This window comes from Schistosoma haematobium, chromosome 1 (genome assembly GCF_000699445.3).
Source record: "Schistosoma haematobium chromosome 1, whole genome shotgun sequence".
Lineage (NCBI taxonomy): Eukaryota > Metazoa > Platyhelminthes > Trematoda > Strigeidida > Schistosomatidae > Schistosoma > Schistosoma haematobium.
This window is the reverse complement of record NC_067196.1, coordinates 48,561,609-48,633,697: the sequence shown is the minus strand read 5'-3', so window position 1 is coordinate 48,633,697 and position 72,089 is coordinate 48,561,609. Positions and strand designations below refer to the sequence as shown.

The 72,089-nt window shown below is 33.9% G+C and overlaps 2 protein-coding genes across 3 annotated transcripts; one reads left to right on the top strand and one right to left on the bottom strand.

Annotated features, from left to right (window-relative positions):
- Window positions 1–46,107: 46,107 nt before the first annotated feature.
- Window positions 46,108–46,806, top strand: ARF79F (ADP-ribosylation factor 1; the record flags this gene model as incomplete). Its single annotated transcript, XM_035730710.2, has 3 exons — window positions 46,108–46,446; window positions 46,482–46,606; window positions 46,645–46,806. Exons 1-3 carry the CDS (start codon window positions 46,188–46,190, stop codon window positions 46,804–46,806), a joined length of 546 nt encoding a protein of 181 aa, XP_035586255.1. The 5' UTR covers window positions 46,108–46,187.
- A 3,490-nt stretch (window positions 46,807–50,296) lies between these two features.
- On the bottom strand, window positions 50,297–62,506 carry MS3_00001451 (uncharacterized protein). Of its 2 annotated transcripts, XM_051208907.1 has the most exons (6): window positions 61,797–62,506; window positions 61,541–61,753; window positions 59,516–59,656; window positions 54,483–54,882; window positions 53,087–53,279; window positions 50,297–51,235 (listed from the first exon to the last, which is right to left on the bottom strand). In XM_051208907.1, the coding sequence occupies exons 1-6, from the start codon at window positions 62,154–62,156 to the stop codon at window positions 50,845–50,847; spliced, it is 1,698 nt and encodes a 565-aa protein (XP_051074314.1). In that variant the 5' UTR covers window positions 62,157–62,506; the 3' UTR covers window positions 50,297–50,844. The 2 variants fall into 2 exon arrangements, with proteins under 2 accessions (XP_051074314.1, XP_051074313.1); XM_051208906.1 differs by having other exon boundaries at window positions 52,649–61,753; window positions 61,797–62,316; window positions 62,363–62,506.
- Between the last annotated feature and the right edge of the window lie 9,583 nt (window positions 62,507–72,089).

Here is a 72,089-nt window from a genome sequence, read left to right as displayed (position 1 = left end):
AGATACCGGCTCAATAGTCTAAAGGTTAAGCGTTCGTGCACGAGCTCGAAGGTCCTGGGCCCGAGTCCCACATGTGAGATCGTGAATGCACACTGCTGAAGGGTTCCGTACTAAAACGAAACGCCCCCCCCCAATGCTTCCAGATTTTCAATAATTGTCTAGCTTAATTCGACTCAGGAATTCAACTATTAAATATTTAATTTTGTTGTTTCATAAATACATATCACCACAAAATCGTTCAGTTAGTTATTGTAAATCCCCGTTAAAATTCTAATCAACTTGTCTAATAATTTTACCACAGGCCTATTCTAATCTTAGATTATCCTTCAAAAGAAAATTATTCCAGTCTGTGTTTTAGATAATATCGCTTAAATATTAATTGTGATTGTTCAAAAATAATTAATTATAAAAGGTATGGGATATATATTTGTTCCTTTTTAAACTCATCTCCTCTTAATATTCTTTCTCTCCAAGATTTATTCCCTAGACAAAGCTTTGATATAACTACCATTTATGCAAATCATGTTGGCTATCATGTGTATATTAATTAGTCTGTATCTTTTGGAACTCAAGTAAATGACACAATAATGTTTATTGTGTAATAGGTTTATTATGGATATTTTTTTACCGAATATCGATAAACAATCAAGAATATCCTATATTTACGTAATCATACGAATATATACGAACTATTTGTCTTGGTCGAAATAAAATCTACAAAATCAATATATATATATATATATAATGAATATTAAAATGATAATGTAACTGACTATTCGTTTTTCACATTTACAAATGTCAATATGATGGGGAACTTTAATGAAAAAAAAAAGTTTGTGTGTGAAAACGAGAGAGGATATCAGTTGCATAGCCATATATCCCTTCGTCTTGACCTATAATATATACATGTACACATACGTACATAATTCCAAATGTTACGTAAAAATAGGGATGTTCATAGTGTTCTATAGTTTGGGAAATGTACTTGTATATAATTTTGTCTTTCATATTCACTTGGATAGTTGCGTAAACATGCTAATAACTATTAGGTTTGTTAACGTTTTCATATAATCAAACGTTAAATTATAATTTAATCCCAAGTTGTCTAAGTTTAATTGAATAAAATTTTTTCAAGGATATTTTCTATATGAATTTATGTATAGATAATCACACAACACACTATAACTTCAATTAAAATGGCAATAATGATCTATATAACAATTCAACTGTACATATTTGGTATTATGTAGCTAAAATTGTAGTTAAAAATAATTGAACAATACGAAACATGGAGAGATAAAATATGAATTTACTCATTGATATTATTATTCAATTTTTATAAATCGGATGTCAATAAATTTAACTTTTTTTTGAAGACGATTAAGAAAGTGAAATTGAAGTTAGTCAGAGAGATTCTGAATGAGTCCGAATCTAACCTTCATATTAACACTGATTATCTAAAATCAATATGGGAGTATAGAGTATGTTATCATTTGGACTCACACATTAAGATGTCATGAATGTCGTTTACAAAATTTACTAGTGAATAATCAATATTCTATCTTTATTAGATCACTAGCATCTAGGTAGCTCATTTGTATTATTTCTCGGTTTTTGCTAATGGAAATATAAAGATGTTTGTTCTTTTAGTAACCAGTTTTAAGTTTCTTACTAATAAATCTAAAAATGTATGAGAGGAGTTTCCCATAACAATTTCGACTAGACAAATCATTTGGTTTTCGATGCATAATAAATATTACTGGTTGAAATCATGACTCATTTGAAGTTAGACCACCATGGAAAACCTGGGAGCACTGGTTGGCCGTTTCATCCTAGTATGGGACTCCCCAGCAGTGCGCATCCACGATCCCGCGAGATTCAAACCCAGGACCTATCAGTCTCGCGCCAGGCGCTTAACCAACTAGACCACTGAGTCGGCATCCAGTGGTGTTAATGTCTAACTTCAACCAATCTACGAAGTTGCGCCACCGTACACCATTGTCTTCAGTGAGTTCCTATCTCACAACAGACCTGGTTGAACTCCGCTGGTAACGACTTCTCACTAGAACTTCAGGAGTGTCTCCTGAAGTCAGTCACTAGTGAGCAGGTGATTATTATTATCTGAGCATAATAAATAGTTGATGAAATCTAAAGAATTAAAAATATCCATTATACTATAAAGATTATCGACAAAACTATATGGAGTAATTAATGAGTTCAAGCAACAAATTTATTAATTCTATATAAAATTAGCTCATAAAGATCTATCATTGTGATTTTATTGTATTTTTATGCAATTCAATGTGATAATATACAATATCGATTATAATTAAAAGTTAATATTTTAAGGCAAAATATACCATGATCAAACTTCTATATGATTATTAATGAAGTTAAATGATAATTCTTTTATAGTCAAGGAGTAACAATAATTTAAAGGAGAATCATTTAGTCTATATGAAAACTTACTTACTTACGCTTGTTACTCCTCGTGAAGGATCATAGGCCACTCACCAGAATTCTCCATCCAACCCCTTCCTGGGCATCTATATGAAAAGGTAAACTAAAAAAGATGCGGTTTTTTAAAGCATACAACTTTATTGATTAACAGTCAACATTTTATGAGTGAAAACATTCATAAATTCTTACTTTTGTTAATGAATGTTGTATTTATGGTCTATATCAATAAAAATTATATTTTTTTAAATATTTTTTTTGTATAAACAACTGTGTATTTAGTTATTTTTTCTTTTTTCTTTTCCTCATTTAGATATTAGAATAAACAGTCGTGTGTATATGTCAATTTGTTCAGAATATTTCACGACTGTTTTACTGTCTATAGAGATGATATTGATGGGCGTGTACGTATTAAGGAATGGTCAGTATATGCAAACGCACATACACGCATATATATATCAATTGATATGGTCGGATCCACTCCATGTACACCAGATCTATCGCATTTTCACATTAATTTTTTTGTTAAGTAAAACAGTTGTCTACTTATATTGATGAATTAAATTAATCTAGTCATGCTATCATAAAGACCTTAAAGGTTTAATATTATGATACTGAACTATGAAAATGGTAGTTTAAGTTGATAATAACAAAAATAAATAAAACATAGAAATAATAATAGATTCGAATTGATTATGTTTTAAGTACAGTGTCTATATGTAATCCATACTTTATATTTTTGATCGTGTAGACAACCACAGTAACGATTGATCTTAGTAACCTAGTAGGGAAACAGTTCAACAACTGTTTATAAAACATATCAAATGATTAATAGTATTTGACTTAGTTGATTGTTGGCCTTGTTAAGAATAACTGCTAAAAAGAATTAAAAGGATTATTTTAAAAATATTACTATGATATAGATGAATATATATAGACAGAGGAAATCCGCTTCTTTTACATCGTTCTTTTAAATAATTCTCATGAAAAAATTTCATGACTCATTGAAAATTTCAATAGTTGACATCATAAGTCAATTGAAGCTAGACCACCACGGAAAATCTGGAGGCACTTGACGGCCGAGATCGTGGATACGCACTTCTGGGGAGCCCCACAATAGGACGAAACGGCCGTCCAGTGTTTTCAGGTTTTTTATGTTGGTCTAGCTTCAGTTGACTCATGATGTCAACTATTGAAATTACTATAATATCCACAAAACCCTTCTGATATGAACCAATGAAAACTGTTGATGATGGCCAAAAATGAAACTAGCTATTCTGTTGTATCCAGCTGACATTCTAGAAAAATTAATGAGATATTTGTATTGTCACTACAGAAGCCTTAGATTCAGGCTTCATACTGGTTGTTTAAATTAGGATTCTTGAACACGTCTCTTTTTATCACATTTACTGGTGTTGCTATTTTTAATATTCGTGTATCAACTGACTCCCTTTTAGAGATGTATTTGTTAGCTGTTCTGTAGTGTGAAAATTCATTGCATGAACATAAAGGACTGTTTCGAAGGATTGTTATGATTGATTAATTATGTAAAAAACAATTACCAACAAACCTCTATCTATTATGAGAAACATGAGAAGTTTGTTGATAGATCTCTTAGTATTCCATTGATCTGAAACTCATAAGTTAGTTAGAAGTTGAAACCAACGCACAGCATTGAAAACGGTCCATGAGTGCCATAAATCGAAAACTGAGTAATATGATATAATGCATTCCGGTTTATTGAATTCATAACCTTATGTTTACAAATGTTTATAAGTGGCCTGGTTTGAACATGACGTAATGTCAAGGAAATCTAGTGCTGGAAAATCGCAACTTAAGCAAAATATTTTTATGTTCATTGTTTTTTTAGAAAGACTTGTGCTTATGTCAGAAAGTTTCTTAAAAATGACTAGCAGTATAATCAAACAGTTTCTTAAAAGTATTCCTACATGAGACACATGTTTATTTATACTAAGTGTTATTAAAATTTATTGACAAGTTACATAGAATAACTGAAGTTTTTGGATATATTGATAGGCGAAAACGAACAATAAACAAAAATCAGTTGAACATAAACGTTGTTGCTGTTGAACCCAAGAGATTTTATCAATCCCGTATGTAGGGAAATTTATAAATTACTTAAAAAACCGGGAATTAAGGGAGGTCATTTGTAACCGGAAGTGATCAGATGTATAAAATATTATTCACTGATTTTAATCTAGTGTTTCGAAAATACCTTTATCCACTTTACGAAGATTTCATAGGGCGGACTGCAGATATTCAGTATTGAAAAATATGTCTGTCAAAAATCACCTCGCTTCGTAAGAACTGATATTATAGTACTCAGTATATGCGAAATGTTACTTACCAACGTAGCCATTAGGAAATAGTCAGTTGAATATATAGTTACTTTTGTTTTAAGACAATGATTTTGATGATAATATAATTATATTTACTCAGACTTCAACGTAAAATCTGGCATAGTGAATCAAATAAAGTTGCCAGACTTCATATGACAACGATGAAAGGGAAGTCAATAGAGAAAAAACTAAAGAATATAGTAGTATTATCGAGAGTAGCATTGAAAATGCATCTCTGAAGGAATTAATCAAGTTCGGGATCGAAATCCATGTAATTGCAGTAAGTGATTAGGAAAGAAGGCATAGCCATCATAATCCCTAATATACTGTCATCTAGTGTCCGTAACCGCAGATTACGATTACCCTGTGGGCTCAAACTAGGCAGTCTGAACCATTTTTTACTTTAAATGAACGAACAACCAGTCGGTATTTGGAGTGTTTATTTCAAGAATTCTATTAAGAATGAAGAGAAGGAAAACCAAATTACATTGGACAAATTGAATTTCTGTGGCCAGTGAAGTTTAACCACGTTAGGATCAGCAATAGAAACGAATGATAGTGATTTAAGTTCGAAATGCAAACAGTGACATGTCAAGTCATGGTTATGGAGATTTGGTGTTCATTTCAATATCCGGGGATCCTAAGTTTGAGAACTGGTAAGGATTTCAATAGAATCTATAGAAGTCTCATAATAGTATGAGACAGCTAACCAACACTTGTTACTTTCCTATAGTTATCGGGCAAAATCAATTCGCAATACAAACCATAAACTGAAAAATCCTACAAACCTCGGGTCGCAGATGGACACTATTTTGAGAAACTTCCTACTAGGACAAAACAACTGTCCAACACGTCCTGGTGGTTTCGATGATCATGTAACTAGAATCGTTTCATCATATTAATTATGAAATTCAAAAATATCCATAAACTCCCTATTATAATGAATTTAATTTAATTTATTCCAGTCGAACTGTTGAATGTATGATACCTTTGATTTTTACACAGATCACCTATTTTTATTGTTCATAACCTTTTTTTCGCATCTCATGGTTCATTAAATAAATAATTTATTTCGTGATTGTTATTTTTCACATTTGATTTATTTCATGTAACCATTTAATATCATTTTAATACTATAATGAATAAATTATTTTACCTATAAACTAAACACTCCACCCCCACTTCTGTTTTTACTTACTAGATAAATAATTTCATCATTACATCATCATCATCATCATCAATGTCATCAATATCCCTCCCAAATATTTGTTGTTGTGTGTTCACAAAAGTTTTATTAATTTTGTTATGTAATTTGTTATAATCGTTTTTTTGTTCGAGACGAGCATTTTTTTAGTTAAAAAACAAAGCATGATCAACAGATTAAAGAAGTATCAAACAGGAAATGAATAAGAATTAATCGATTTCAGGGTAATCCTTATGACACTAATCATTGTAATTTAGATATATAATACAAACGGTTGATGTACTTGTTAAGTGAAACTAAATAAATTGACCTATGCAAAGAAAGAAAATTCTAAATATTTGAGGTTGTTTATTAAAACAATTACTTTAACAAACTACTCACTAGGTTCCAAATAAAAGTTGTGGGGTCTAATTACATACTATAAGATTCTCTAATCTTAAAACGACTGTAATTAGAGGGGGGTTTGAAGGATATTATAGTAATTTATTAGTTGACTTCATGAGTCAATTGAAGCTAGACCACCATGGAAGACCTGGAAGCACTGGATGGCTGGGATCGTGGATGCGCACTGCTGAGGAGTACCACAGTAGGATGAAACGTCCGTCTAGTGTTTCCAGGTTTTCGAAGGTGGTCTAGCTTCAATTGACTCATGTATTCAACTATTGAATTAAAAATGACTGTTACTTTTGCGAATACTGCGTCAGTGTATATTTAGAAAATGAGATTTCTTTAGTACGATGAACTTAACTTGGAATGAGTGACAATAATTCTTGTTAACAGTAATAAGGATATGCATTTTAATAGGTCATTTCTGGAATTGTCGTTATACAGTCAACTCTAGTAAGTATGAAGATGTTGGCTGACATATTTATCTGTGAGAAGTAGGCTAGTGATACTTGAATTGGATTTGGATTACTAACACTTTTGCAACCCGTTCAATGCTTTCGAAACTATGTTAAAATAGCATTGTTAATCAAAAACCTGTTTATTTTCAATTAAAAAAGCAAAAATGTAATTTGGTGCATAGGTGGTTTTTATTTAGGTTTTAGTAAAGTTGAAAGAGTGAAATTGAACAATAAAGGTAATATAATGTGAACAGATGCTTCGATAGTTCACGTGAAAACCAAATGGAGCGTAGATTTGGTTAGTTCATTCATTCATTGATAAGTTAGTAAGGAAGTAATGGGGAAATCATGAACTTCACTTGGAAATTCCAGCAGTTAGAAGCAGAATTAATAATTACACAAATTTTTTTGCGTTGTTGAACTGGATTGTAAACTTATCGTCCCGCCTAGTTCATTTAACTAGTTTAAACTCCTCAAATGAATAGAATGATCCCACAGTTAAAACACTAGATGGATATTTTAGCTGGCAATTAATAAATTCGTAAACACAATATAAGAGGAAAATTATTTCATGCACATTTTGCTCAGTGACTGAAATCAATTGAGGAACCTTTGAAAATCAAATATTTTTCTCTTCTTAGTTTAAAACTTCATAAAAGCTTACACTCGTGTCACCATATTAGTTGAACCAACTTTATTCAAGTTCCACAATCCAATATTCTATAATATTTAACTTCAGTAAATTTTTAATACACCTTATTGATTATTATTTCCATGGCTCCAGCTGAAATTAATGGGCACATTGTTTCACAGATGAAAGTAAATTCGTATCCAACCATTTTTTGTAAAGAATAGTTAGATGCCACTGATGTTATTTCGTATAACATTTCAGAAGTTCAAATAAAATTATGTTCACCTAACTAGACTCATGCAGTAATTTTATGTTTAACACTTTTCTAAATTAAGAAATAAAATAAACATATCCATTTGTATAGGTCGTTTGAATTTTCCCATTGATTTTTAGGACTGCAATTGATTAACCCCTTTTGGCATAAAGATAAAAAAGAGTTAAATAGTAGCTAACAGTGAAATTCAGGATGTGCATTTCGTCCTATTTGAGACTCGTTATCTGGATATGCCTGCATTCGAGTTTGTGTTCTCTCTGGGACTTGAACCGAGTACCGTTCGCTTCAAACGTCACTGTTGCTAACAATTCAATAACTAGACTGTTCTTATTATAACACTATACTCACACATAATGTAATGAATAAATGAGAAGAGCATTATATTAATTTGATAAGATGAAATGAGATTGTTTTCTTGTGCTTATCATTAACATCATAATCACCATCGCAGAAAACAATGAAAATAACGATGATGAAGAAAATAATAAATGTTTAGGTAAAAATATTTTATTTTCTCGTGCAGTCAAAAAATGGTTAAGCTTTGTAAACATGTCATTTAGGTCTTTTGTTTATTTTGTTATAATTATGACAGGTTATTTGAAAAGTATGTACGGTACATACTGTGAATTTGTTACGACAGGAATTCAACAAGAGTCATGTATGTAGAATACATGGACTGTTGACTTTGATGTATTTGTAGGTGTTTTGTTTTGTGTGTATGAATGTGGTTGAATGATCTTTCTATTACTTTATTTTAGTCTTTCTTTTCACCTCTTCTATTATCAAAATAAAACCAGTTACAAAAAATAGACAATTTCAGGTCAACAGTAATAATTATAATTATTCCTATGATCATGATACTTACTGATAGAACAAAATAGAAGTGTCCTGTTATTTTGGCCGTATTTCAATACCACAAAAACGATCTTAGATACAAAAAGAATTGAATATTCTCTCCCCCCTTACCTTATGTACACATACACGCACGTATAAACAAACTTAAAAGTATTTTCAAAATATACTCAAAAAGAATGAGCTGAATAAAAATGTAGCTTAGAGACACAAATATCTATGTGCAATTAGTTTCCATAATTCAAACAATAATAGATATTACTTATTTAAATAAAGTTTTTCCATTTATATCAATATGTTTAGGCTATTTTCTGTCTCCATAGAACTTACAATAACGTGTTTTTTTTTCTGTTAATAACAATTCACTTTATGATCAAAAATACGATAAATGGTATTGTTTCTTAGTAATTGTACATATCATTTACTTACTGAATAGAACTACATGGAGTCTTTGTTTGCATTTTCATTCATTGTCATTATTGGTGTAGTTGTAATAAATGTCGTGTTAATAATGCTTTATACATTCTTTACTTAAAGATATAAACAGTTTTTAATTAATAATGACAAGTGAATTTGATGGTCACTGGGTTGCTCTTAAAATTGTAGTTACTGATGAGTTAAAATTGAAATTTCAAAATGGTTGGTAGAAACAAACATTACACTAATTATGCTACTATCTATTGGGATTAGATTATTTATGTTTCCGCTCATTATTAAGTCACGTTAATAAGTTATTTTAACGGTTGTTTGGTTTGATTGCTTAATATTAGCTGACTTATGTGCCCTTACCAGTGACTGACGTCCTAAAGTGTAGAGTGAAACAGTGATTCATCGGTTGAATATTGCACTGAAGTTTAAAAATGTGGACGTTGAATTTCGACTAACCTACTGAATGCTGTTGTGCTGGCTGGGAAACCTAAAAGCTCTATTTCAATTATCTGCAAGGTTGTAGGTGCATATTGCTGAGTAGTCCTAAACTGAAAGGGTACAGTTATTCATCAGTCTCTACTTTCTTAATGAAAATCATCTCTAAAAATGTGGAATCTTCACATGACCACCGTACAGTAGTATCTCATCATTATGAATTTATCTAATTAAGTTTATATCTTATAAAAAATTGAAAATATAAAGGTGGTTATAGATTAAAAACATTTTTAATATCAAAAAATAAAGAAAATTTCCTAATTCAGTTAGTTTTATTAGTAGTTGAAGTACGATACTAACGAATATCTTTGGAGACTATTGATTATAGTTATTAAAGTAAAGTACAAGAACTCTCTAAACTATTTAGAGGGACGCTTTATTATTTGATCATATAAAATATATAAAAGAGGATATTTATGATAAATAAGTGAGGCTATTACGACTGGACTGGAAATTATTTAATTAATTTAAACATAATGTAAAATCAATGGATTTCTTAAAATATATAAACAAATACAAAGGATTTTAAAGAAAATTTATATTCTTTTATGTATGCAGCGAAACAGTATTTTATTAAGTTTGGTCGAAGATTATTGTTTCCTATGATAGAAAATGGTAAGTAACAAGTCTACAATGTATACCTTAACTACAATAAACAATAATAACCACAACAATCTTTAATTTTTCATATTTTGTACTATATCAAATTCATGTATTCCGGTTTTCCTATTTCTACTCTACATAAAATCTTAATCGTTTAATTGTGAAACTGATAAATATCATGATAAATTAATGCAAACTTCTGGTAAGCGTCATGCACACCGTATTACATTTCATGTGTAGCTTATATAAAACAAGCAAAATAATTTACAATGTTGTTCACTGAACTTTCATGATTTGCTAACCAGTATAAAATAAATTCTGTCAGCGTCAGTCACAAAAAGGGAAGTTTGTTTGTATCAATATGTATATATTTGTTACCAGATAATCGATGTTTTTCTTCAAAAACCCGAGTATATATTGTCATCCAATGTCCAACTGTAATTGACTGGTTCTATCAAGAGATGGAATAGATTCCTCAATATTTCTGTGGTAACAATAAGAATCATAATTTTAAAAGAAATAACAGTTACCATCGAAATGAAGGCATATGTAGTCAATGAACATTAAGAAGCGTAACACAATAGTCCATAGTTTATTAATGTTTAGCAATATATATAGCACCTTCTAGCATTACTTTAGTCAAGAGATTTGAAATTTTTGAAGCCATCCTAACACAGATATGCATTCTTTCGAATTATATTTAAGAATATGTGACTATGTAATCTTCAGATATTTTATTAAACGTAAAGATAAATTCCATTGTGTGAATGTGTTCCTTTGACCAGCTTCATACTATGATTTCAGTTTTGTAAAGCTCAAACAACTTTCAGTGATCATCGCATTTACCTCAGTTTATGATGAATATTATCGTTAGATTAACTTTATACTTATCATATTTTCAATAAAGACAGGCTCACAAATATCATTAACATTCTGATATTGCATTTTGTGTTATTACCCTTTAGTTTTATCTTCGCACACTTTTGTGAATTTTAGACTGTAGACGCTTAATTACTTGAATCGTATTCTGATAGAAGTATAGTTCTAATAGGCAGAGGTATTATAAGCATGATGATAGATAATCAGTCAAAATCTTATTATTATTGAAAGTACTGATGTTACAACACTGAAGTGATACCATCATTCGAAGCCAAGATGATTTTCCTTCGTACTTATTAAGTTAATGAATTTCAAAAGGGTGACTCACTAGCAGTTTGTGATTTGGTAATTTGAATAAGATACTTGTATATTAAAAGACTAATATTTGAACGAAGAATATTCTTTTCGATAAATTCTCTTCATGTTCTACAATTAGTGACCCTGACTCGATTAAATAATAGTTTTCGTTTTAGTGAACTTTACGTTATACTTCAGGAACTCACTGAGCACCTTCAACATATTAGGTTGTTCATGACAGACAGTGAAATTGATTTGTAACGCTTTGATTTCATTTTTAAAGTGAAATTTATTTCATTAATTAAAACATGTTTAGATTTATAAATTATGTCTAGACTTAGTTGTTGCATTTCGTATACTCGTTATTTCAATTATTCAATTAAAATTTAATGTCATTTAGGAAATATACACGCACTAATATACAAATATTTTACATAGTTGTTTAATTACAGTACATGTGTTTGTATTTACTTAATTTGAAAGAACATATTTCAAAATAATCCACTAAATCACCTACTGTGATAGAATATGGTCGTTATTCTGTCTCATCAGTGTCTGTAAAATCCCCCCCCCCCAAAAAAACTCATTAAAATGAACTGTCATTAAGTCATGAATACTTATTGAGTTATTATAATGAATATTTGATAAACAAACGTTTCATGTAAGTTATGATGTAATTATATCATTATTAGGAGGGAACACATGTGTTACCAATGACTAATCAAAATTTAATCTATAATATCAACAATGGGATAATTCAAACTCTTCCTAATTATGATATGAATATTGTACCTATTCAACACGTCAGTGAATATATGAACTCACTAGTGTGGTGTTTGAGGCTTTGAGCGTTTGGAGCAAAACGTAATGTGGTGGGTCTATAATTAATTGACAAACTTATAGCAACGCTAAAATGACCTTGAAATGTCCACCTACTTACTAAGGTTAAATGAGGATTATATATTAGTGTGAGGAATTAGAATTAAGATTCACAGTTAAACATTAGGATTAGAAATTAGATTTTGTGTTTTCATCACGAACCGGTATCAGCTATAAGGCTGAAATAGTACTTAGCCAAATGAGTGAATGAATTACGCGCCAACATCTAAAATCTACTATGTTAAGTCTCACAGAATCCACACTCTGGATTCCACTGACAGTCGGAATCTATCTATTCTATTCGTTATAAACTATTGTCAGAAAAAGAAATAACAAACACAATAGAGTACTTAATAACTATAGTCTTCTAGCTTGGGATTTTTGATGGTGTATAAATCAAAAATGCACGGGAGATCAAACCACATGTATTCATGTCTTATCTTCTGAATAATAAAGAATTTTAAACTTGTTTATCTGGTGACTATTTCCGAAAAGAATTCCTGTGGAAGAAGTTATTTGAACAAAGTCCCATCTAACGTACGATAAGCTAGTAAATATTTAACTAATATTCAAAAACCTACTCTTAAGAGAACCGAAACCATGGGTCTGACATTAAAATTTTTCAACTACCATAATTTAGCTATATCTCATGATGAATTTACAGGTTTTTCATCCTGAAGAAAGGAATAATTGAATCATATGTTTATACTTCTCTTTCACATATACATGACTAATTGAAGAGAAGAAAATGGAACAGTACCAAAACAGTTTGGGGAATCGTGTTGAAGGATTTTAATCTTCTACAGTTGCTTCGGTTCTTAAATAACTAAATGGAACTCTAACATGACTATTGGGATAATTTTTAATAACTGTTACAGTGCATAAACACTTTTCATTGTCTGCTTTCCCTAAACGATAATATCGCAGCTTTTGGCATCTAACTGAACAAGCAAAAGTACGACTTTCGTATTATTTGCTCGATCTGTCTAGACATTCGCTCTTCTTTTGACCAGACGTGTATATTACAGAGGTATAAACAAATTAGAAGATTGAATTTTGTCAAGATTTATGAGGTGTTTTTTGATTGAAAATTTTAGGTCTGGCATATTGATAAGTTGAAGAACCGAAGTATTCTATGGAGGTTATCATATAAATGGGAGATTAAAGTACTTACCATTCGATATAATTAGCGTTGATAATCATCAAAAATTCGGATGACTTATCATATACTTTGAAATGTTTTGAAACTTCGGATTAATAATTCTTAACCTTTACTCTCCCTAATGTTATCCTTACCGGCTATGATTACAGTATTTTTATCCTAAGTATGTATGCCATATGATATTATCAGTAAAATAAAAAACGAAATGTGGGGATCATGAAATTTCTTTTTTATTTGTCACCTCTGTTTACTAGTGATTACTATCTTAAATGCATAATTTAAAGTGATTTCGAGAAAAAATATGAAGGAATTAACATACTACTAATAAGTACTAAGGCTTGACTTCATAGACAAAATTTTCCTGATAACTTCGATATCAGTTATGGCTCACCATAATATTAATGTTAAATGTATCATAAAAAAAAGATATGTTTAATATAGCTATGTAAAAAGCCTGCATACCAACACAAGTTCATCAGTTATACGGCGAAAAATTGGCAAATGGAAATAAACACATTATAGGCTATTTTCAGTCGCTTAAACTTGTGGCCGCATTACTGCTTCATCAACAGTCAGAACTAAACAAACTTGACAGTGATACTAATCAGTATGATGAAGTTGTATGTTGGAAAAATTATCATAATTTATGCACTAATTTGACAACTAGTCTCGTAATACTCATGGATATAAACTGAATTATACTTTTCAATATAAGTCATCCTCAAATTTAACATATTTTTTCCCATTCTCAAAATAACTTCAACAGATAGAACAAGTTAGAAGGAATGTTAGCCATTTGTTCATTTCTCTATCCAACTGAATGTAATGTGATGTACGTGTTGTTCATATTTTATTAATCAATACATTATACATTTTCCAATAAATAAAAAAAACTTACTAAAACCATAGGAAAACCAAAACAAACTGGTTTGTTTTTATACTTAAGTGTAATTCATTTATTTGTTTATATTATTGGACATAACACTTGATTTTCATTTAACCAGTTCAATGTTGATAATCTAGTAACTGAATACTTTATTATAAACTGAACATTTTTCGTTGTGTGTGTGTGTGCCCGCGTGATCTATTCAATAGACAGGTGAATCTGATAAAATCATGCTTGTTTCAATTATTTTAACAAGAACTAAATAAATCTTATTATTTTAAGATCGAATGATGAGAAAAAAAGATCATATTCTTTGTAAGAAGTTTAGTTTTCTTTTCTTTTCTCTTTTTTTTTTTTACAAAAATGTCAAAATTCATTATTTTAACCAACCAAAGGTTTGAGGTTTTTCATTTTAAAAGGACAATGTTCACTACATTTTATCACCAATACACTCATTGTTTTATGTATTGTGATACATATGAAATGTTATTCTTAAATTTTGTTAAACTAGTTTCTTGATCATTCCAACAAAGAGTTTGAATTTGAAATGGTGGAGAAGATTTGTAGCTCAGATGGATGATTTTGATGGAGTTTCGTTCTCTGAGCTGGATGGTTTGGTCATGGAACTTCCATCGTTCTTCTGAACGACATCATCAGCAAAAACTTCAGTCGAGCGCTTCACTTCTATTTGAAAGTTCCACGACCAAACCATCCAACTCAGAGAATAAAACACCATCAGAAGAGTTTGAATGTATCGTTTAATTATATTAGCCATATAGTATTTATATTAACAGTAGAAAGATTTTGTTTCTAATTCCCTAAAATATATTCTTCTAAATCATATTAAATTACTTCAGTAGTGAAACATCGAACTGGAAGTCCGCACAGGATGCACATATTCCAACAAGAGACTGATCAAGTACAGTTCTAAATAACAATGAGAAGATACAAGTGAAAACAATTTTTTCTTATTGTTTACGATAAATATTCTAGTTGATCATTTTCTATTAAAATGTATAGATTATGAGTCCGAAACTATTTATTCTTAGAGCAATTCGCCATGTCATAACTTGTAAAGTTAGTGTATATATGTGGATCCTGTCGACTTTTTTAATTGCTTGGAAATGTGATCTAACAATGGTTCCTCGCGGAACATGAATTATTGACTTTTGGATTTTGAATAAATAGATAATTAACGGCAGAACAACCTATCAAAGGAGGAGAAATTTTACTGAGGTTATTCGACTATAATTTCATAACCGATCGCATGCTTTTTGTTCATTTAGTGGGTAAATAAAGTACAGCAGATAAATTTTCAAATAATATTTCTACTTTAGGTCGTTACCTTCAATATAATTTCATTATTCATCCGTCCCATAGAAGTTAAATGATCTACTGAATAAATAAAATATATCGAATGTGTTACGAAATCATGGATGGGTAGCCTAAGTGTGGGAAGTCTTAAGGCAAAAAAATATCAACAACTGTAAGTTATGAGATTTTTATGGGTTACTTACAAACAAACGAAACTGGTAGCTAACTATCGGTCTTACTTCTTGACTATCGTATCTATTGTACACTGTTTTAGGCTACACAACAAAGAATGAGAAGATAGAAGTAATCTCCTTTATCGCAGATAAGTCGAACTAGCAAATAGATAACTTAGTGCACAAACATATTAAAAAGATTAACAAGCTTTTTTCATTACTTTTTAATTTTGCTTTATTCCTTTCGTGGTGTATGCTACTTATACGAACGGATATAAGTAGTATATAGCCTGAAGTAGAATGCCTGGCGTCAGTAGACTGAATGGAAGAGAACAGAGAGGAAATCAGGCAGGAATCAAAATAACAAAAGAATTAGAGGAATAATGGAGTATGTAAAAGACAACGCAAAAATGAGCAAATAATGTATTTAATGCACGATTTTCATATCCTACTAACATCCTGTGTGATGTTGGATTGGATGATAATTGTTTACCCCATCATTCACCGCACTTTGTCACAAACATTGTGAAATCTAATGTGAAATTAGAGAACAAAAGTCTCTGAAACGAAATTTTTGTTACTTATGGTATTCGCACGCTGAAATGAGCACATACTTTACAGGAAATTCATGTCACTTAAGTAATAAATGACTCTATAGTGCTTTTGTAGTTGAATTGTTGAGCTTATTCTAGAGTGATCAATTCTATCAAGTTCACGATGAACACAGTTTGTTTTTGAAGTTGATCTTTAAAACTGCACAACAGTGAAATTATTCGAGATTACTTTCAACGTATTTAATTTTATTTAGGAAAAATACGGATTAAATAAATTAACATGTATATATCATCATGTGAATAATACCAATGAACATACACTTTCATATGCAAAACATTCAGTGATTGAGTCTAGTTTTCATTAGATGTCTATTTATCAGACTCTCTAATCTCAGTTAGTTGATGCTACAATGAAAAATGCTTTATTTAATCATGTCCAAACGTTATCTGATAGAAAGCCTTTTAACTAATCATAAATCTTAAGCGCTTTTGATTTATGCTGCATTAAAGTAAGTCATAAGAACAAACCCTATGCATACCAAAATCGTTGATGACTTTTCGAAGTAATAAGCACCCTAAACAGGTCAGTCAGTCAAAGGCAACGCAGAACCTGGGACATATGTATATCGGTTCAAATTGCGATGCCTCATTAGCACAGCGATATGAAATTGTTGAAGTAAATTCCGGACTAGTAGAGGTAATAGAATTTCTAATAAGACTAAATACTAAAAGTACGATGTGAGAAGATATAAATTGGTGAAATAATCATGAAAACTAATGTGGAATCTAGAAACTCAGGATCTACGGAAAGACAAAGAGTGAACATATCTGTGACACTACAACCGATTCTGAGTCATTTCATCAAAGTCTCTAACCACTGATTATAATAACCATGAGGACTCCAACTGGGTAGTATGCATCTATCTACATAGCTCACTTCAGTAGTCGGTATCTTCAAGGATTGATACATTGGTTTGTCCACACATAGATTTCTTCCAACCTGCTCCTACGTCATCATTGCGCGTCGAGGTAGACAGCGGGTAAACAAAAGTAATACGTATCATGATCGCCTCAGTAGATAAAGGTTCACTGTCTCGCTGATCACCTTGCGCTCCCTACCTAGTATTCTGTGTCTAACCTCAGAATCGCTAACTAGATAGTTCAAAAATAAACGAACCTATAATTGAATACTGGCAGCCTACGAATATCCTCTATTTTTTAAGCCCACAAGGTAGAACAGAGCAAACTGCTGAACAGTAAACGCTTCTTTCTGTTGATAGATGGTCATCTGATCTACGCTATAAGTTACACAAGTCGGCAAAGGCGAATTAGGCTCTCTGAGTCCGTGTCTAAATTTTGTCAGACACCAACCCACCAGGGACTTCTAAGATAAGCGATGCGATAGATACACTCAGTTATTTCATTCCTTACCAATAGCTCAAACCTTGACGCAAACCAGTTCTGAGGCACTCTCTTAAGTTTATATGGAGAGAAACCCGTCTCAAACATTTTTTCTTAAGATGGTCAGAAGTCAGTGTTTTGTCGGCGTTTTCATCAAACAGGATTATATTATTTGCGTATTCGAAATCAACGAGAATCTCCTGGTAGAAGATCGATTCCTGATAAGTCAGACGATAATTGCTATCCGTAAAAACATATCTACGACCGAGTTTAGTAAAAATGGAGATAGCGGACAGCTCTGACCAACATAACATAAGGTCATCAATTCCGATGACAGTTTGCTACTATCTGTGACTCGATTGGTAGCGTTCGAGTATATAACCTGTACAAGATTACTGTACTTTTCTGGCACATCTTTTGACAACAGACGCTGCCATAAAACTTGTCAATTTATGTAGTAGAACGAAGCCTTAAGTTCAAAAAATGCAACTATGGTTGGAAGACATGAACAAGTGTTTGATTAGGAAAATCATGAACTGCAAATTAACATTATTTTCTGTTCAATTTTCACGAAATGAAATTCTCTCGATCAACCAAGTGCACCACAATTAGGTCTACTAATTAATGACTTAGATAACTGATGAAAATTTAGTGCATATGAAATGACAAAAGTGTGATCTTTTCTTTTTGATGTCAATAATGTAGAAAGTGCAATGCTTGCGAAAAGGACATCTTTTTTTACATCAAAACAGTACTAGCCTAAAGACCACCACAAAGTAGTTACTTTTAACTAATACAAATCCTTATGAATAAACTAATAACCTGTTCGGACTGCTGACGTTTCAAGTTGTTATTCGATTAATTTAATTTAATGGAGAAAATGACCGTCATTTCAGTCAAGTTATTCATACCCACTCAATTCCGTAAATTCCATATTTATTTTTTTGTAGCGAAAATCATGTTATGAAAATACCAGGTATGTATGACTAAACTTAACATAAACAAGGTATAATTTACAGTTTGCGTGATTCACAATATAACACCTTAACATTTTTCATTTTCAAGTTTCCCCCTGACAACATAAATAATTCTCTAGTCAAACGTGAATTATTCGATATACGGGATTAATTATCGACACGTTTATTTAAATAAATTCAGCTATTTATTTACATAAATATCTAACGAAACAAGCCCCTTCCCTCTCTTTTTTTTTCAGATGTTTATCCAACCACATAGTTTCAGTTAAGCTTGTTCCATTCTATTGTATACATCAAAAAAGATAATATTATCTTGATTTGTAGCTGACAAAACCTCTAGGGCAAAATAAATTTCTAATTTACTAGGGTATTCATTAACCTATGACCTAAATATCATTTCCTTTGAAAATAAACATCATTACATATCGACTGTGATATTTTGTAATGAATTACCGAATTTTAATTTTAATAAGGTTAACATTGATAAGCATGTAATGAACTGTAAGAAATCATTCTGATCTGAATAAAGTTAAAGTTAATTTCAGTTTTTTTAAATTTATTTAGTTTGTTTTGTTTTAACTATATTTTATTGTATAATTAGACTGATTTTAATTATTTTGGTGAAATTTTGTAGCGGCAAAATCCGAAATTAACTGAAAATAATTTTTGTGACTTATAAAACTAGTCGATAAATGAAAGATGGATAGTGACTAGCATTGGAATCCAGGACGCGCGTTTCGTAATGTTTGGGACTCGTCAGCTGGATGTACCCGCATCTCAGAGTTGATGTTCACTCTGGGACTCGAACTTAGTACCATTTGCTTCAAACGCCAAACAGGACGAAACGCGTGTCCTGGATTCCACTGCTAGCCACTATCCATCTTTGCTTATAATGCTTGTAAATTAAGGCAATATCGAGGCATACGCACAGTATGCACATATGCCAATAAGAGACTGATCAATTTCAGTCCTAAGACATCAATCGGAAGATTCAGGTAAAACAATACCAGGTGAATTAGTCGATAAATGTTTGACTAAAACGAGACAATGTTTTTCTTTATGAAGTTGTAGGTAATTATGGTAAGTGGGCACAAGAGGACCAGAATAAAGCAGATAGAGAACTTAAAACATAATGAACTATATTATCAAGTAGTTCAGGTTAGTGATCAGTTGGATCACATTATGTAATGATGAAAATAAAGTAATTTACACTTATTTTGAATGCATTTAAAATGGTTGATTAGTTTATATTAAGTGGCAGGAAGGAACTAGTGGCAAGCCACAGACTTGGGCTTTGTGCTAGCTGGCATATATCGGTAAGCAATATCTGGAATCTTGAGTGAATCAGTGTTTCTTGAAAGATTCAAACCATCTTCATTCAGTGTAAAATGCTAAGTTTAATCACTCAAAAAAGTGGTCACATTTTAAATTGATAGAGGGAACTCAACCAGTATTATGGACTGGAAGGTATGGCGTTTGATCATTATTTATTGATTAAATGAAAGTTTTAATTAACAACTTCTAATGACTGAAATTTTGAAATTATTTGAAAAATTCTTGGAGAAACGATATGGATTTTGTTTTAGTCAAGCAAAACAGGGATTAAATTTAATATCGGTTATCATTCACGTGACAAATTCGAGGACACTGTGTGGATCGTAAACGATATCCAGTGTAATTTCAATGGTAAAGATCACGAGTCAGTTGAAGCTAGACCACCATGAAAAACCTGGAAGCACTGGATGGCCGTTTCGTCCTATTGTGGGACTCCTCAGCAGTGCACGTCCACGACCTCGCCTCCCACGAGATTCGAACCCAGGACCTATCAGCCTCGCACGCGAACGCTTAACCAATAGACCACTGAGCCGACCGGCATCCAACGGTGTTAATGTCTAACTTCAACTAATCCACGAAATTGAGCGACACATTCACCATTGTCTTCAGTGAGTTCCTATCTCACAACAGACCTGGTTGAACTCCACTGGTCACTGCTTCTCACTAGGACTCCAGGATATGCCTCTTGAAGCCAGTCACTAGTTACAAATATTTTCAGTAATATAAATGCACTATTCAGAATTCATTGAAATGAATAAATCATGATGAGATTGAAACAAAAGTTATCAAAAAATAAAATTATACTGGAACCATTTTATTTTTAAGAAATACTTTTTCATTGATGTAGATGTACTGTAAGTGTACCTTATTGATGATCATTATTTATTGTCCAATCACGAGACTTATCAGTTTTAATATTTTACCATAATACTTTTAATATCAGAAGGGGTCCTGGTTACGAATCTCGCAGAGGGCGAGGTGGTGGATGTGCACTGCTGAGGAGCCCCGCAATAGGACGAAACGGCCATCCAGTGCTTCCAGGTTTTCCATGGTGGTCTAGCTTCAACTGACTCATGATCTTAACCATTGAGATTACTATAATATCCACAAAACCCATCTGATATCCAGTGTACTCGAGTTTTTTGACGTCGTTTTTAAATATTGAAATTGAGTACATTGTTATGGTTTCAAGAACTAAATTAATTTGGTGAAGCTTCACTTCTCAGAAGTATCCCTCTTTTAGTACCTTGGTTGATCTGATTCAAAAAGCTGATCTCATGTGACCGCCGCATCACTGAACCAACTATTTGAAATTCACTGACTAGATTTTTTCAGGTTTACTCAGTTTGCAATATCCTAATATTATCCTAATCTCGTTGATCACAGTTTACCATTAGAGATTCAAGAACCTTATCTTCGAAACAGTACAATGTCAACCAAGTTTATATAACAAAGATAAGTCTACTTGCTAAAAGCGTTTATGGGGATATTTTCAGTTTTATAGACGATATTTAGTGTTTTATGTTCCGGATTGCTATTGATAAGCCGTGACCAATGGATTTCAACCATGTTGAGTGTGACGTAAATACCCCCTAAGTATGTTAGAAAATGGTTGAATGATATTACATATTGACGAAAATTCAATATATAAACTATTGAATGCCTGCTCCGTGATCTAGAGATTAGGCATTTGTCACGAGACCGAAGGTTCTTGGTACTGCCCACTGTGGTTGGATCGTGGAGACATAGTACTGAGGAGTTTCATACTAGGTAAAACCGGCTGTTCAGTGCTTCGCGGTTTTCAGTGGTTACTTAAATATGATCATTCTGTTTTATTAACTATGGATAAATATGTCTTTTTAATTCCCAAAACAATGTCATTTTGAAAAGTAATTTGTTTCAATAAATAATTCTGCTACTTTCATGTAGTTCTGTGAAAAATACTCCTGAACCATTTCGTTGTGACATACAATAAACTGAGGTAAAACATTTGTAAGAAATTACAATGTGTATTTAACTTTATGGACAGTTTAATCCCTTCCAAGTACCTTGAAAACTAAATGGAAGTCATACTGTGAGAGTACCTATCAGCAGACATTAAAATTCGATATGTATTAAAAGAATCCAGACTTAGTAATATTTATGCCATCATTATTTACTGAAATATTGTTTGATATTAAACAATTTATTTGCTTGACGTTTTATAGATTCATAAATCAAATTCCCTCTGTTGTTTTTGAATACTGATTACAATTTAATAAATCTGCAAATATATGTTTAAACTGTGTACTATGCAAAATAATAGAATGATATAATCATCTATCTAAGTAATGCAATAAAAATTTAGGTTCTTGACAATATAGCATGATAGTAGTTTTATAGGTATTTCAGTTACTCTTTGTATTAACTAACCTGAAAATATTTGTCATATTTTTTAAAATACTCCCTTTTCATATAATCCACTAATTAGTCTACTCACTTACATTACTGTAAGACTTGATATCACTACTCCTTTTAACTAACTTGTAATGTGTGCTACTGATGTCGATATAAAAGGTTAAGAAGATCGAAGAAAAGAGAACGACAACACAGAATGATTAATGTGGAAACGAAGGAAGAATGAAGATTGTGACGATTAACTGATATTTTGCAAATGAAGTATTTACTGTATAATTCTTAGATTTTACCAAGATGTTCTGTAGTTTTGTGTTCAAATACATTCGATTGTCTCCACTTGTGTTCTCGTTTACTACCAACTTAGGGAAAAATACTTTATAAAGTTATCATTCAAACATCATTGTCATTCCTAGATCTATATCGCTAATAAAATAAGACTTATATTCTTTTGATTTTTTTTCTCTTTAGTTTATCCATTTACTCTTTTCTCAATCATTTTAACATGTTTAAAATAATTTATTGTGATTTAAGGTTGAATGGAGAAAAAATAATCAAAATAGTTTTGTCCTGAGTTTTTACTAACCACCTTTCTCACCTTTTCTAAATTATTTAATTAAGTTGAAAGCAAAATCTTGTTTCCTTATCTGAATAGAAAGAAAAAATTAATTTTAGGAAAAAAACATGTTTAGGGTAATTTATATTGTTAACATAATTTATTCCTTCAAATATTATCACTATTACCATTATTATTATTACTATTACTATTATTATTATTATTATTATTAATAATGTGTTTTATATTAGGCAAAAATGGTCAAAAGTGAAGTGGGTTTGTTTTTTCATTTTTACTCACGAGGTGAATTTCTCAACAACGACAACAACAGCAAAAACATTAAAATTTCCTACCGTTTTTATGTATTATGTTAAATATAATTATTCATGAAATAAATGTTTTTTAAATACAAAAAATGAAAGTTTAATTGATTGTTGATAAGTCGTTTTAATATTTATAATGAATATGTATGTTAATATGTGATAATACATATTTAATTAACCCGATTTAAGGACAATTCAAACATAACCACAAGTTGTCAATGTCCATAATGAGATTTTTTTGCTTTCAAAACTAATTAATTCAAAAGCTTTAGTGTTATAACTTGTTAATGTTTTCAGAAATCCCCGTCGCCAATTGTTATAACTTGTCAGTTGAATTTTACTTATTATATTTGGTTGTCGCTGATTGTTAAGTCAAAAACGCTTATCACTTACACTCGGAATAAGGGACCTCCGCAATTCCCACGACGTGATTTATTAACCCAAAAACACGACGAGGACCCTAGTCAAAAGCACACTTATTTATATATTGATTGTACACACACTTTGATTAATAATTAGGATGAAATCACATATATAAAAAATACTCAGTTATTAAAAATCACATGCTGAGTATAGTTCATGTCAACTGAATAAACGAATATCGTATGTTATGCAGAATAAGATATCATACAAGAAAACAGAAACAAATGATAGAAACACTGGACGGCCGTTTCGTCCTATTGTCCAGTGCTTCCAGGTTTTCAATTGTGGTGGTCTAACATCAATCGGTTCATGATCTCAATCAAAAACTTAATAATCTCCACAACCCCTATACTAGAAAACAAATACTACATTGAATAATCATTACATTGAATCAAAACCGAAGTAGCGTTGAACAAAACACATAATGAGTAACTCAATCGAATTTTGACTTTTCTTTCAGTCATCTCATTTAGAATGTAAAGTCAAGTTATATCTATATTCAAGAATGGTTTAACATGAATAAATAAGAAAAACAGCTATGAACTATTGTCTATTCTATGTTTGATATGATTAACATTATAGTAATGGTAAAGCTTAAGGTTTATATTTTATTCTATTCTATTCAAATGGTCATTTTATTTGTTTCATTACAATATACTTTTTAAAAAAACCGACGATTAAAGAGAATAATTAAAGTACTGATTGATCTCCTTTGTAGATTACACTTGATCAATAAACTTTAATAGTATATATACTTTTCTCCTTTTTTCACCTCACGAAAATGAGGCTTAAAACGAAATTACATTTAGAATAAATAAAAGTTATTTTTATTATCGTTCAATTTTTAATTTGATGAAATGTACTACATTCATAAATCAGTAACAAATGATTTTTTTAAATATATGAAACAGATACTAATTATGTTTAAGTAGTATATAGTTAGCCACTATCCATCTTTGCTTATAACGCTTGTAAATTAAGGCAATATCGAGGCATACGCACAGTATGCACACATGCTAATAATAGACTGATCAATTTCAGTCCTAAGACATCAATCGGAAGATTCAAGTAAAACAATACCAAGTGAGATACTAATTATCTTTAAGTAGTATATATTGAATAAAAAAGATGGTTCGTTTTTAACTTTTGAATATAACTTTACTAAACAAGAATTGTTCTGAATCTATTTCTATGTTTATAGATTGAATGGATTACTATAATACTGAATACGCTTATAAGTTTTTTTCAAAGAAATATGTCGTTTACACAATTTTGTAATTTAATCATTATGAAAGAAATAATTATCACATTGGGGGTTTGTGCAGATTGTAGTAATTTCAATAGCTGAGTTCGTGAGTCGACCATTAGAAACTTGGAAGTATTGAGTAGCCATTTCGCTCTAGCACAGGGCTCCTCAGCAGTGCTTATCCACGATCCCACACGCGGGACTCGAACTCCAGTACTTTTGGTTTCGCGAGCGAAGCTTAATATTTAGACCATTAAACCGGAATCCGATGTTGTTAATATCTAAATTCAACCGATTCATGACTTTACGCAACCAATGGTGGTCTAGCTTAGATTAACTCATAACTTCAACTATTAAAATAATTACTTCAGAAACTCAAGGGTAAATATTTGAAGTCTTAGATGTACTTCAGAAAGTGAAATTACTTATACTATTTCATGTACATAATTTTCCTTATTTAAAGTTTATCAACTTAAGTAATTTCATAATTAGGAGAAAGTATAGTCTTATCGAGAAACAAAAACTGTTCGCGTAGTTTTGTTATAGTGAACCTAAGATCTCAACCATGATATTTAATAAATCCAAGTGACCGACTTCGCTATAAAATGTAGTTTTGTTTCTAATAGCAGAGTTGCAACATCATTTATATGATGTGTAATGGTATGAATTTTAATTTCAGATATATGGATTTCAGTACTCAAAAAATACCAAAATATTGAGCTAGTTTAAATCTCATTAGGTCACAAATTCATAAGAACTGATTTAACATTTCGAATACCAGACAACATTTATTGCATTATTTAATTACTAAAATGAATAGTTGTAGTGAATAAATTTGACATAAGAAAAAACTAATGAACAGGTATATAATGAGAAGAAAAACTCACAGATTCTTTTCAGTTTCTGTCGTATCTACATGATTCACTTTTTCACATTTTACTATCTGTTTGGCCAATTAAACTGTTTCTATGGCTAGAAAATATTAAGGTAAAAAAGAGCGTTTCGTAAACTTATGTTTGTCAAATAAGAAAAAAATGGGAACAAGTAGCCAGACGGATAAAAATAAAATTTTCAAAGTAATTAGTTATTCTTTCAACATGGTGACCGATATTTATGTATTCTTTTCCTGTTTGTTTTTGATTATTTTACAAACGCAGAACGAATTAGACGTATACATTTTTATCAGTGATTACCTTCAGGGCATAAATAAATTGTTACAGATGTCTTAGAAAATGAAAGCAGCATAGAAGAATAAGTGAAATATACAATTTAAAGTTAAATAACAAGGAATTTCCGTTGAATTCTGTTATAACTCAAAGGGGCCGCCGATTAGAGGACAGTGACTTATCGATCGGATCAAGGGATTCAGAATCTCGATAGGCTATTCTGGTCCGTTGTCACCGACTCAGCTAACGCGATCAAGAAGTCTTGGTAAGGCATAGAAAGTGTAATCTACAGGCAACCAGAAGATACCAGGTCAGGTCAGGTCAATCAGGCACACAAGTCAAGCGTATTTATACAAATTTTCGCAATCGATATTTTCATAGTAAAATGTTTTTAAACATTAATCAGTAAGTTCATCAATTGACTGCCATTCAAATATTTAATCGATAAGTTCGTCAATTGACTGCTATTTAATCATTTAATCGATAAGTTCATCAATTGACTGCCATTCAAATATTTAAACATTTAGTCGATAAGTTAATCGATAAGATGGAATTACAAAATATGAGTTTTGGGGATCTATCGTCCCCAACAAATTCAAGGGTAATTTGTATTATAAATCAATATGTTTATCAGTTATTAAAAACTAGAACCAATACAACAAACGTCTCATTTCCTTTGTGAAATTTATCGTGGTTAGGTATTTCCGATTGCTATGATGTATAAACATACTAATTTAAAAACGAAAAAGTGAAGACACTAGATAATAATCATGTTTAAGGTAGAGGGGTTTAATTAGATTATTCAATCTGAATATAATCCGCTATATACTTTTATAGGCTGGAAAAAGATATTCACTGTTCTCTAAAAATCAACAGTTCTCCAGCTGACGTTTGTTTACGGAGAGAACAAGCTCTGTTTTTACTTCGACTTACTTTTCAGTTACTGGTTACCTTTCGACTGAACATCTTATTTCTAAGTTTGTAAAATATAAAGTTTAAAAAAAACTTATCAAACAAAGAATAAGAACAACACTTGTTACTCTGTTATGTTGCAATTACCGAAGATATTTTCAAATTCATACACCGGATGCATAATTAATTAAGGTTATGATAAAACAGATGTCTGGCATAACTTTTGTCAGGTTATAGTCAGTTAAGTGTAATATTGGTCACTTGAAAGGGATTATAAAATATTGAAGTGTATATCTTTTATTATATGTGACAAAATTTTTATACCTTACCTCAACGAAAACAGATCTATAAATTAAATGACAAGATAAAACCTGGTAATTATCACTTTCTTTCTCATAAGGTCATCAGTAACTTCAGCTGTTATTTTTTCGTATTTTAAGAATCAATTAAATTTAATTATAGTTCATAAATTAAAGGCGTAAAAAGATTTAATTTGAATCCCAGGAATACAGTATTCCCCAGGATAAAGATGATCACCTTATAAATTAACTATTAAATTAAGGGAGAACATTCATTATGAAGTGCTCAGTTACCATCAGTTGGTGATATTTTGACTTGACCTGGAATTATTATTAAAAGGATGACGTCATGTGCACTCACCAGTAATACAAATATCATGAAACACTAAAAATGTATTTAATTGAAATTGTCAAACATATCTGTTAAGTTGATCAATGTTCGTTTGTAAAGAGTGTTGAAACTGTACCAGCTGTTTGAATATTGCAAAAGTCAATATCTTTCTCCGATGAAGTTAGTATAAAGTAAATTGTACTGAAATTCAGTATGTCTAGTCTTGGAAATATTATACAGCTCCCAATAAAACAGTTTTCCTGGCTCAATCAGTCCTGTAAACAACACAAAAATTCACATCATATTTATTTAATTACGAAAGCAATATTGGTAGTGTAACACTAAGTTAGAAACCTTCGCACTACTTATGAAGTATATACACAAAACGATGTGAGTATCCCTATAAACTATAAATTAGTCTATGACGAGAACTTTCCATCCATTGACCGTTAGTTCACGAAAAACAATTTGTCATTTATAGGAATAAACAGCATGATAAGTGTTGCCCTCTAGATAAGAAAATCGTAAAAAAACGATTAATTTAATCAACTGTTTGTAGTCAGTTAAATAGGATTTGGATAATTCTCTCTGTTTTAGTGTTCAAATTTTATCAAGTTAAAGATGAGTAAGATTTGAGAATACTTTTAAGCACATTTTATACTCACTATTTGGTTCATAAATAGATGAGAATATGATAAAAGATTCTTAAAATTTATGTCGTTCTCATTAATTTTCATTTTCAAACTATGCGTTCATTGTGTATAACTGGAAGAGAAATATAAGACTGATAATACTGAATGCTAAAAACTACTGTGAATTAGCTACTAAATGTACATTGCACCTTTAAATATTATTTAAGAAATAAAAAAATCATAACGTATAAAATTTAAAGTATTTTTTTAAAACTGTTGTAAATTTCTGTTAAACAAGTAGAAAAACTTCAGTATCTTAAAAGTGCTTATTTAATAGCTTTTTCTTAACCCTGAATCACTAGACAACCTTACCTACTACATATTCTAACAATGATAAGCTTTCAGAAAAGAGCGTAAGTGGAGTTCAGCTTTCACAGTAGTCATTTTACAAAAGACAAAATGTGTTTATTCAGCAAGCCATAAGTATAATTGTAATGCAAGAATATATTCATCATTTTACTTAAAAAGATCTATAGATTTATCAAATAAGTTAGTTTATAGGTGCAGTAAAGATGCATGTTTAAATATAAACAAAATATCCAAAGATAAATAATCTCAGAGAGTTAGTTAAACTACGTTTTTCTCATTAGCGAGATTTAGAAACGTTTTCTATGACCCTCTTCAAGAAGCTAAATTTGTGGTGCACATTGATGAATACAAAGTTTATAAAGTTAATTATCCTTTGCAATTGCCATGGTCAATTATTATAATCACATCCAGGAATAATAACAAAATTTGTGTTCTTTTACGGAGTATTCTATTCATTTCTTGAAAGATTTAAGAATGCACTATATTATTTTACATAAAAATAATAATCTTCACTAATAACCACAATGGAATGATACAAGACTATTTAGTAGAGTTATGTGAAATACAGTGTCAAGGTTTATTTAAGTCAACTTTCATATGAACAAACCTTTTTACATAGCTAAACAGATAAATTATAAAGACATGAAATATGTTAGACATATAAAAATGTCAAGTATCTCATGCTTATAATTCCTTATTTGTACTTAAAGAAGCATCCTATATACAATATCAAGTTTTTATTTGTCATAATTAGTCGTTCAAATAATATACAAGCCCAATTATTTAAAAATTTTAACCGTAACAAATAAACATAACTATTCAATTCCATTGATATATTGTTCGATAACAAATTGACTTTAATATTTTCTTTACACAATATATTATCATTCAAGAATAAATTCATAACTATTCATAGTTAGTTTTTATATTCAAATTTCAATATGATTTACTTATTTAAATGGAAAACAATTAAGTAGTATGAATAATTGAAGTAAACAAACAGTGCAGTGATTTACTGCAATATTTCAAATAATAATAATAACAATAACTTCAGCGATTTACATAATCACATATTTCATTCAGTTTAGACTGAACTCGAATTGAAACAGAGTAATAATTATATATATATATATCTTATCTGCATTAATATAATGCTTCTTATAAGTAGTTCATTTATTTTAAATGAAAGAAATTTATTTTTATTTTGATTAGTAAATTCTATGTTGTTACAAGTGAGTTAGATAAACATGTTACTGTTTTTATTATGAAAAACTTTTGTTATTATTATAATAAATTGAGTCTATCAATAAAAGGTGTTGTATATTAGTCTACTTAACAAAACAACAGATTGTTAGAACTAGAAAAAAAATATACGTTGTTTATTGTTTCAATAAAAAGATGATGTGTATTGACTCAAAGGTAGTTTGTTATATTTACTCATGACCACTAAATAAAGAGTAATGATTAATAAATGGATTGGTTATATACAGAATTTTATTATAAATTCATTATATGTCTCCTTATGTTTTCGAATATTCAATGAAATACTTGATTAAATATTGCAAGAACTTAAGAACAGAATCACTGAATGGTTAAGCGTTTCTTTATTCTTATTAAAGTTGTAATATACTTGTTGAATATCACATTTTTTTTATATTTCAGTATTTAATTGTGCTTAACGTTAACTATTTAAAATAAACTGATAGTTATTATCATTATTATTAATGGCCTTATTCAGTATTATATTTTGGTACAATATAGAATTCTCAGCAAAGGGTATGCAAGAATTGACAAATTGTAGGAGTAAATGACGAGTAATCCCAAGAGCATGGAATCTCTTCATGTAGTAGGTCAGACGGAAAACCTTCTTCGATAACGATAAAACGTGGGAAGACCAAGACAGATCAGAGGAAAAGGTGACACTAAGATAATTGACCTTCGACACTAAGTTTATCAAAGAGTCTCCGATGGTACAAGCACTATGGGATCTCAAAATAGTGTTTATATTCCGTTCATGTCTCATGCTAAAGTTAACAGCTTGACATTTAGACGGATTCAGTATGAGACCATTACCAACAGACCAACAATCAATACTAGACAAAAACTCATTCATTTCTATGGGATGTAAAGAGGAAGATATAGGCATACATACAGTGAGATCATCCGCATATTTCACAAAAGTGTTTTCTGTGGAAGATGGCAGGTCATGCAGAAAAAAAGAGAAAAGAAGAGGTGAAAGAACAGCTCCTTGTGGTACACCTTCATGTGACAGTAGAGACTCTGAACTCTTTCCTCCAAACACAGTGTACTGTTCCCTTCCAGAGAGGTAGGAACATAGCCAGTTGGTTATCCAGCTGTCAGTGTTGACGCTGATTAACTTGTTAAGTAAACGTTGTCTTGGTATAGAGTCAAAAGCTGAAGTATAGTCCAGAAAAGCACATCGAACATACTTCTTACCCTTTTCTAAGTTGAACACTATGTTGTGATGCAGAACTGCAACAGCATCTAAAGTACTTCTTTTGCCCCTGTATGCAAACTGGTATGGGTCAGTATGCTCTTTTATCGCAGGCTGAAGTGGAAGTATTAATAATTTTTCCATGGTTTTGAGGAAGGGTGAAGTCATTGCAATAGGTCTAAATTTTACATTCTTATCACCAGATGCTTTCTTGGGTACAGGAATTATCTTCATCTTTCTCCACATTTTCGGTATGAGATTAGATGAGAAGGATCTGTTAAATATAGTTGTGAACGGATGACACAGAACGTCAGCACATTTTTAAAAAAAGGATGTTTGGGATACCATCAGGTCCCAAACATCGAGATGAATTAAGCGACTGGAGACATCCTCGTACATCAGTTTCAGTGAAAGTAGGAACACAGCTATTTTTTAAACCCGTGGATAGAGGGAGCATCACATTAGATGACTGACGTACAAAAGACTTATTTAAGTCACAAACATTCAGCTGGTTAGCGCTTCTAAACTTTCTGTCACCTGTAAGTTCTTTAAAGAATTTCCACATACTTGGAGAGTTTTTGCAAGATAAGAGTTTTTGAGTAAACATAAAGTTGAGACGTCTAATCTCTAGGTTTATCAGACTATTTAGCTTACGAACTTCATTTGAGTTCTTCTCCTTGTACATTCTTTCTTTCATCCTTCGTAGTCGTTTTAGTTGTGAAGATGTAAGTCGATCAAAACCTACAAAAATGGTTTCAGTGGGACAACAAATATCAAAACAGAATTTAAGGTAACAAGTGATAACATCAGTAGTGATTTCGAGTGAGTCATCTGTAAATAATTCTCAGTTAGTCGTATGAAACATGTTTTTCAGATTTCGGATATTTTCTTCTGAGTAATTCCTATATTTGACTTTCTTGGTTTGATGTAAGAGTGTACTCTTCCCATGCTTTCCATATACTTTAGGTAGAACACGAATTATACAGTGATCTGAGCTAGACAATGGAACATATTTACGAGTCACATATATACGCACATCATTAATGAAAACGAAGTCTAAATGAGAATCCAAACGAATAGGGAAATCTACTACATTCTGGTGACCTAGTGACGTAAGGAAGCTACAGTCACATGAATTGAAATCACATACAACTGAAAGTGAATCACTGAAGGCAGTAACAGCGAACTCAGTGAATTCACCAGCGAAAACAGATAGCGCAGATGATGTGCAGTCTGGAGTCACGTAGATAATGGTAACATAAACATATTTGTATTTTTATCAGAATGGGTTTTGTGGAGATTTTTAGAAATTTCACAGATTGAAATCATGAGTCAGTTGAAGCTAGACCACCATTGAAAACCTGGGAGCACTGGACGGCCGTTTCGTCCTAGTATGGGACTCTTCAGCAGTGCGCATCCACGATCCCGCACCACGCGGGTCTCGGACCCAGGACCTACTGGCTTCGCGCGCGAGCACTTAACCACTAGGCCACCGAGCCGGCATCCAATGGTGTTAATGTCTAACTTCAACCAATCCACGAAGTTGCGCCACCGTACACCATTGTCTTCAGTGAGTTCCTATCTCACAACAGACCTGGTTGAACTCCACTGGTAACGGCTTCTCACTAGAACTTCGGGAGTTTTTCCTGAAGTCAGTCTGTTGTGAGATAGGAACTCACTGAAGACAATGGTGTACGGTGGCGCAACTTCGTGGATTGGTTGAAGTTAGACATTAACACCATTGGATGCCGGCTCGGTGGCCTAGTGGTTAAGTGCTCGCGCGCGAAGCCAGTAGGTCCTGGGTCCGAGACCCGCGTGGTGCGGGATCGTGGGTGCGCACTGCTGAAGAGTCCCGTACTAGGACGGAACGGCCGTCCAGTGCTTCCAGGTTTTCAATGGTGGTCTAGCTTCAACTGACTCATGATTTCAATCTGTGATATTTGTATTTGTTCAGATATTTTGGACGACACCTTAGAGTTAGACAGTAGATAAAGTCATTTGAAAACTTGAAACACGCAAACGAAGATCGACACCAGTTCACGTTCACAAACGTAGCTACACCGCTACCACACCTCTTTTTACTGTTTGATCGATCCTGACGATACATTTTGAAATCACGTAGTGATACTAGGCAGTCGTCCTGTAAATCATTTAACCAAGATTCTTGAATTGTGATGACACCACAATTACGATACATATTTTGGCTTAGTAGGAATTGCAGATAGTCCACTTTGTTGATTAGTGAGCGGCAGTTAGAATTTAGCAGCTCGAGAGTCGACATACAGTTAGTGTTCATTCTCTTTAACGCATATTGCCAACCACCACGATGTCTTTTATAGTACTTTTTTGTAGCTTGTCCAGCGAAAGGTCGTAGGCTTTTCATAAAAGCACCTGTATAGGTTATGCCATTAATGGACATAATGAGACGTTAAAACAAAATGAAAAAAACCCAGATAACTTGTTGAAATAATTAGATGGCAGAAACAGGTAGCCCAGATATTCAAGCAGGCCGCCTTTTGATATAGTTGATATAGTTTTTGGCGGTACTCATTCTAGTACATCACTTCAGCTATTCTTATAATAAACTGACAAATAAACAAGTATGACGACTAATGACCGAAGAAAAATTTTTGAAAGTAGGACAACATCAATGATCATTTGAAAAATTTTCATTCATGTTATTACACTATCAACTATCATTACATACTACTTAAAATACAATGTCTGAATAATAAACAGCTCTTGTAAATAAAATTTACTTTAAATAAATTAAGAAATCTATATTACAGTATTCAATTAGGGTTTTTTAAAATGATAATATCTATTCCATCTATCGATATTAAAAAAACAACAACAACAACTGGTTTTAAATGAATTTTTCCAGAAATAAGTTCATTAACCCTTTTAGAAAATTTCATTCACTACTGTTCAGTCAGTCTTATTAGTTAAAACTATACACTTAATCTGATTAACAATACATCATAATTATACTACTTTTTAAAATTTATGGACTATTTTCATATTAAAATTAAAACACAAAGTTCAGCGAAGGGATCTCTTTTCAACGAATTTATCATCAAGCTGTACAATCGTATATATTATCAGATATGTAAAAGCAGACTTTCTATTTCGAATCGCTAAACATTACAGAAAGAAAGTTTTGATATAAACTTTCGTCTAATCATTCTTGATTGCTTTAAAGTACGATTTAATAAACTGTCTGTTATTAGTTCTTTTCAATTCTAAAAGTTAATTTAATAAATCAAAACAATCAGAATTTATTAACAAAATTAATAGTTTGGACGTCCCAAAAATATTGTTGATTTGGTGATGATAACTGAATCCACAGATTACATAGAATATTATTCGACGTTTATCGGATTTAAATAAAAAAAAGTAACGTACTGCTTCTCAATGCAACTCGAAAACAACACTAATTTAATCAAATCTATTAAATAAGCTAACAAATGATATTTCTATGGATTAGTTTCATAGTATCTTAGTAAATATCAGTTATTTAGTGAATGACCCTGAATTTAAAAACTGTGGAAGTTAGTCTTATTTTTAATGAAAACAATGACAATTCACAAATAGAAAGAAATGTGACTTTTAGACGTCACTGACGTTCAGTGAGCTTATCGGTTCAATTTTTCTGACTTGTTAAGTGGCAATAAAAGTTGAGCTGCATTTATCTTTGTTTTAATACTTAAGTAAAAGACTACACTTTCAAGTATGTAGTATATGGACAAATAAAGGAATTTTGAAATTCATTTCTTTACTGTGAAGGCTTCTGTCAATAATTTACAATGATAAGCTAAAACCAAGCCCAGTATACCCCTGTCTTATTGTAATAGAATTAGATACTGGTTAGTTGTTACAAGAAAATACTTTTATTTTCTTTAAACCTTAAAATAATGACGATCAAAATCGATAGAATGAATTGTTGTGAATTATTATCTACTGTGGTGGAATAAAATACTTAGGATTGAATTACATTCCAAAATCAATTTTCCTATAATTTCAACATGAAAAACGTCTACGTTACAAAATCACAAAATGTTATATAATATTCAGCAGAAAATCAAGGAAAGTGATCTTAGACAGGTAATTTTAGTAGTTTCCATTAGACTACTTTAAAGTAGTATCATCATATAATGACTATTTCAAAAGGGATCATCATCACATCAAGTCCAAGTACATAATTATTTATTTTCTAAAAATATTTTCATAATATTGTAAGGTTGAATATTTAAGAGGGTACGCAGTCTTAGTTTGAAGAGAATCATCCATTATGTATTGCAACGATATAGAACTTATTTTTACTGCAGAGTAAAAATGGCTGTTTAAAATAAATAGATCAGAAGCATTCGTCAATGATGCCAACCTACTTAATTTTAACGGACAAAACTAGATGAAAAGAGTCGATCAAACATGGTGCCTACACTTCGGGAAAAACCAGGTGGGAAGTTTCTAAACCAGATATGGAAATGGTTAGTATACATCTGATTTGTAGATAATGTTTCACCACAATTGATTGATCACTGGGTGGTGATCAATGTGATGCTTGTCTAGTCCCTATTAGTGCAGATCGAATGCTATCGATCATGTTGCAATGTGGCCACCAGTCTAGGTGACTCGACACTGCGGGCAGTATGTATTGAGATTAGATGGTGGTTGGAGGTAGTCAACAGGAAACTCTGGAACCGGGTTTCGTGCTACTTGGCACTCGTCAGCAAGGTGTACCTGTAATCTTGAGGGAACTGGTGCTCCCTGGCGGATTCGATCTCGTGTCACCCAGCTTCACAGTCAGAGACGTTACCACTGAGCTATCCGAGCCGTGACTAACCTCCTGTAGGACTGAGATGTAATCACAATTGATTGATCACTGTGTGGTGATCAATCTCATGCTTGTCTAGTCCCTATAATGTTTCACCTTTATTCAGAATTTCCACAGTTTAGGTTGATTTTTATATTCATAATGATTGATTGCAAACTATTGTTTATGCCAACAATAAGTATCCTTTTATGCCACTTCCAAGTTATATAGGTCACTTGTTACAAAATAAACGCGCTGCGTATATCACACTTCATCTCTCAATTCGGTGCCACATCAAAAAGTCCGTCATATACCTGCACATAAATTTCTGGTTATGCATCTCGACTGAGTAGTAGTAACAGCTGTATAACATAGAACCATATTGTATGTAAATAATTGACTTATTTTTTATGGACTATAATTTGAAAATCTTTAATGTAGTTAAAAACATACATTTCAGTCCACCAAACATCTACCTATCATGGATATTTATGTAGATCAAAATTTTGACAGTTATTTCCTCTCTCCATTAATTACTTTGGTTACTAGCATCTAGCTTAAGTCTTTTACTTAACATTCTCAGTGCGGGTTAAGGTGGCTTCATAGTTTCTATCAGATAAATAACATTTCTTACGAACGTTTCTGCTGCTTTCTAACGAATACTACTCACTTAGTGAAGTTAATATGCAGAACTTTGAAGTATTTTGCTCTATTCAGTATAAATAAGATAATCAGTTTGTTTTCTGACGAGTCTTAACACGAATATATCACACTGTCCATGATACTCATTAACAAAAGTCTTTTTCTTGCTACCTAACTAGTTAGCAACTCAGCTTAGAACACTAGCAGTATAGTTCTCAGACAAAAGTAGTCAAAAACCTTCAAGTCAGAATCACCTTTCAACCACACATACACTGAACGTATGATAGAATCGATGAGAACAAACACCACTTGAAACCTGATAAGTTACGTTTGTACTCGATAATGCGTAGTTGGATTGTAAGAAATTCTCGGTTAGTAAAACTTGTACGGTTTCATGTTTTTACATCCGCTTGTTGAATTCTTAGAAGTTATTAAATTGAAGTATCTGAAGTTTCCTACTATCTCGATTTTATCTATTCCATTATGGACACTTACTCTCTTGGCTGAATAGCAATAATTACGCAATTAACAATATCGATTAGGTTTATTTCTTTATTTGTCAATACGCTGATTATTCTACGTTTTGTTTATTTGGCAAACAACTTTTGACTAATTTACTGTGCTGTTAAAGACTGACTAATTGTGTCTAAATATTTTTCTCGTTGAACCAATTCTTCATTTCAAGTGAACTGTCATTTTCCCTATCAGGTATATAGGTTTCAAAGCTCTTCATATAATTAGTAAAACTACACCATATATAGTGATTTTAAAACGTGAAGTGAGACATGGAATTACTTTTTCTTCATGAATTATGTTAAAGTGTTTGCTAACCACTACTATTGTAAATATTCTTGGCAATATGCTTTGCGTCGTAGGACTTTCCCAATAGACACAAAGATATGTATTGTGGCGGAATACATTAGTAATCCTGATCGTTACATAAAATAGAACTCTCATCTAATTTTAGATCCTAATGATCTACAACTTTGGTCAATATTAAGCTCTATTCATGAATTATTAATGGATATTGAGTTGGGTGAATCAAATATGGTACATAGCTATGAAAACTCAATAATTATCTTATTTTCCGAGGATGATGCACAACTTTTCCGAGTATTGGACCTATGGATACAGATTGAGGACCATATCAAATCTACAGAGTAAGATTAGTGTTTTTTAATTCCCCAGGTTTTCTTTTATCAAATTACATTTGATGCGTATATGACATGACCACAGAATGGACTGTCGTAATGGTGTAACTGTAACTAAAAACTAATTCGTGATATTATCGACACATCTTTTCAGGAACTACATTTAATCGCCCTGGACCGTAGCTCAGTAGTTTGTACACTCAACTGACTGGCACTGGATAACGGATTAGAACCCATGTTCGTGTACTCGTGTTGTATCATTTCCACATATATGGCTCTCAGCTTATTGTATGGAACTTCACTAGGTTCGTCCCTAGTTACCCTTTACTCAACCATACAGCATAGTAACGTATAGTTGACGGAATTGCTTAAGTCTGTCGTCTATGTAAATGGCTCCACATGAACAGTTAAACGAATGAATGCCATCAGATATAACGAATTCAGAAGGTTTGTCTTTGTTCCAGGACCATTTTAAAATACAATATTTTACTTGGCTGCAGTTAACGACTTATTTAATGTCTGTATTAACGGTTGTGCTATCCATGTCACAAGCAACATCTTTTTGAACTGTGGTTTCAAAATTAATGACTTCTTTGGGACAGCAATTGTAGTCGGTCTTACTTGTATCTAGTTAATGTGTTTGTCGATGAATTTGGTAGAATATCTATTACTGCTAAGTAGGTTACGGATACTTCTTAATTCTTCTTCACTGGTGTCAGAGCAAATCAATTTAGTACAATGAGTCAAGATATTCATTAAGTTTCATTTGTACTTAAGTGATGCAGAACTGTAGAAATGGGTATATTGTTCACTTGACCTATTTATAATATTCTATCGAATCTTCTTGTCAATAGGATTTAAAAAGTGAGATTCCATTATTTGGCTCTTCGCCTAAAAAGAACTTAATTTGTGGAGAAATATTGTCAACCATGTTAAGCTAATTGCCCTTTTCGACTTCGTTTTTTACCAATATAAAAGCATCATCAATATAGAAACAGTAAAGTGTTAGCAGTCTAGTCACGTCCATAAGGAGTTCATTCTACAACTTTGCAAGGAACGCTCCTCATATTTGTACCATCTGATTGTCTATAATATTCGCCGTTGTATTGGAAATGAGTGTTCATTGTATACCGAAGAATTAACTGTTTTATTATGCAGTTAATCATCTGACATTATTGCCAGAATGTATGATTGTTGAACCAATGATGGATAACTAATCTAAACTAAATATTTATTCTTTCTGTTTACTCTTTCCCTTTTCCTCACTTTATGCTCGCTGTTATATTCTATCTACAATATTTAGCCTTTTAAATTTTCTCTTAACAACTACGATCTTGAAGTTCTGTTGAAAAGAGTTTAGTAGTTTTAATTACCGTTAGGTATGAAGGAGAGTTAATAAGTTCAACATATTGTTTGTGCAAATTGTTGTGATAACTCAGGCTGACCAGATAATCTAGTCTGAATAAAATCATATATTGGTGAGTGGAAGAAAATATCTAAATTGTTTTATAATATTTACTGATCGTATATCAAAACATATCGTGTTGTTTGTTTCGTTTTTGACTGATATGTTTATAATATAATAATCAATAAGTTTTGTAAGAAATGTGATCGTTGTTACATAATGTATAAATAGAGTAGTCAGGAGGTAAATGTGTTTACTTTAGATATTCATTGCACTGAAATTACTTATTCATCGAGAATGCACAGATAAAACTTCACATTATTATTTTGCTTGTCTCCATGGTAAGTGTAATATATAATATATCACCATTTAAAAATAACTACAATAAAAACATAAAATCTTGCTACTCTGAAAGTTCAATTTCACTCTTTTTGTCCTTCTTTCCATTTCTTAGGTTATATCAGCAAACGACTCTCCATGCTGTTCCCAATGCCCATTGGTTGTTTGCTTATTTGGCGAAAGCTGTCGGCTTTTCGTCTTATTTATTCATTGACTGGCTGGTATCTCCTGAAACTACCTGTTTATCTTACTTAGTTCACTACTTGAGAAGATTGAGCACTGATGATGAGCTTATTTGCAATCCAAATCAGTTCGTTAGAAGTGCAGTAATAATACATTCTTGGCCATTACAATCGCTTATAAACATGTTAAGTCAAATTTCGAAAAGTCTCAAAACCTTGAATCAATACAAAGGCATCGCATTTTGCCCTACGCCGCTTATCAATCGCATTAATCGTTCTTTGTTTGTTTTGAATAACTTATGCCGTGTTATGACACAATGTTAACTTACCACAAATATTACGCATAAATCTTATGCATAAAGCCCTCTAATGACTTATTACTACCCTTTCATTTGGTTCCGTAGCCTGATGAATTCAGTCAGGGTGTTACGATTGAGATATTCGGGCCCCAAATAATATTCTATAGAATAGAGGTAGATGCATTATTTGGTCGTTAAATGGTTATGAAGCCGAACGAACAGTGTTAACGAACCATACAGTTTAGCTGTTTATTATTGGGGTTTTCAAATGTAGCTACTGAGTTTTTGCATCACATCTTCACTAGGACATTGGATAGGAGAAATCCTACTAAGCGCTAGATACTAACTGAATCTCATAAACTTGTCATCTGTAGGCGTTAGAAGAATTAGTACTGGCATCTTGAAGTTCTTGGTTGCATATCTTTTTAAGATGAATTATTAGTTTTAAGAACTCAAATTCATTTGTGAGTTTTAGTTATTAAATCTACCATCTGCAACACAGCTTTTATTCCGTCGTGAATAGCCCTGATATTACATTCCCAAAAGTTAGTTTGTGTTTAAGACTTAAGAAGCACTCTCAGTTTTCATGTTTAGACCGAGAACTAGCCATATCATTCTTCCTTTGGTAAGAGGCACTCAGCTCGGGGGCAAACGAAACATGAAAAACCAACTCAGTTGGTCATTTACATCATCAACATTGTTAATTCGGATTATGCTTTGATCACGTAGTTTGCTGGTAAATATCGATCAACTAGATACCCAAGTTTGGAACTTGAATAAATTTAACAATACAAATTTAGAAAAGTTATTTACGCTTTATTGGGTAACAAATTACTAAGACATGCGAATTTTCAGGTAGGTGGATTATCCAAATGAATAAAGCCTCAATCTAAACAAAAATCGCGGGATCCATGAAATGTTTTATTACAGCCATTCTTTTATAACCTACAAAGCATTGTCTAGTGTTAGTCGGTGTATTCAAAGATAGCATATTTCATGATCATTTTGGTTGAAAAATGCTTACAACTGAATTACCATGTATTGTTCATTCAATGCTTTTAGAAAAGAACTATTGAACCAGAAACCTTTTCATCTTCACAGACAGTTAGGACCGGATACTAACTTATCCTTCATACTAGTAGTGAATAGTGAACTGCTGAGAAGCAATTAGCTCCCAGCTGAGCTGTCCGTCAGAGCGTCCCAGTCGTCTAGTTTGAGAGTAGATTACTGTTTTATCTTCTCCAACGACACTCCCACTAAATGTCGACTTATTTAGCCTGTTTCCATGGTTAGTCTATATAGCTACCCTTTTTTCGTATTTCGTTTCGTTGCCATCATTTCTACCAGTCATTTGGTAGACTTTTAAGTTGCCTTCGTTTTCCACCGTACTCGCACCTCGTCGTGATGAGTCCTGAAGCTTTCTTTGATTCAGTAGACTACTGAGATCCACTGATCTATCTTAGGTTGATCATGAGTATTATTACTTTTACAGCTACATCAAAATGGACGTTCTCAACACTCCACCGAGATTACTTAGTCGGTTATACATCAATGGGATTTACATCTTCGTGCTGGGCTCGAAAAGGTTATCGTGTAACTGTCCAATACCTAGTAACGACCAGATGTACGGGTGCTCAGATCAGATAGTGACCGAAATTTAGACGTGGCTGAGAATAATGTGGGTTTTTATACCTGGCCGTCCCACTGATAGTGATACAGTTTATACGTTTTCCATCAGTGTCAGAGTTGCTAAATCAATTAGTGTTTTTTACGATTGAATCTGGTACTCACCGGAAATCGCCGTTCATTTCAGGGAGATGGCCGTCATCTGATTGTTGAACTAGAATTTAAATACCTCGACCTAGGTATTAGTTTCCTTGACTTCGCCTACCTACTTAGCAATAAAAATCGTTAACTGACTATATTTGAGCCCCCGGTTTTTAGAAAAGGGTTTGGAGCGGTCAATAAACCCTCAGAATAAATAGCTCTGCGAGTCTTCAATACAGATTCTGACATGGTTAGTTTTACTGGACACATCCTTGTCGAAGGCGTTCATCCTGACCAGATCACGAGTGTGTACACCATACTACGCATCTCTTGCAACTACTAGCCAACTTAGATCAAACGATTCTCAACACATCGATAACCTCCTACACATATATTCGAACTCATTTACTCCTGACTTCTGTTTTGACTAGGTTGGTAGCCTTTGATTAAAAGGGTTACAGACGATGGCGATATCAAACCTTGAATATCTGTGGCATATTTACGTTGTACTATCGGCTTGACTATAACTAGTAAGAGCTGACAGGTGGTGATACGTGATTTTGTGCTTCCGAGTCCTTGCAGTACTTTGTCGGACAAAGCACAATGGGCTACCGGCTGAAACATCTGGTTAAGGACCGTTGGTTCTACTTTAGAGTGAAAATCTAGAGTTACACTTGCAAAGAATAAACGGGATTTTCAGCAAGCCTTCAGACTCCTGAACATTGAGCTGCACTGATTTCCCGGACTTCTTACTATAAGGTAGGTAAGTGACGAGGCTTGGGTTTTGTAAATCATAAAGAACTAGTTTACAAATATCCGGATGTATTTTCATATACTATCTGATGACTTTATACACAGCAAACTTGAATCCCATGAGATGTTACTTAACGGAAGCACAAGAGATCCCTTGTATATGTGCCGTGACATAGTGTCATCTAGATGAACTGGTTAGCTTGCGAAATCATGTTGCCTGCGACTAAAAACCATGAGTCGATAAAGAATCCTGTAGTATTTGCACTGTCTGACGACTCTTATGTACTTAATTGCGTGCTTATCACGAATTCTAAGCGTAACACGATCAGTCGTACTTACCTAGTTCTACCTGTCCCAAACTGGAATATTCTGAGAATCCTCAGTTAATGAATCAATTAGTGTTTATAATTATCACTATTTCTTGAGGTTTAATCTAAGAAGCAAAGACATCTTAGTTTCCGCAGTCAGTCAGTGTCTTTAGAATGCTGCGTTCCGTTTGGCAGGACCTTGTTGTCTGAACCCAATAATAAGATACTCAAATAAAACCCAAAAGCCTGAGATCTACATGATAGTTTGGGACTCGTTTTGTAGGTCTTTTCCAGGCAATGGACAATGAAAAGTTCCGTAACCTACTTTCCTCGATTTAACTTCATCAATGCCATCTCACCAGTTTCAGATGCTCATGATCTCACTATATCAGGTATTACGATGTATTTGTTTAGCCCATTTAGGCGGATGTCAATGCAATAATACTGTAGAACAGCAAAAGCCTTCAAGCTTTTTACTTGCTTATTATTATGGTTAACGAGAATCAAAGAAGCGATACCGATTTGTTCAAACCTCACGCTACATATCGGATATCCTGTGATGGAATGTCATGCAGAGGCTACAGCTAGAAACATGAAACTCAATCTTCATAGTTACGACATCAAGTTAACGGTGTATGGATTGTAGCATCCAGTCTGTGCTCCTTGTCTATCTTTGACAGCACATATGGAATAGACATGATTGCGCTAATAAGTCAGTCAGCTAGAGTCCCATCGTTCGCATCATAGGTATGATAGGATATATAAATTAACCGGTGATCACAGACGACGCTAGTTAGTGACTACTAATCAGGTTGATTTAGTCCTGAAACCTAATACTAAGGAGTCGAAAACCCCAGAATAAAACCTAGATATGCCTGAGGCATTAGACGCACAAAGTATTTATGAATACCCGATAAAAAAAAACAAAAGCTAGAGAACGGACATTGTATTAGCCAAGTTTACAATCAGATATCGAAATATGAAGTGTAACGTTAGTCACGTATAAGACATTTGGTTTTTTGCATTAAAACATTAACAAGTTTAAAAAGAAAATGGAAAAATGCAAGCGACGAATGGGCCGAAATTCACTTGTTTATTATTGCGGAAATCTAGTCACATGGTTACATCACATGTACACAACAGATTTTGCGAAACCAAGAAACATGTGAAGTAGGAAGAAAAAGGCCAATCGCCGTTGTCTCACAGCACTTTGAATGAAAATGCAAAAGACTTATTAATTCTTGCCACCTGAATCTTTAGTGATTGGAATTGTTTTCTTCACAGTATGTTTTTACTGTTTTCTCGACTTGTTGATGATATTATAGTGAAAAATCTGAAGCGTCCTTAACCTTCAAACTTTATTTTCAAACTTGTTTGTCAAAACGTCAAATTATTTGTTGAGTATGATATGCGTTTTAATTGTTGTGTGAAGTTCTTTATCATGTGGTGATGTGAACGTTTATGCTTCTGATGAACGTGGAGCCTACGACAAGTCAGAGATTATCGGTCGTTGTGGTCGTGTAAAAACACTCACTCTAACCCTTCTGAGTGTCTAGTCTAATCGTCTGTGAATCATAAATAATTCAGAGAATTCCATATTTTTCACCTCCGGTAAAGTTTCGCAGTTACCTGACTCTAATACCTTTATAGCTTCTAAGGATTCCTGTTTGGGCTCCTTCATGTTTTATCGTAATTGGATGTTTTTCGATGTACAGTTTGGTGCAAACGTGAATTTTTAATCTGTTAAGCTAAAGAGGTTAGTAATTATTTGATAAGTCAAGAGCATATTTCTCCGTCTGTACTGAACAGGATTCAGATGCAGATGTTTCTGGGACTCAAAGTTGGGTTATCGTTCTAGTGCGAGATTTTCCATTGACTTTCTCTGGACAGCCTTCAAGAGATCACGTAAGAGAATATGATGCTGAGGTTCTTTTCGAATAAGTTCTTTCGCAAGCACAGGAGACTGTTAATTAATTTTGGAGTCAAGCTGCTTAATCAAGAAAAGGTATGATTAAGATGACCTGAAGTGATTATTTGTATTATATCAAAAGATGAGCTTGGGAAGGATATCCTTAAGATTCTACAATTAGTTCGTGTCAGTCGGATGATGTTTGTTTAGCCGGGATATTCATTCGTGGTCTCCCTTTTCAATGAGATAATAAGCTCTGCAGAATTTCCCCAGAGAGCAATTACATTCGAGTGTATGCCGTACAATTACTTTCTAATCTCATGAGGTTTGATCGTAACCGCTACACACTACGATATAAATAATTAATGCAAAAGTGTCGCAAGCTCCGCAAGACTAGAGTTTAGATAGGTTTTGATAAATTTCCTTGAGTTTTTAAGAATTACGAGTCCCGTTCGGCCTGCCTGAGTTGCTATACTTACACTTGGGATATCAAAAGTATGTGAGTAGAAGCCTTAGTCAATTGTAATTTGTCGGGGAAATTCGTTTCAGGATTGTGATCAGTTGAAAGGCTGGTTTTACGTTTCATTTATGAATCTGAATTCCTTTTACGTAAGTATAAAGGTTATTATATCAGGATTCGAGGATTGCCATTACCATGCCAGGGGAGTTCTGAGTTGCTTAAAGAACTCAAATATAGGCAGAGAGACGACTTATGTGTCTGAGGAGTCTCGCAACAGATAGCGAGTATACTAACTAGAGTGTATCTGTCTGGTATGTATGTAATATGAAAACTAAACACTCAGCTACCCATGTGTATTTTCAAGGGCCATATGAACTGGCACTGCATATTTTGTGCCTCATTCAAGCAAGACAGTATGCTTACAAAATGAATCATGAAATAATTGTAGATAATTTGGTTTCACTCTGATGATAGAAAGTTTATAGTTATGTGGAAGGTAAGCGCAATGTAGCATCAACTCCAACCAATACTGTTTGCAGACAGTTGTTTCGAGAACCTTTTGGACGGAAAATTATTCAGAACAAGATGACTAATTATACATTAGCTTGATGGCATGTTTAATAATTTGGATACTTCACTCCACTGTGATAATATCTAGTCTTCCAAAGAGCAGAGTTGCATACTTTGAACAAAATAAAGGGACTCAAGCTTACACTAATATTTCGACCGATATGTGGGATAGCATGGATAAACAAATCAGTTTTGTAACTACATTCACTTGAAAATTATGGTTCAGGGCTGCGCATTAACTTTGAGGTTGTTTTATCAGTTAAAGTAATAAAATTTCTCTTATCAAAACATTTATAATTAAATAATTATGAGGATATGAAGATTTTGCCGACCACCATTTTGTTATTTGAAGTAACTTTGTTAGACTACTTTGTTTGGCTGGTACGTCCATACAAAAAGTAGTGTGGCTATTTCAATCCCCAGTGACGTAAGGCGCTTAGGTCACAACACTCTAGGAATCATCTTCAGTTAATATGGGTGGAGTTTTTTCAAATTTGTTCAGTCGTCTGTTCGGCAAAAAAGAAGTTCGTATCCTGATGGTTGGTCTGGATGCTGCTGGCAAGACAACAATATTGTACAGGTTAAAACTTGGGGAAGTTGTTACAACTATCCCTACAATTGGATTCAATGTTGAAACAGTGGAATATAGAAACATTAGTTTTACGGTGTGGGATGTCGGTGGTCAAGATAAAATACGTCCTTTATGGAGACATTATTTCCAAAACACTCAAGGTAAATCTATTAAAGTTGGGGCTTACATTCCATAGGTTTAATATTCGTGGTTGACAGTAATGACACTGATCGCATTGGGGAAGCAAAAGACGAGTTGTTCCGTATGTTACAAGAGGATGAGTTACGAGATACACTTCTTTTGGTGTTTGCAAACAAACAAGTACGGTTTACATTCTCAAAAATTACAGTCATTTTTAGGACCTACCAAATGCTTTAAAGCCTACTGAGCTTACAGATAAATTAGGACTACATCAATTACGGAACCGCACATGGTATATTCAAGGAACATGTGCCACAAACAGTTCTGGTTTATTTGAGGGTTTGGATTGGCTCTGTCAAAATTTAGGCGGCAAGAATTAATAAGTCTTTTGCATTTTCATTCAAAGTGCTGTGAGACAACGGCGATTGGCCTTTTTCTTCCTACTTCACATGTTTCTTGGTTTCGCAAAATCTGTTGTGTACATGTGATGTAACCATGTGACTAGATTTCCGCAATAATAAACAAGTGAATTTCGGCCCATTCGTCGCTTGCATTTTTCCATTTTCTTTTTAAACTTGTTAATGTTTTAATGCAAAAAACCAAATGTCTTATACGTGACTAACGTTACACTTCATATTTCGATATCTGATTGTAAACTTGGCTAATACAATGTCCGTTCTCTAGCTTTTGTTTTTTTTTTATCGGGTATTCATAAATACTTTGTGCGTCTAATGCCTCAGGCATATCTAGGTTTTATTCTGGGGTTTTCGACTCCTTAGTATTAGGTTTCAGGACTAAATCAACCTGATTAGTAGTCACTAACTAGCGTCGTCTGTGATCACCGGTTAATTTATATATCCTATCATACCTATGATGCGAACGATGGGACTCTAGCTGACTGACTTATTAGCGCAATCATGTCTATTCCATATGTGCTGTCAAAGATAGACAAGGAGCACAGACTGGATGCTACAATCCATACACCGTTAACTTGATGTCGTAACTATGAAGATTGAGTTTCATGTTTCTAGCTGTAGCCTCTGCATGACATTCCATCACAGGATATCCGATATGTAGCGTGAGGTTTGAACAAATCGGTATCGCTTCTTTGATTCTCGTTAACCATAATAATAAGCAAGTAAAAAGCTTGAAGGCTTTTGCTGTTCTACAGTATTATTGCATTGACATCCGCCTAAATGGGCTAAACAAATACATCGTAATACCTGATATAGTGAGATCATGAGCATCTGAAACTGGTGAGATGGCATTGATGAAGTTAAATCGAGGAAAGTAGGTTACGGAACTTTTTATTGTCCATTGCCTGGAAAAGACCTACAAAACGAGTCCCAAACTATCATGTAGATCTCAGGCTTTTGGGTTTTATTTGAGTATCTTATTATTGGGTTCAGACAACAAGGTCCTGCCAAACGGAACGCAGCATTCTAAAGACACTGACTGACTGCGGAAACTAAGATGTCTTTGCTTCTTAGATTAAACCTCAAGAAATAGTGATAATTATAAACACTAATTGATTCATTAACTGAGGATTCTCAGAATATTCCAGTTTGGGACAGGTAGAACTAGGTAAGTACGACTGATCGTGTTACGCTTAGAATTCGTGATAAGCACGCAATTAAGTACATAAGAGTCGTCAGACAGTGCAAATACTACAGGATTCTTTATCGACTCATGGTTTTTAGTCGCAGGCAACATGATTTCGCAAGCTAACCAGTTCATCTAGATGACACTATGTCACGGCACATATACAAGGGATCTCTTGTGCTTCCGTTAAGTAACATCTCATGGGATTCAAGTTTGCTGTGTATAAAGTCATCAGATAGTATATGAAAATACATCCGGATATTTGTAAACTAGTTCTTTATGATTTACAAAACCCAAGCCTCGTCACTTACCTACCTTATAGTAAGAAGTCCGGGAAATCAGTGCAGCTCAATGTTCAGGAGTCTGAAGGCTTGCTGAAAATCCCGTTTATTCTTTGCAAGTGTAACTCTAGATTTTCACTCTAAAGTAGAACCAACGGTCCTTAACCAGATGTTTCAGCCGGTAGCCCATTGTGCTTTGTCCGACAAAGTACTGCAAGGACTCGGAAGCACAAAATCACGTATCACCACCTGTCAGCTCTTACTAGTTATAGTCAAGCCGATAGTACAACGTAAATATGCCACAGATATTCAAGGTTTGATATCGCCATCGTCTGTAACCCTTTTAATCAAAGGCTACCAACCTAGTCAAAACAGAAGTCAGGAGTAAATGAGTTCGAATATATGTGTAGGAGGTTATCGATGTGTTGAGAATCGTTTGATCTAAGTTGGCTAGTAGTTGCAAGAGATGCGTAGTATGGTGTACACACTCGTGATCTGGTCAGGATGAACGCCTTCGACAAGGATGTGTCCAGTAAAACTAACCATGTCAGAATCTGTATTGAAGACTCGCAGAGCTATTTATTCTGAGGGTTTATTGACCGCTCCAAACCCTTTTCTAAAAACCGGGGGCTCAAATATAGTCAGTTAACGATTTTTATTGCTAAGTAGGTAGGCGAAGTCAAGGAAACTAATACCTAGGTCGAGGTATTTAAATTCTAGTTCAACAATCAGATGACGGCCATCTCCCTGAAATGAACGGCGATTTCCGGTGAGTACCAGATTCAATCGTAAAAAACACTAATTGATTTAGCAACTCTGACACTGATGGAAAACGTATAAACTGTATCACTATCAGTGGGACGGCCAGGTATAAAAACCCACATTATTCTCAGCCACGTCTAAATTTCGGTCACTATCTGATCTGAGCACCCGTACATCTGGTCGTTACTAGGTATTGGACAGTTACACGATAACCTTTTCGAGCCCAGCACGAAGATGTAAATCCCATTGATGTATAACCGACTAAGTAATCTCGGTGGAGTGTTGAGAACGTCCATTTTGATGTAGCTGTAAAAGTAATAATACTCATGATCAACCTAAGATAGATCAGTGGATCTCAGTAGTCTACTGAATCAAAGAAAGCTTCAGGACTCATCACGACGAGGTGCGAGTACGGTGGAAAACGAAGGCAACTTAAAAGTCTACCAAATGACTGGTAGAAATGATGGCAACGAAACGAAATACGAAAAAAGGGTAGCTATATAGACTAACCATGGAAACAGGCTAAATAAGTCGACATTTAGTGGGAGTGTCGTTGGAGAAGATAAAACAGTAATCTACTCTCAAACTAGACGACTGGGACGCTCTGACGGACAGCTCAGCTGGGAGCTAATTGCTTCTCAGCAGTTCACTATTCACTACTAGTATGAAGGATAAGTTAGTATCCGGTCCTAACTGTCTGTGAAGATGAAAAGGTTTCTGGTTCAATAGTTCTTTTCTAAAAGCATTGAATGAACAATACATGGTAATTCAGTTGTAAGCATTTTTCAACCAAAATGATCATGAAATATGCTATCTTTGAATACACCGACTAACACTAGACAATGCTTTGTAGGTTATAAAAGAATGGCTGTAATAAAACATTTCATGGATCCCGCGATTTTTGTTTAGATTGAGGCTTTATTCATTTGGATAATCCACCTACCTGAAAATTCGCATGTCTTAGTAATTTGTTACCCAATAAAGCGTAAATAACTTTTCTAAATTTGTATTGTTAAATTTATTCAAGTTCCAAACTTGGGTATCTAGTTGATCGATATTTACCAGCAAACTACGTGATCAAAGCATAATCCGAATTAACAATGTTGATGATGTAAATGACCAACTGAGTTGGTTTTTCATGTTTCGTTTGCCCCCGAGCTGAGTGCCTCTTACCAAAGGAAGAATGATATGGCTAGTTCTCGGTCTAAACATGAAAACTGAGAGTGCTTCTTAAGTCTTAAACACAAACTAACTTTTGGGAATGTAATATCAGGGCTATTCACGACGGAATAAAAGCTGTGTTGCAGATGGTAGATTTAATAACTAAAACTCACAAATGAATTTGAGTTCTTAAAACTAATAATTCATCTTAAAAAGATATGCAACCAAGAACTTCAAGATGCCAGTACTAATTCTTCTAACGCCTACAGATGACAAGTTTATGAGATTCAGTTAGTATCTAGCGCTTAGTAGGATTTCTCCTATCCAATGTCCTAGTGAAGATGTGATGCAAAAACTCAGTAGCTACATTTGAAAACCCCAATAATAAACAGCTAAACTGTATGGTTCGTTAACACTGTTCGTTCGGCTTCATAACCATTTAACGACCAAATAATGCATCTACCTCTATTCTATAGAATATTATTTGGGGCCCGAATATCTCAATCGTAACACCCTGACTGAATTCATCAGGCTACGGAACCAAATGAAAGGGTAGTAATAAGTCATTAGAGGGCTTTATGCATAAGATTTATGCGTAATATTTGTGGTAAGTTAACATTGTGTCATAACACGGCATAAGTTATTCAAAACAAACAAAGAACGATTAATGCGATTGATAAGCGGCGTAGGGCAAAATGCGATGCCTTTGTATTGATTCAAGGTTTTGAGACTTTTCGAAATTTGACTTAACATGTTTATAAGCGATTGTAATGGCCAAGAATGTATTATTACTGCACTTCTAACGAACTGATTTGGATTGCAAATAAGCTCATCATCAGTGCTCAATCTTCTCAAGTAGTGAACTAAGTAAGATAAACAGGTAGTTTCAGGAGATACCAGCCAGTCAATGAATAAATAAGACGAAAAGCCGACAGCTTTCGCCAAATAAGCAAACAACCAATGGGCATTGGGAACAGCATGGAGAGTCGTTTGCTGATATAACCTAAGAAATGGAAAGAAGGACAAAAAGAGTGAAATTGAACTTTCAGAGTAGCAAGATTTTATGTTTTTATTGTAGTTATTTTTTAAATGGTGATATATTATATATTACACTTACCATGGAGACAAGCAAAATAATAATGTGAAGTTTTATCTGTGCATTCTCGATGAATAAGTAATTTCAGTGCAATGAATATCTAAAGTAAACACATTTACCTCCTGACTACTCTATTTATACATTATGTAACAACGATCACATTTCTTACAAAACTTATTGATTATTATATTATAAACATATCAGTCAAAAACGAAACAAACAACACGATATGTTTTGATATACGATCAGTAAATATTATAAAACAATTTAGATATTTTCTTCCACTCACCAATATATGATTTTATTCAGACTAGATTATCTGGTCAGCCTGAGTTATCACAACAATTTGCACAAACAATATGTTGAACTTATTAACTCTCCTTCATACCTAACGGTAATTAAAACTACTAAACTCTTTTCAACAGAACTTCAAGATCGTAGTTGTTAAGAGAAAATTTAAAAGGCTAAATATTGTAGATAGAATATAACAGCGAGCATAAAGTGAGGAAAAGGGAAAGAGTAAACAGAAAGAATAAATATTTAGTTTAGATTAGTTATCCATCATTGGTTCAACAATCATACATTCTGGCAATAATGTCAGATGATTAACTGCATAATAAAACAGTTAATTCTTCGGTATACAATGAACACTCATTTCCAATACAACGGCGAATATTATAGACAATCAGATGGTACAAATATGAGGAGCGTTCCTTGCAAAGTTGTAGAATGAACTCCTTATGGACGTGACTAGACTGCTAACACTTTACTGTTTCTATATTGATGATGCTTTTATATTGGTAAAAACGAAGTCGAAAAGGGCAATTAGCTTAACATGGTTGACAATATTTCTCCACAAATTAAGTTCTTTTTAGGCGAAGAGCCAAATAATGGAATCTCACTTTTTAAATCCTATTGACAAGAAGATTCGATAGAATATTATAAATAGGTCAAGTGAACAATATACCCATTTCTACAGTTCTGCATCACTTAAGTACAAATGAAACTTAATGAATATCTTGACTCATTGTACTAAATTGATTTGCTCTGACACCAGTGAAGAAGAATTAAGAAGTATCCGTAACCTACTTAGCAGTAATAGATATTCTACCAAATTCATCGACAAACACATTAACTAGATACAAGTAAGACCGACTACAATTGCTGTCCCAAAGAAGTCATTAATTTTGAAACCACAGTTCAAAAAAGATGTTGCTTGTGACATGGATAGCACAACCGTTAATACAGACATTAAATAAGTCGTTAACTGCAGCCAAGTAAAATATTGTATTTTAAAATGGTCCTGGAACAAAGACAAACCTTCTGAATTCGTTATATCTGATGGCATTCATTCGTTTAACTGTTCATGTGGAGCCATTTACATAGACGACAGACTTAAGCAATTCCGTCAACTATACGTTACTATGCTGTATGGTTGAGTAAAGGGTAACTAGGGACGAACCTAGTGAAGTTCCATACAATAAGCTGAGAGCCATATATGTGGAAATGATACAACACGAGTACACGAACATGGGTTCTAATCCGTTATCCAGTGCCAGTCAGTTGAGTGTACAAACTACTGAGCTACGGTCCAGGGCGATTAAATGTAGTTCCTGAAAAGATGTGTCGATAATATCACGAATTAGTTTTTAGTTACAGTTACACCATTACGACAGTCCATTCTGTGGTCATGTCATATACGCATCAAATGTAATTTGATAAAAGAAAACCTGGGGAATTAAAAAACACTAATCTTACTCTGTAGATTTGATATGGTCCTCAATCTGTATCCATAGGTCCAATACTCGGAAAAGTTGTGCATCATCCTCGGAAAATAAGATAATTATTGAATTTTCATAGCTATGTACCATATTTGATTCACCCAACTCAATATCCATTAATAATTCATGAATAGAGCTTAATATTGACCAAAGTTGTAGATCATTAGGATCTAAAATTAGATGAGAGTTCTATTTTATGTAACGATCAGGATTACTAATGTATTCCGCCACAATACATATCTTTGTGTCTATTGGGAAAGTCCTACGACGCAAAGCATATTGCCAAGAATATTTACAATAGTAGTGGTTAGCAAACACTTTAACATAATTCATGAAGAAAAAGTAATTCCATGTCTCACTTCACGTTTTAAAATCACTATATATGGTGTAGTTTTACTAATTATATGAAGAGCTTTGAAACCTATATACCTGATAGGGAAAATGACAGTTCACTTGAAATGAAGAATTGGTTCAACGAGAAAAATATTTAGACACAATTAGTCAGTCTTTAACAGCACAGTAAATTAGTCAAAAGTTGTTTGCCAAATAAACAAAACGTAGAATAATCAGCGTATTGACAAATAAAGAAATAAACCTAATCGATATTGTTAATTGCGTAATTATTGCTATTCAGCCAAGAGAGTAAGTGTCCATAATGGAATAGATAAAATCGAGATAGTAGGAAACTTCAGATACTTCAATTTAATAACTTCTAAGAATTCAACAAGCGGATGTAAAAACATGAAACCGTACAAGTTTTACTAACCGAGAATTTCTTACAATCCAACTACGCATTATCGAGTACAAACGTAACTTATCAGGTTTCAAGTGGTGTTTGTTCTCATCGATTCTATCATACGTTCAGTGTATGTGTGGTTGAAAGGTGATTCTGACTTGAAGGTTTTTGACTACTTTTGTCTGAGAACTATACTGCTAGTGTTCTAAGCTGAGTTGCTAACTAGTTAGGTAGCAAGAAAAAGACTTTTGTTAATGAGTATCATGGACAGTGTGATATATTCGTGTTAAGACTCGTCAGAAAACAAACTGATTATCTTATTTATACTGAATAGAGCAAAATACTTCAAAGTTCTGCATATTAACTTCACTAAGTGAGTAGTATTCGTTAGAAAGCAGCAGAAACGTTCGTAAGAAATGTTATTTATCTGATAGAAACTATGAAGCCACCTTAACCCGCACTGAGAATGTTAAGTAAAAGACTTAAGCTAGATGCTAGTAACCAAAGTAATTAATGGAGAGAGGAAATAACTGTCAAAATTTTGATCTACATGAATAACCATAGTTACATATGTTATAACCCAATGCAAAATAGTGTAGAAGGGGAGTTGATTATCATCTAAAATCAACAAACTTACCTAATTTTAAAGCACTTTCGAGACCACACAGAATAATAATGCGCAGAGATAAACAAGTATCTGGTTCAAGCAAAGATACTTTATCAGATTTAATCTTTTGAGCTTTTATAGTACGCACTATATGAGTAACCAGACAATCACAAAAAGCGTTGGAATCAGAGATTTCTATTTTAGACCTTCGTGAACGGGAGTATGAACACAGTAATTCGTATATAAGTTTGTTCACTATAGGATGTAGATTATTGACCCATAAATGATCGGATTTATACACAAGTTTATACAGCGTGCGCAAACTGCGTACGAAAAAGACTGGCCAAATCGATGAAGAAACATCCACGAGGAATTTTGAATATTTTGTGAAGTATTCAATTAAGCAGACATTTAAAACATCAACTAAAACCTAGATCATAAAAAATTAAATTGTATCTGCGCCAAACGAGATGAATAAAGCGACAAAATAAAACTTATACCACAGAATTATTTTAAGTAACAACACATCCACTTACAAAGACAAAACTATTCCAGTTTTAACTGATTTTGTTCCCTCATATAAATAATTAGCTATGAGATAGAATAATTTGCACTTCATACATAATTTTAGTTTAAGCGATGATGTGATATCGTTAGCAATCACATAGGTGTGGATTGTAAAATAATACATTAACAGTAACGGGATAACCCTAAATACTAATTGAAATAATGAAGAATGAAGTACATACTCTGTAAGACATGGTTATCAAAATTTATCACTCTTCTATTGACGCCATAGTCGAATTAACCAAAAAACGGAGTGAAGTGAAGTTGATGCTGAGTGCTTACGATCCAGTAGTGAAACTGCCTGTTAACAAGAATAATACGTTGAATTGTTTCTCGATAATCACATGACACTCTGTTCACAGACTATATCAACACTATTCATCCATAATAAGTAATTATTAAACTATCTGAGAAATTTGTAGAAAATATAAAACTACTTTTAAATTTGAATAATTTTAACTTGCTTTCTGAAGTGATTATCAACTATAAATAACACTGCTCTACATGATAGTAGAATTAGATGTTAATCAGATTATTTACCATACTTTTCACTGTTCAACGCTCCTAAACTCTGTGTAATTTCATATACTACGCATTGAACCAGAATTTTAAATTATATATATAGTCTTTCAGACAGCGATTTGATATTTGGAAAATAATTACACAAGTTATTAAGAGTTACATGTGATAAAAATCGATAAAATCATGAAAGTGAACTTAGCCCCCATTCCCAACTCAACTGAAATATTTTTAAAATGCATAATGTAATGATAACAAAGATAGAAGAACTACCACCACATATATAACTATGAGTTATTGAAATACAAAAATATTTATTAACAAGTTTCTGAATTGTGACCTGGAAATAAATTTGAACGTGTATAAATAATGCTTGGTTTAAATATCTTATTCTGAAGTGGTACTATTTCTGACCACATCTTTTACCTTAAACTGACAGTTTGTAGAACTATACAGAAATGAAGATTAAATAAATAGTCAGTACTGGAAACATGAGATGATACGTATTATAAATCTAATTATTCTTTATGTTTGAAGCATATTCTGTTTTTACACTGAACTTATGCCAACAATCTTCAATCCATACTTAATGCCAAAAAAGGTGTGAAAATATGGTACTTTCAAACCATATTCTTCTTACCTATTATAGGTCCAATTATAGGTATATATGTAATATTTCTTCATTTTCCTACAAAACATATTGATCGGCAAATGCATAATCAAATTGTTTTAAATATGTATTGGATAAACAAATTATTCTGTGTAGATCAACTTAGACCTTTCATTACAATACCCATATTTTCATAGCAGGTAACACAGAAACTCAGGATATTCGTATATATTTTAGGCATTCAACTGGGAATACTTGGAAATAATTATCATAACTGAATAACAAGTAGATACCGATTTGTTGTAGATTATTGGTGGAATCGTTGGTATTAGAGGATATAATTACAATTAATGAAGATGAGATACTCCCTCTGGATTGAAAAAAGTTGCTTTCCATATATCTGACAGTCAATAGGGGAGAAAAATCTTGGAAACAGGCTAACAAAACTTGCAACTATGGATAATTTAGATCCGATTTGCAAGCAATTTTCGTTACTATTTATATCTTTCATAATTTCACTTAAATTGTACGATTGTGGTTATTGACTAAAAAACATAATGTTGTCACGCAAAACTCCTGACCAATATATTGATTGGTCCCCACTCAATATACTTGTCGTTTTACATACTCTTGTTCTTTCTCGATTGCCGTTATCACATAATCAGGTTTATAACATACCTGTTGCTTGCATCTTAATCAGTGCTTAAATCATTAGTTTGATCAATTATATATTATCGTAATCAAGTGTACCCATTGTCATGTATCTACTAATTTTACTCTATAATTGCGGAATTGACTACTAGACCTTTGTAAACACGCAACAATGCATTTATCAACAAGTAACTCTCTGTGTAATCTGTTTATATTTACTTATTGTATTAACGGATTTTGCGTACAATCATTTACATAAAATTATTGTTATTTGTGTACTTGTAGATTTATCTAATTTATATCAGTTGAACATAGTTTTCGGTTACACTCACATTTACATATATATTTATTTATTATTTGCTGATATTGTCACCTGTGAATCGGTAACTCTAAACGCCTATTATATAAACATTAAAAGTAAGTCACTCTATCGAACTACATAAATGTAATGATCAGTTTAATGAGAGTCGATTCAATATCAGAAATTAGACACCCTACTTAAGGTCTCAATAGAGAAATAATATAGTCCGCTCAGGTTGATGCACTCCTTCTTGCAAATTCTTTACGTCTTTAAGACAAACACTATCCATACGTGGTTGGTCTGCCTCCTGTAGAGATAGTCGATGGGGTTCGGAACCCAATTGATCAGGTAGCTGAAGGAAAATTGTACTCCGAAGTAAAAACAGCGGCAACTCAACGTAATACGGCTTCTGACGAGAAAAAACTACATCAGTTACTAACGGCTTGAGATCTAGTTGACAGGCGACTGTCACAACCGTTGAAATACATGATGCAACAAATGGAGACGTATAAATTAGATGAATAGGTCTCTAAACAGATGCAGCTACAGAAGTTACTCTACAATATATGACATATTGAGAGTTTCAGTGCAAGCCCCAAGCACGCATGGCCAATAAGATGAAGGAAGTACGTCCGGACGCCAGTAGTATTAACACATTACAATCAACTACATTGACCGGTAGTGTCGACAGAGTAGCAGAACCTCTCCAGTAACAGCTAGGTGATCTGATATAGAAATTGGCCTCCTTCCAAGGTATGACATCTACTCTTTACAAAAGGCGTACACGGTCCTTTTCACATGAAAGGGAATTTGGAGGAGTACGCTTACACACCAAGTTAACAAACAGATGCGTTGGTATTGTCTGAAGTACGGCGATAAAGCGAACATATGTACTACGTAATGCTGATTTTCATTCGACAGAGTCAACACTTTTGAAAACTTGTCAGCCAGGCAGTGATGCATTTAAATACTCTTGGCCATCTAGTAAGCCTCCTGTTCCGCGTTGTGGACAGACTTTCGGGCAACAGATTCCCTATAGACACAAAGGACGAAGTCCGTACTATTCTGCAAAAATTGTTGGTGAGAGTTACTCATTTGATCAATGACATTGTACTTCAGGCGGTAAACAGGACATAAACCCGTAAGTCTGGTAAACAATTGCTGATTTTAGACCTTGGGTCGCGTCACTGGTTTTCTTAGGTATTTATTATGACCGAGGTTAAAGAAGTACCCTAAATCCCCCGGTGCTACAAGAATCTCGCGATATGTTCTTACTAATATATTTTACAACTTTAACAGCGGCTTAATGTGGACAAATGAAAGCTTTTCAAAGGAGAGAATGGCGATTAATAAAATTTGATAAATTAAAACCGAGTAGTCGTTTGTGATGCCCGGTATAAATATATCCGATCACGGCATATTTGAACAGTAAATTTGGGATTCATCATATTATTTGATAAGGTAACATATTGGTTTGTTAAAATATTGTAATAGTGAGGTTATAAACTTCATTTTTTCTATAACTCCATAAACGAACTAAGAAAATGCAAGCGCACAATGAATAGCAACTAAAAAGAAAGTTTATGAACTGTTGTCATATAATTTAAGCCTTAAACTTTCAAGTTATGTGATAAATAAACCATTTTGACAGAAACCATGTGAAAAATTAGATCTTTCATTGGCTAATATTAATCTCTAATAAATTGAGAAATTATGAAACGACAAAATGGTGCGGTACCTTAATGGTTAAAGCACCTGACCCTCAAGCACCAGATACTACACCATAAAGCCTGGTATGGAATTACTAGTTTTTACTTTGAAAATGTGATTTTAGACTAAGTAGAAAATTTTTTAACAGGTTATCAAGACAGATAAATCCGATTATACTTATCATAATAAAACAAGTGGAGTGAAAGCTGTGTGCTCAGAGGAGCTTTGATTTTGTAAACCCATATGTTTCTTTAATTTCAATTTATTTCCATATATGCAACCCATTTTAAACTTGCAGTTTCAGTAGTTCAGCCCAATCTTACCATGTATATTTTTCTACATCTTTGCTGAAGAATCTTCCACAAATTGTAAACTTTGGAAATAGTCAAAGGTTTGGACATATCTTTGATAATCTCATTCAAATTTTAGTATGATTAGGGTCTTTTCTCACCAATTAACGACTTCATGTTTTAGAATGAACACCTTAAAGTCCCACGGTGGTTGATGACCTAGCCACACCTACTAAGTCGTGAAAAATTTGTAAGAGTTATGACCACTCAAAGCTGAGAGCGTAATTAAAATGTCGTTGATTACCAAAACTTGTAGTTTTTTCTGTCACTATGAAAGTTTGTGAGTCAGATTAGAATTTCAAGTGACAATAGTGTTCCTTAGAAAAATACTTTGGGGCATAATCAGATCACTTACAGTAAATGCACAATCACGTGTATTATCCATCTTTTTATCATCAACTGTCGTGCATGCTTTTAGAGCGGATCTCCAAAGACGAAAAACTTCAAAAAGAAAAACTTCTTGATCATTATTAGCTTTACCATTTTGGTCGACTATCTACAATAATGAAAAGATATATCTGCTTAGGAAGTAACAGTCCCATGTTCACGAATAAACAAAATGGATTACTTTATTTTGTAAGGTGGGATTCATAATTTGAGTCGTCTTATGTGAAGTGTAAGAGATGGTCCCTTTTGAGATGATGGAGATTTGTAGCTCAGGTGGATGATTTTGATGGGTTTTTGTTCTCTGAGCTGGATGGTCTGATCGTGGAGCTTTCATCGTTCTTCTGAACGACATCATCAGCACAAACTTAAAAATGGTCCCTTTCATTTATAATGACTGACGGCATGCATTCGTTTTCAACTTTTATCATGTGTTTTAGTTATTTAAACTTTCCAAGCTATTTATTATGATAGCTGTAGTTCCAAAACGTTCAGCAATAATAGTTTTTGAGATAATTAATGAATATTAGCAGGATCCATTTTTTGTGGATTCAGATAGTCAGAACCAAAGTGTAATGTTTTGGCGAATTTAGTTTCAATTAATGATATAACGCCCATGCATAAGATATTGCAACAGCATTGCTATTTATGATACATTCCCTACAAGTTAGTTGAGCTTACAGACATAACATTATCACTATTAGCTTAATGTTTTAAGAACTTAAGTCTCAAGAATTGAGTAAAAGATACAAACAGCACTTTGCCTACTTGGGTCTGGATAGTCAAATATTTCTGAGAAACTGTGGCTCAAAGTCGAATACATGCACGAGTAATTCGCAACTGTGGCAGAAATAATCAAAATGCGTCATGAGGTAAGCCCTAACTTGTAATTGTAAAGACAAAAAGAAAAGAGGAAGACTCAACAACACATTGCGTCGAGAACTGGAAGCAGACATCAAAAGAACGAACAGCACTTGGCAACATCAGGAAAGAAGCTTAAGAAAGAGTTGGAGAATCCTGGTCGGCGTCCTATGTTCTACGAGATGTAACAACCTACATCTGATTGGTAAAAGGTTGTAAAACATATTTTAGCGCTACCTTTAAATTTTCATTTAGCTGTACTTCTACCTCAGTAGTGAAACTAGTATTAATTGAGATTCAAGTATAGTATCTGTCGGCACTAAAACCAAATAATCATGCACTAACTACTCTATCCGAGTTAAATATACTTTTTAGATGAAATTCGGCAGCAAACTTTCACAAGGATTTTAAGTATTAATTTGAAAATATCTTATATGTCATTGGATAAACAGTTCGGTGAAGTAATCTTTTTCAATAAGTTCATTCTTAGGGCTGTACAACCGTATATCAATAATAATAAATCAATACAGGGAGGAAAACCAATATTCTTATCATTCTGTTGATATTATTACATACACAGACCATTTTTATACCACTGTCATAAGTATACACCATCTTGTAGTTTTGGAAACTAAAGAGATTCCCTCACTAAAATTAAAATAAACAAAGGGAAGTCTGAATCGTACCTTATGAGAATGGATGATATATATTTGCCATCTTGTTAGAAAATTATCACCTAACCATCTTGCCAAAATGCTTCCAAGATAAGGGTAAAAACGACTGTTTAAAAGCAACTAGAGACTTGAAATGTACTATTTATTGTTTTGATGGATATATCAACTTTATGTAGGGACATTTAAAACACTAGTGAAGATATAGGCAAAGCTCAGATCAAGGTCTGGTAAAGGAGTATTTTGACAACATACCTTAAGCAAGAAAATGGGTTCATAAGTAAGATAAGTCGTAGCACTACGTATCTATTTTTGTTCATGTCGGTATAATAGGGAGATTAATTTGACAGCCATAATGATATTATTTTTCGTAACAATTTACCAACCAAAGATATGCCAAAGAAAGGCAAAAAATACGAAACACTTTTTAGAAACTACACAATAATGTATATGTTTGCACTTACGATATGCTCAACGAGTTTCTTAATTATGCTTCCTAATTTGTTCCATAATTCACTAAGATGATAAAGTAGTAGCACAGTTGATGAGTTGTCCTTTAGTATATCTGATATAAATTCAATGCAAATGCATATTGGAAAGTCCTTGGCAGTTTCAGAATCCTCTAAAGCTGTATCCAGGACGCAACCAATCTTAAAAAAGAATTGAGAAAAAAACATCTGAAATATGATTTTATTTAAAATTACAGAGATATCCACTCACCTTAAGAGCGTTTTGTGCCAAACTGTTTTGCTCATCAGTTATTATATCCTTTTCGGATTCACTTTCGATACATTTATGCGGATTGAGTAATGCTTTGAAAAAATAGTAGGATATTATCCCGTCAGAATTTACGAGCGTAGTCTTAGATGATGTCATAAAACGGTCAAGTATCACGCTGATTAGCTCGGAAAATTCATCTTCAGTAAATTTCGTTACAGTGTCTAAATGATCTTCATCGTTAGATATGTTGCAAAATGTTCTGCATGCAGATCTAAAATCCTTCCAGTATTTCAGCACCTTCCAGGTAAAACTGTCACTATTAGGGGGACATGTGTCGCTCGGTGATGACTCATAAGACATGATGTAAACTCTTGGTTGTTCATATGTGTATATATATATATATATATTGGATGTTGAGACTGATGATATATAAACTATTAGTGAATCACTCGAAAAACAGTTTCCAACACGTTATTTGTCTTCGTAGAATCCCAAACTTTGAAAGGATATCATTTTAAGGCTGACAGAATATACTGTATTAGAATCATTTTCAGATCATTACCAACCAGGGAAATATCACTGCCAAACAAATAAACAGCTGACTTAGGTAAACGCCATATAAACTAACATATCAAACTTAAAGTACTAAATGCCCGAACTCAATGGCACGTTAAAAAATTTAAATCCTTCCAAGGTCGCCCGCTGGTTCGTTTCAACAACCTTGAAGTGAATGACAAAAGACGGCCATTCCGTATTTCAACTACTGTTTGTTGAGTGTCCGTTGGGTTGTACGAATATCAGGTATTCTTTTGTTTAAGTGATCTTTGGCTGCAGCGAAATCACAAAATCATTGCGAAGAACATTGATTTAGCTCTCTTTGTCTTGTGCACACGTTGGATCGATTGGTGATTCATAACTAACCAATCTCCCTATTTTGGGGACAATTTCGGTCGAGGGCATCATGTTCTGTTTGCCTGGAAGCGAAAAGAACTGCGATCATATGTAACCTGTATCATGGATACTACATCAAATTCCTAGATATTGCAGCCGATAGAAAATAGATAGCATGCACACTGTAGCTGTAAATAAATCCCCAAAATAAATAGCTCTGTAAGTTTTCAACATTGGATGCTGAACACATGTTTTAATGGACTCACCTAGCTCAAGGCGCTCGGTCATGCATCCGCGCCAGATCACGACTGGGAACGCCGTGCTCAACATCTACTGCAATCGCTAGTCAGACTAGATCAGACAATTCCGTTATATTGGCAATCGTCAAATACAACTTCTGATCCCCTCGATTCTGTCTTTTGATTGCTCTTGGTGGGTACGAGTTATATTGAGTGTTACTGGTAAAAGCGTTGTCAAACACTGAATACCTGTGCCATCTTCATTGGTGAGACGACGTGATCTGGTACACCAAATCGTAAGCTGGGATTCTATATATTATTGCTTTATCTTAATTTTTATACATTGCGATATTTTTTCGTGCTTTTGGGATATATATATATCTCCTCCCCGTTCATTATCGTACTTCATATTTCATGACTGAACAGACACCTAAAGTATTTAAGAGTAAGACTTTGTCCCCACCCTCGTTCCAACTCATGCCCTTCTGGCCCAACAATATCGAAGCCTGGTTCCGCTACGCAGAAGCCGACTTCCACGAGAATGGCGTGAACGACACACGTGCACAATTCCTCGCAGTATTCAAGGCACTACCGCGTGAATTCAATAGGCACGTAATACCTAGTATGTTTACTAGTGATGTTTCTGAACCTTACGAAAACTTAAAGCGCTCGATTCTTAAACGAGGAGACCTAACCGATCGACGAAGGTTAGGTCAACTCTTTAATAACATCGATCTGCAACACGGTTCTGCGACGAACATGTTGCAACGAATGAGAGAGGTTATCGGTCGAAGAACTTTCGATGATGGCCTATTCAAACAACTTTTCTTGTCTAAACGTCCCTAACAGGTGCAAGTGGTCCTGGTCTCGTTTCAGAACAACGCTTAGACGGGCTGGCTGGATCCGCCGATCGTATCTTAGAGATTACGAAATCTTCTACTACCGAGGTATTTTCAGTCAAAGAAAAGCCTCAAATGACCCAGAATGACATAACAGAGTTATGTCATACACTCATGCGTTATCTTAATCTTCGTGACGACCGTAAGCGATCACACACCCCACGTAGAAGCACTTCACGTAAGTGATCTGTCTCTAGACCACGAGCGACGGTTAATCCCGACTGGTGCTGGTATCATAACCAGTATGGAAAGTCTTCCAGAAATTTCAGAAAACCCTGCAATTTTCCCAACTCAAAACCGACTGACTCGAAAAACAACTCGGGAAACTTCCAAGCCGGCACGCGTTAACGGCAACCGTAGCCGGCGAACATAGCCGTCTGTTATACATCACAGATGTGACAACGAGAGTTCGCTACCTCGTCAAAACTGGCTCAGATGGCAAGGTTATTCCAACAAATTCTAACGATCGGTTTCACGAATCGGCTTTAAACTTACAGGCGACAAACGGAAAACCGATCGCCACATATGGCAAAAGGTAGGTTTACCTTAACGTGGGTTTACGCAAACCCATACACTGGATCTTCGTTGTTGCAGATGGTTCTATGCCAGTCATTGGTATACACCTGCTAAAGTATCATAATTTACCCATTGACACGCACCAACGGAGGTTAGTGGACGGAAACACTAATTTATCCGTTTGCGTAACTTCTTTTACTGGTTGCAGATTATCCCCAGTCACAATTAAGCACACGATAGACCCACTTTATCAACCACTACTCGATAAGTATCCTGGAATACACCAAACGCAACCGAAACTACCGTGTGTAACCAGCAACGTTACACATCACATCACGACTACAGGACCACCTGTATTCTCTAAAGCACGACGACTAGCCCCCGAAAAGCTAAGGTTGGCGAAAAACGAGTTCGACAAAATGATAGACTTAGGAATCATACGACCATCAAATAGCCCATCAGCATCTCCGTTGCACATGGTCCCTAGAAAGGATAGCAACGATTGGCGTCCAACTGGTGACTATCGGCGATTGAATGCGAAAACCATTCCCGATCGTCACCCGTTGCCTCACATTCACGATTTGACAGCTACCTTGAAAGGTACAAATGTCTTTTCGAAAATCGATTTGGTTAAAGCGTATAACCAAATCCTCATGGCCACTGACGACATTCCGAAAACAGCTATCATTACTCCCTTTGGAGTTTATGAATTTTTGCGAATGTCCGGTCTACGAAACGCTGCTCAAACATTCCAAAGATGCATAGACGACGTTTTTCGAGGTCTCAACTTCGTACATGCGTATGTTGATGACTGCCTAATCGCAAGTCCGGACAGAGAATCGCATCTTGAGCATCTGGATCTTGTTTTCGAACGACTACAAAAACATGGCATTACTGTGAACGTTCAGAAATGCCAAATTGGAACCGACTCATTAGACTTTCTGGGACACACTATCGATGCTCAAGGCATTCGACCCCTTAGGACCAAGGTGGCAGCCATTCTGGATTACACAGAACCGACCACGATCAAGCAATTACGAACGTTTAACGGCCTGGTAAGTTTCTATAGACGATTCATACCAAAATGCGCGTTACTCACGAAACCTCTTACCGACCAACTTCGTGGAAATGCGAAATCCATTAATTTGGACGACACCGCACGAAAAGCATTCTCCACAATTAAGGAACTTATCGCTAAAGCAACAATGCTTGCACATCAGGACACTCAAGCACCCATTAGTTTCGCAGTAGACGCATCCAACTCAGCAATCGGAGGAGTCTTACAACAATGGGTTAACAACTCCTGGCAACCTTTGGCATTTTTCTGTAGACAGTTGCTAGACACCGAATCGAGGTACAGCACATTCGGTAGGGAACTCCTAGCTACGTATTGTGCTGTACGGCATTTTCAACACTACATCGAAGGCCGTGACTTCACCATTTTCACTGACCATAAACCTCTTAATTTCTCCTTAAGCTCCGCTTCAGACAAGTACTCACCTCGTGGGTCTCGACAACTGGACTACATTTCGCAGTTTACTTCAGACATCCAACACATTTCTGGAGCAAACAATGCAGTTGCAGATGCTTTATCTCGCATGACTTCCTTGAACAGTTTCCAAGGAATCGACCTCCTTAAACTCGCCCAGCTTCAAAAAGAAGACACTGATCTTCAGCACGAGTTATCATCTACAACACTCAAACTACGCATCAAACAGATGTGAACGGGTAAGGAAATCCTACTTTGCGACACATCTACGGGTAGGAATCGCCCAATCGTGCCGAAACATTATCGACGCAATGTCCTCAATACGTTGCACAAACGTTCTCATCCAGGTGTTCGTGCAACCATCAAGCTTATAGCAGATCGGTTTTGCTGGCCTGGCATGAATAAAGACGTGAGGGAGTGGGCACGCTCCTGTGTAAGCTGCCAAAAATCTAAGGTTGTCAGACACAATAAATGTCCCTTAGACTCAGTTAAAACTCCCGATGCTCGTTTCGACCATGTTCATTTGGATTTGGTAGGACCTTTACCAGATTCAAATGGATACTCTTATCTCTTAACCTGCGTAGACCGTTTCACTCGATGGCCAGAAGCAGTACCTATCAAGGACATCACTGCTGAAATAGTGGCCCGCGCCTTCGTCGAACGATGAGTAGCAAACTTCGGTTGCCCTTCAACCATCACTACAGACCGCGGACGTCAGTTTGAATCTGATCTTTTCCGTCGTCTGACCACACTTTTAAGAATCACTCGCTTCCGAACGACCCCCTACCACCCACAAGCAAACGGGTTGGTAGGACGCTTTCACCGACAACTAAGAGCTTCACTATCGGCTGCAAACGTTTCACAGTGGACTGACGCTCTTCCACTCATCTTACTAGGTATTCGCAATGCAGTGAAAGCTGGCAATGGATACTCTGCAGCTCAGCTCGTTCATGAAACGACACTTCGACTCCCAGGAGAATTCGTGGATCCTTCATCCTCTTCAATGAACATGGATCTAACCTCCTACACAAATAAGCTTACAAACGCAATGCGTTCAGTTAAACCTGCTTCCACTCGACCTCAATCAACCGTTGTTTTCGTTCAACCTGACTTACGATATAGTACACAGGTCTTCGTTCGTCGAGACTCGCATCGACGACCTTTCGAATCAGCATACGAGAAACCTTTCAAAGTTCTTCAACGCGAACCTAGGTATTATATAATTGATAAGAACGGAACCAACGATAGCAGTAGCATCGATCAGCAGCGTATTTAGATGGAAATCCCATCTACGTCGACTTTCCTTCGGTACAATCGAACGACACGACTCCGACACCTATAATACCTCATCCGACAACCAACACACACAATGATACTTCGACAGTATCTGAAAATTAACTTAAAACAACGCGTTCTGGAAGAATAGTAAGATTTCCAGAACATTTAATCGACTATTGCATGTATGACACTAGTTAAGCTTTTGTTTCATCTCGATTTTCCATGATATAATATAGTATAAAAAAATCAATTTTTATATGCTTATATTTATGTATTATTATTTGGCTAATATGTATATATTAAAAAATTTTTTTTAAAAAAGGAAAAAAACATTTAGTAAAACTGCTTTTACGTTATTTACACTTTTTCGCTCATTTTGTGTCTTAGAGCGCGTACGAGTTTATTTCGACATGCACTTACACATTCTTTTTTTCTTTTCCAGGACAAGTGGAAAAGACGATAAAAAGAACGACGAGGTTCACGAGGAACCAAAATTTTGATTGTACATTATTTTTTTACTATACTGTATTTCATGGTCCCTCACAGTGAAGAAAGATGACCAGATACTGCAAAACCTAGCAAGCTATCAGAAGAGTGTTTACCAACGACAAACTCGTTGGGTTTAAACTTCTGGCTGGCCACGTCTTAGGGTCATCACTACCCCACTAGGGGGGAAGTGATCTGTAGCGGTGAATAAATCCCCAAAATAAATAGCTCTGTAAGTTTTCAACATTGGATGCTGAACACATGTTTTAATGGACTCACCTAGCTCAAGGCGCTCGGTCATGCATCCGCGCCAGATCACGACTGGGAACGCCGTGCTCAACATCTACTGCAATCGCTAGTCAGACTAGATCAGACAATTCCGTTATATTGGCAATCGTCAAATACAACTTCTGATCCCCTCGATTCTGTCTTTTGATTGCTCTTGGTGGGTACGAGTTATATTGAGTGTTACTGGTAAAAGCGTTGTCAAACACTGAATACCTGTGCCATCTTGAACACTATCCATAATAACACAACAATTTTACTACCTAGTCAAAACAAACAGTATGTACAGATCCAACGAAGCCGGATTTAAATTAAGAATCATCAATAAGTAGATAAGACTTTAGTTTCTCCAATGCTTTTTTGTGTAGTATTCTTCACGATAGAAAATACGAATCGGAATATGATAAACTGTGGAGACATGACAAAAATTTTTTACTAGAAGAAGTTCTTCGTAGTAGTATTTTTAACTTAACTACATTTCCAACTTGTAAACTGGTTTTTCTACATCAAATGTTGCTATTCCTTTACCAGTATTAATGATCAATCAATAAACTTTTGACCAGTTTTTATTTTGATATTTTTCATAGTTTTATGAGGAGATATACCGATAATCTGTGTGAAAATTAAAAACAACTAAATGTCTGCTTTATAAGTACCAGTTTCGTTACGAAAACTCATAGTACTGCATCAGTTTATAACTCTCGCTAGAATGTTGCGTTGCATACATGTTTTTTCATTATGGTAGTACAATCGGGTGGATACTTGTAGTGGCATTGCTTCCTAACCACACGGTCTTCGAAGCCAAGCATATAATTAGTTAAAAGATGTATATTCGACATGTAACACCTGGAGAAGGTCAGCAATGGTAGACGTGGAGACATTCATTCAATCGGATGGCATGGCTCAGCATTGCAGACGTGCTCGTTATGTACAATTTATTACTATTCACATTAAACATGTTATTCTATCCCCAGCACAACTGTGTTCTTCAGAAGTACTAAGTATCATTGTGAATTATCACGATACGATGAGTCAGTGTAGACAGTGGTGCAACTTCCACGTCAGATCTTACAGATTACACAATCACATCATGACAAATTCACCGTTTTGGGATTAGATCTATTATCAAAGTAGTATCAGTACCGAACCAAACTATAATTCTACATACTAGCAAGATTTATAATGCAAAAGACTGAGTATATATAAGCAATTCATTAGATGAATAAACGTGGCAGTAGTCAATATAAAACATAGTTATCGTCAACTTGTAAATTGTTTCTCAACATAATCTTCCATATTCAGAAATTCGTTAAGTTGTTCACCTGCGTAGACTTGATTATTAGAAAGATTTGAGCCTTTCAATTAGTTGAAAGAAGCCATAAATTGCATATCAGAAAATGTATGAGGACCTTCTCAGCTTAATGCAATGCTGAAAAACAACAAATCAATCGTGAAACAAATGACTAGACTTCGTTATCAGTATCAAATTCAATAAGTAAATAAAAATGGCAGCTAACAGAACGTACCTATAAGTGTCTTACTTGCTGTAAACGGTGCCCTTCATTTTCTGACCCTCCTAGAATTTCATCTAGTCATTCGGAATTAACAAAGAAACTACAGGTACCGAATAAACTGATTCAAAAACTTCAATTAGTAATATGAAATCTGAGAAAAATGTAATTACAACGTCCATAATACTATTAGCAATTTACTGTTTACATACAATAATTATATCACCGATAAGCACTATTTATATATAATTCATCAATATGCATTAGAACTTTGTTTATAATTTGGTCGGTGATTGCAGATTCTGTTTACAAAAAATTATTCGTAACCCTATAACAGACACATCATAAATTAGTATTAACTACTACATGGTTTAGTTACCATGCTCAAAACAACTACGCATCGCTTTACTTATGAAGAATATGTGACTAATTAATGTGGCACTTATAGTAATGTTATACACAATTGCTGTAAATGTTCAGAAAGCGGGCAGAAAATGTTATCAACATCCATTGTTTCTCATATTATTTTTCTTCCTCAGATACGTTGCAGAGTAATACGTCAGTTCAGTCGAAAACGATGATACTTATAGTGGATAGAACTGTTTATGGTTGTACATTAGCAACTTATATAATATTCAAAAATAGATTAGCGCTCAATTGCTTCAACCTATATTTTATAAACAACTACCAACATCTATGTTCATCACCACCCTAATTATGGAGGTGAATCAAATGCACAAGGTTTCAGAGTTCGTTTTTGCTTAAAACTGTGACTGAGGTCTATTTTTGACTTTTTAAATGGTGAATTTCACTTGTTTTAGTTTGCATTGTTACAAATACCCACATTAGGTCGACTGAACATTTACTCAGGTTGTGAGCAACAACTACGTCAAACTACCAATAAACTAGAATAAAAGCTATGTAACAAGGACAAACATTAAGAAAATTGACGTGTGACGGAAGATATGCTGTTACTAGCTTACAAATAACGACATCCAAAACACTATTTTTCCATACTCTAGGTGGTGCTTATCAAAACTGTTGAAGATTATGTGTAAATTCCTTCCGCCATACTAGCCAAAACTCGCTTCGGCTTTACTCGTGCAAGGTTTTCTCGAAAGTCATTTTTGTCGCAGTTAGCGTAAGACTTGGGATATTAGGATATAAACACTTTTAGAATTTTTTCAACTTGGAATATCTCTAGAGGGAGTTACCTAACTTGTAGTTCTAATCTGCAACATGTCTCAGATGGACTACCGTACTTTCTGAAGTGATACGTCCGTTGTCATCTGCTCAACTTCGAAGTTGAGTCAGATCTTCCTCAAGTGCCAGTTTATCTTCTTGGTTACGAACTTCTCTCCAGAGTTCCACATCATCGGCGAAAATAATAAATCTGATGATACATGATGTAGAAAATCGTTTATGTTAATCGAGAAAAGAAGAGGTCCTAGTACTGAACGCTGAGGAACCCCACTAGGGCATCCCGTAGCCTGAGTGACGTGGATTCACTCCTCTCAACTCAAGTTGACCCTAACCTTAAAATGTCGATCTTTTAGATATGAAGTGAGCTGAATAATTAAAGGCGACTTGATACCTAATCGTTTTGGCTTATTGATAAGACATATGTGACTGACACCATCAAAAGCTTTTGAGAAGTCGAGGTAAATGATGTCAACCTTGGGTTGACGAATATGAGAACATCACGCTAAGCGGTGTTACCGAAATTGCAGCTGCTTCCCTCAGAATGTACCATATCCGAACCAGATGTGTCTTTTTTAGGTGCTGCAGTTTTAGATACACCAAGTCAGCGCTCAATTTTACTTCTGAAAGTCCTCTAGAGTTGAAGGTGAAGCTTTCATCAATATAGTTGGTGTGGGTCGGCTGAAATATCCGAGAATACTGTTCTATCATGTCAGTGTCGTTGTTGGTTGAGCCATTAGGACCTGGCAGTTGGGAAAGTACGGCTTTGGCCTGTCGACATGAGGCTGCGTGACGGTATATGCTTTTCGGATTGGAGACAAGTTTATCGACAATGTTTACCTTGTACTGCTGCCTGTCTTCTCTTATTGCTTTTGTGTATATGTTGCTTATTTGTTTGAATTGTTTGGATGCGCTTTTGTTACCAGTTCGTTTGTACTCCGCCCAGTAGTGCCTTTTGCAGCTTATCAAGCGATGACTGAAGGTTACTTCTAGATTTTGGGGGACCGTTAGCTGAACAAACGCTGACCTTGGAGATAATCAACCTTGGGTGGGACAAAAACAAAAATTGTTAACACTCACATGACCGCTTAAGATAGGTAGTGCCAATACAGCATCACCTCATGTTATAAAATACGTGGAAAAGAATTAGCTGCTTCAGTTTCTTACCATAGGATTTTGTAAAGACCCATCAATAAGTTGGTTCCCTGAGTGTAGTAGCATATTTAGTAAAACAACAACCCACAGCTTGTTTAGAGTCTCGTATAAGTGCGGTGTAAAACTCGGTACATATCCTTGTCAAGGACTTTCAGTGCTCTGAGAAGTACCCATGATGCTAGAAAGTCTCTGACAATGCTGCACTGGAATTTGTTTTACATTTTAATTTATTGTCCATCTGAGAGAGGAAGCTACAGGAGCCCGGCCGATTTTTGTCAATTTTATCCGAAAGAATTTTAAATTCTATACAATAAGAAGTGTTTTCCATGTGATCCTTCCTATTT

Bases quoted from the DNA above. Each gene is read 5' to 3' on its own strand.
- MS3_00001451 (XM_051208907.1), bottom strand. From the start codon at position 62,156: ATGTCTTATGAGTCATCACCGAGCGACACATGTCCCCCTAATAGTGAC. The intron at 61,754-61,796 runs GTGAGTGGATAT...ATCATATTTCAG, and splicing joins TGGCACAAAACGCTCTTAAG to ATGTTTTTTTCTCAATTCTT. The intron at 54,883-59,515 runs GTAAGTGATCTG...TTTATGATCTAG, and splicing joins CACGTGATTGTGCATTTACT to GTTTTAGTTGATGTTTTAAA.